Source organism: Natator depressus, chromosome 2, assembly GCF_965152275.1.
Source record: "Natator depressus isolate rNatDep1 chromosome 2, rNatDep2.hap1, whole genome shotgun sequence".
Lineage (NCBI taxonomy): Eukaryota > Metazoa > Chordata > Testudines > Cheloniidae > Natator > Natator depressus.
The window spans coordinates 140,953,865-141,014,262 of record NC_134235.1 but is presented as its reverse complement, the minus strand read 5'-3'; the positions used below and the strand labels follow the sequence as shown (position 1 = coordinate 141,014,262).

The 60,398-nt window shown below is 43.4% G+C and overlaps 2 protein-coding genes and 1 pseudogene across 2 annotated transcripts; 2 read left to right on the top strand and 1 right to left on the bottom strand.

Moving 5' to 3' along the window:
- Window positions 1-14,001: 14,001 nt before the first annotated feature.
- LOC141982743 (uncharacterized) lies at window positions 14,002-19,551 on the bottom strand (annotated as a pseudogene).
- A 157-nt stretch (window positions 19,552-19,708) lies between these two features.
- On the top strand, window positions 19,709-53,685 carry UBE2QL1 (ubiquitin conjugating enzyme E2 QL1). The gene is made up of 2 exons (XM_074945076.1): window positions 19,709-20,835; window positions 50,311-53,685. Exons 1-2 carry the CDS (start codon window positions 20,014-20,016, stop codon window positions 50,440-50,442), a joined length of 954 nt encoding a protein of 317 aa, XP_074801177.1. The 5' UTR covers window positions 19,709-20,013; the 3' UTR covers window positions 50,443-53,685.
- On the top strand, window positions 29,319-33,191 carry LOC141981563 (myb/SANT-like DNA-binding domain-containing protein 7). The gene is made up of 2 exons (XM_074943203.1): window positions 29,319-30,170; window positions 30,830-33,191. The coding sequence occupies exons 1-2, from the start codon at window positions 29,642-29,644 to the stop codon at window positions 30,892-30,894; spliced, it is 594 nt and encodes a 197-aa protein (XP_074799304.1). The 5' UTR covers window positions 29,319-29,641; the 3' UTR covers window positions 30,895-33,191.
- Window positions 53,686-60,398: the final 6,713 nt, after the last annotated feature.

Sequence of the window (60,398 nt, the reverse complement as noted above, 5' to 3'; positions counted from 1 at the left end):
TTTAGTTTTTCAGCAGCAACAGCAACAACAACAGCTGGTGCATCAGGTGGTGACCATACTGCAGCCTCCCACAATAGTCGGTCTTCCGGCACAGATCTGACAGAGGCCCCAGTACCAGTCAGACTAACAAAAATGGGACCTGAAGATGATCCAGAAGGGTCTTTCTCAGAAGGTTTGAATGAGTGGCAGTGGCAACATGACGGGCACATGAGCAATGGGCAATCTTACTATCCCCACAGTTGACTGGAATTGCACAAGAGGCCTATTGTGGGTTAGACTCAGTAATATCACAAGATTCTGCATGAGTCAAACTGGCCATTTTGGATTCTTTGGCTATCATTCAGCCAGTGATTTTGGGAGGAGCAATATCCTTTGAATGCCTGGGCCCACGTGATGGCATGAAACTGGAAGACTGGTGTTGGCAATGGATCAGACCCAAAACAATGGTAGAGGTTCAAGTAGTGGAAATGATTCTCCTCAAATAGTTTACACAGGTACTCCCTGCCAGGGACGGAGACTGGGTGTTACATCACTGGCTTGAGACAATAACTGAAGCAATCCAGCTAATGGAGATCTCTATGGTGGCTAGGACAGCAATATCCAGAAAGGGACCCTCCTGGGTCAAGGGATAAGCCCTGGTGAATGAAAAAACCTGGCCAAGAGGATCTGTGTCCTGAAGGACCCTTCCCAGGGCCTCCCTAGCCAGGATTTAAGAAGCCCAGGAAATCATGGGAGTCATGAACAACTCAAACTAAGGAACTGGAATAGTCTGGCTGAGGGTCAGCTCCAGAATCCTCCAACTCTCACCAGTCTCAAAAAAGGGAAATCCTGGGGTCAGGCACAGGGAAGGCCCATGCAGAAGAGATTACTGAGAAATGATGGGGAGGCCTCCATACCAGCAACCAGGTCCAGGATGTGTGTTTTAATTGTGGCCTCCCATGGCACTGGTACCAGGACTGCCTGTTTATGGAATGTAGGTATGGCAAGTCTGGACTGCAGAGGCCCAAACAGGTTGGCCAGGGCCAGCTAAACTGACCATCCTGGTTAAACTGGATAGAAGTAATGGGCCTTGTGATCTCAGGGACACAGAGGGGTCTGACCCTCATGAAGGAATCATCAGTACCAACTCCAAGATTGCCCTGCAGCACCATCTACTTATAGTGTTTGCATGGGGATGTAAAACCATATTCCCACACTCAATTTCTGCTTCCCATGGAGGAACTTACAAGACCCCTAATTGCCAGCCTCATGACATCACACAGTTACCCAGTCATTATTGACTGAGACTGGGACTATTTTGGGGACCTCCTGATGGCATTCTTGGGATCTCCCCAGAGCACAGGGTCCTCACAGCTGGCATCCCCTCAGTTGACTTGGGGCCCAATAGGCCTCACTCATATAGCACATAGCCAGGCCAGAGGGCAAGAGTCCAAGCAGCTAGTTGCTTCCTTAGGATCCCTGTCCTTCCTGCAGCTTAGGATTACCCCCTTATCCAAATCTGAGATCCTGATTAGGTTCTACAACGTTATTGAAGAACAAAAAGGAGATGAGACTTTAAGTTGGTCCTATGTACTTGTGGTCATTTTTAATGGGAAGATAGTGGACCCCTGCTACCTGAAGTATTCCCCCATTTTGAAATTCAGGGTGAGTGGTTGTACCACCTAGAGAAAGATCACCAGAGGAAGTTCAAACCTAATTCCTGGTGTCCCAGATGCCCCTGTTTTTCTGGCCCAGGATATATAAGAAGGTTCCAGACTTCTCCACCTCTTGCCCAGAATGTCAACTAACTGCACCCCAGAGAATGATGAAGGCTATTGTCAGGGTTCCCTCCCCACTCTGAACTCTGGGATACAGATGTGGGGACCCTCATGAAAGATCCCCTAAACATATTTCTACCAGCTTAGGTTAAAAACTTCCCCAAGGAACAAATCCTTTCCTTGTCCTTGGACAGTATTGCTGCCACCACCAAGTGATTTAGACAAAAATTCAGGAAAAGGACCACTTGGAGTCCCTATTTCCCCCAAATATCCCCCCAAGCCTCTTCACCCCCTTTCCTGGGGAGGCTTGAGAATAATATACCAACCAATTGCCTTTAATATAAGTACAGAGCAGACCCTTTATCTTTAAGACACTAAAATCAATCAGGTTCTGAAAAGAAGAACTTTATTATAAAGAAAAAAGTAAAAGACGCACCTCTGTAAAATGAGGATGGAAGGTAACTTTACAGGGTGATAAAAAGATTTAAAACACAGAGGATTCCCCTATAGGCTCAGCTTCAAAGTTACAAAAAAAAACAGGAATAAAACTCACTCTTAGCATAGGGAAAATTCATAAGCTAAAACAAAAGATAATCTAACGCATTTCCTTGCCTTTACTTACAATTACTGTAACTTTAGATGTATCATTTCAGGTATGTTTTAGGAGATGTTTTACCTGTTTGGTCGTTCTCTCCGTCCAGAGAGGGAACAAACAAAGAGAGCGCAAACAAAACCTTCCCCCCCGAGATTTGAAAGTATCTTCTTTCCCCGTTGGTCCTTCTGGTCAGGTGCCATCTATTTAATTGAACGGATTAACCCCTTACAGGTAAGGCAATTCAGTTCAGCTGCCCCTTGTATATTTATGACAGCTATACTGGTCCATCTCCCCTTGGTTGGCATACCATTTGTGAGGACTGGAATGGACATGGTTGGGCCACTCAACAAAAATGTGGGCTGGTTCTTGCTAAATCTTGGTAATCATGGATTATGCTACCCAATATCCTGAGGCCTTACCATTGTGCTCTACAAACATCAAAGCCACTGCAGCTGGTTTGATGAATTGATGAAGATCTTTGCCCAAGTATCCTCAGGAGATTCTCACAGACTAGGGAACTAAATTTACATCTGAAGTAAAAACAAACAAAAAACAAAAGCTGACTACTGAAGATCAAGTACCTCCTAACCGTCAACTACCCTCCCCAAATGACAGTTGGTAGAATGTTTTAATCAGACACTAAAAAAATTATTTGCCACAGATACTTGTCACTGGGACCAGCTGCTTCCCCACCATCACCATCCTGTTTGTGGTATGACAGGTACCACAATCATCTACAGTATTCTCCCCATTTGAACTGTTGAATGGGAGGCAGCCGTGAGGGACTCTGGATTTAGTACAAGAAATGTGGGAGGAACTAAGTCCCCAAGGTGACAGTGTTGTATAAAACAGCCTCACCATTTGCAAAAGGCTAAGAGGCTTTAGGCACCATCACACAGGAGAATCTCCTAAGTTCATACAGCACCCAAGAAACAACCTATAATAAAGGGGCCCACCTCTGAGTGTTCTAACAGGGGGATCTTGTTGCTTCCTAAATTTGACTCTCTAGTACTGAGTCAAAACTACTGGCCTCCTTAAAAAATTATTGGCCAGGTAGGGCCAGTGAATTTTGAAATCAGGCAGTCAGTCAAGAGGAGGCCCAAACAAATTTACTGTGTCAATCTCCTAAAGCTGGAAAAAGCAAGGGAGGGCATATGTATAGCTTGCTACCCTCTGGAACTAGAGTTAGGGCTTTAGACAGACAGCATCTCAGACTTCAGAACAGTTAATACTGGGGACAATCTCACGCCAGAGCAGAAGATCCAAGCCCAACAGCTGATTGCTGCCTTCTCAATGGTATTTTCTGCCCGGCCTGGGTGAACCCACCTCACCACCCATCACATAGCCTGGACACTGTGTCAGGGAAAACTCGCAACCTTTTCCCCAGAAGTTGAGAGAGCTCATGGAACAAGAACTCCAATCTATGTTGGACCTTGGGGTAACTGAGGAATCCTGTAGTGACTGAGGGAGTCCAATAATATTGGTCCCTAAGCTGGATGTAACCAACCAATTTTGCATTGACTTTAGAAAAGTCAGTGCCATATAAAAGTTTGACACATACCCCCTGCCATGTGTTGAAAAGCTATTACATCAGCTGAGTGCAGCCAAATATATCACCACCCTGGATCTTAACCCAAAAGATACTCACAAATTCCATTCACACCAGAATCTCAAGAAAAAACAGCCTTTGCCTCCCCCTTCAGCCTGTATCAGTTCCAGACCATGCCGTGGGCCTTACACAATGCACCAGCAACATTCCAACAGCTAATGGACCACGTCCTCCGGTCTATAATAGTTATGCCACTCCTTACCTCAACAGTGTTGTGATCTATAGCCAGAGCTGGGAGAACCACCTAAAGCAAGTAGCTTCTGTACTTTGGTCCGTCAAAGAGGATGGACTAACAGCAACCCTGCACAATACTGCGTAGGCAAAGACAAGATGGCTTACCTCACGTATACCTTGGGGAAAGGTCAGGTACAATCTCTTGTGGACAAGGTCCAGCCCACTCTGACTACAAAGAAGCAGATGTTCAGGTTTCTGGGTTTCTTAGGTTACTACCACCAGTTTGTACTGCGGTTCTCATCTATTGTGGCCCCCTCAGCATTAAGCTTAAAGACAGTAGCCCAGAGATTGGCAACCTATGGCCCGCGGCCCGCTAGGGTAAGCCCCCTGGTGGGATGGGACAGTTTGTTTACCTGCCGCATCCGCAGGTTCGCCCTATTGCAGCTCCCACTGGCCGTGTTTCGCTGCTCCAGGCCAATGGGGGCTGCGCGAAGCAGCGTGGGCTGAGGGATGTGCTGGCTGCTGCTTCCTGCGGCCCCCATTGGCCTGGAGTGGCGAACCGCAGCCAGTGGGAGCTGCAATCGGCCGAATCTGCGGTCGTGGCAGTTAAACAAACCGGCCCAGCCTGCCAGGGGGCTTACCCTGGTGGGCTGCGTGCCAAAGGTTGCCGATCCCTGCAGTAGCCCAAAAAAAGATCCACTGGACAAAAGCCTATGAGAAAGTCTTTCAGACCCTAAAATATCACCTTTGCAGAATCTTATGCACCCTAGATTTCACCAAGGAATTTCTCCTACAAACTGATGCCTCTGAAATTTGAGGTATTGTTGTCTAAGATGATTGATGGTGAGGACCACCCCATCCTCTATCTAAGCTGAAAACTGTTCCCAAGAGAAAGGCCCACTCCATGATAGAAGAAGAGGGCTTAGTTGTGAAATGGGCCATGGAAGCACTCAGATGTTACCTCCTTGACAATAAGTTCACTCTCGTAATGAATCATGCCCTGCTACAATGGCTTCATGTCATGAAAGACACCAGCCCCTGAAGCATGTGGTAATACCTAGCCCTCCAGTCCTTCTAGATCTGGATACAGCATTGGCCTGCAGGTGCTCACCAAAATGCAGATTTTTTTTCTCTCAGGATGGAGGGAAGTTGGTTGGGAGGTGCCATAACCCAAGCAGTATCCTGAAGGAGAGGGAATGTGATGAGGTAGATGGGCCCCATACTGGCAATGAGGGGGTTAAAGATCCCACATCCTGCTAAATCTGCAGCCAATCTCAGGTGCGGAGAGGGGAGTTAAAAGAAGAAGATCTAGCCCAGTTCAGATCTGACCAGGAAGGAGAGTAGAGCTCTGCTACTTCCTTGACCAGGGAAGCCTGGTTCCAGCCAATAGCCTAAGACAACTTGCTACTTAGATGAGTCGGAGATAAGGCTTTGGATTCTTTGACCATGGGATGGTGGTCCAAGAAGAAGGATTGCTAGGCAGAGACGGGCTCCACCTCTCAACGAAGAGAGGGAAGAGCATCTTTGCAAGCAGGCTGGCTAATTTAGTGAGGAGGGATTTAAACTAGGTTCACTGGGGGAAAGAGACCAAAGCCCTGAGGTAAGTGGGGAAGTGGGATACCAGGAGGAAGCACGAGCAGGAGAGCGCAAGAGGGGAGGACTCCTGCCTCATACTAAGAAAGCAGATGATCAGTAAGTTATCTTAAGTGCTTATACACAAATGCAAGGAGCCTGGGAAACAAGCAGGGAGAACTGGAAGTCCTGGCACAGTCAAGGAATTATGATGTGATTGGAATAACAGAGACTTGGTGGGATAACTCACATGACTGGAGTACTGTCGTGGATGGATATACACTGTTCAGGAAGGACAGGCAGGGCAGAAAAGGTGGAGAAGTTGCACTGTGTGTAAGAGAGCAGTATAACTGCTCAGAGCTCCATTATGAAGCTGCAGAAAAACCTGAGAGTCTCTGGATTCAGTTTAGAAATGTGAGCAACAAGGGTGATTTCGTGGTGGGAGTCTGCTATAGACCACCAGACCAGGGGGATGAGGTGAACGAGGCTTTCTTCTGGCATAGAATCATAGAATCATAGAATATCAGGGTTGGAAGGGACCCCAGAAGGTCATCTAGTCCAACCCCCTGCTCGAAGCAGGACCAATTCCCAGTTAAATCATCCCAGCCAGGGCTTTGTCAAGCCTGACCTTAAAAACCTCTAAGGAAGGAGATTCTACCACCTCCCTAGGTAACGCATTCCAGTGTTTCATCACCCTCTTAGTGAAAAAGTTTTTCCTAATATCCAATCTAAACCTCCCCCATTGCAACTTGAGACCATTACTCCTCGTTCTGTCATCTGCTACCATTGAGAACAGTCTAGAGCCATCCTCTTTGGAACCCCCTTTCAGGTAGTTGAAAGCAGCTATCAAATCCCCCCTCATTCTTCTCTTCTGCAGACTAAACAATCCCAGCTCCCTCAGCCTCTCTTCATAAGTCATGTGCTCTAGACCCCTAATCATTTTTGTTGCCCTTCGCTGGACTCTCTCCAATTTATCCACATCCTTCTTGTAGTGTGGGGCCCAAAACTGGACACAGTACTCCAGATGAGGCCTCACCAGTGTCGAATAGAGGGGAACGATCACGTCCCTCGATCTGCTCGCTATGCCCCTACTTATACATCCCAAAATGCCATTGGCCTTCTTGGCAACAAGGGCACACTGTTGACTCATATCCAGCTTCTCGTCCACTGTCACCCCTAGGTCCTTTTCCGCAGAACTGCTGCCTAGCCATTCGGTCCCTAGTCTGTAGCGGTGCATTGGATTCTTCCATCCTAAGTGCAGGACCCTGCACTTATCCTTATTGAACCTCATCAGATTTCTTTTGGCCCAATCCTCCAATTTGTCTAGGTCCTTCTGTATCCTATCCCTCCCCTCCAGCGTATCTACCACTCCTCCCAGTTTAGTATCATCTGCAAATTTGCTGAGAGTGCAATCCACACCATCCTCCAGATCATTTATGAAGATATTGAACAAAACCGGCCCCAGGACCGACCCCTGGGGCACTCCACTTGACACCGGCTGCCAACTAGACATAGAGCCATTGATCACTACCCGTTGAGCCCGACAATCTAGCCAGCTTTCTACCCACCTTATAGTGCATTCATCCAGCCCATACTTCCTTAACTTGCTGACAAGAATACTGTGGGAGACCGTGTCAAAAGCTTTGCTAAAGTCAAGAAACAATACATCCACTGCTTTCCCTTCATCCACAGAACCAGTAATCTCATCATAAAAGGCAATTAGATTAGTCAGGCATGACCTTCCCTTGGTGAATCCATGCTGACTGTTCCTGATCACTTTCCTCTCATGTAAGTGCTTCAGGATTGATTCTTTGAGGACCTGCTCCATGATTTTTCCAGGGACTGAGGTGAGGCTGACTGGCCTGTAGTTCCCAGGATCCTCCTTCTTCCCTTTTTTAAAGATTGGCACTACATTAGCCTTTTTCCAGTCATCCGGGACTTCCCCCCTTCGCCATGAGTTTTCAAAGATAATGGCCAAGGGCTCTGCAATCACAGCCGCCAATTCCTTCAGCACTCTTGGATGTAACTCGTCCGGCCCCATGGACTTGTGCACGTCCAGCTTTTCTAAATAGTCCCTAACCACCTCTATCTCCACAGAGGGCTGGCCATCTCTTCCCCATTCTGTGATGCCCAGCGCAGCAGTCTGGGAGCTGACCTTGTTAGTGAAAACAGAGGCAAAAAAAGCATTGAGTACATTAGCTTTTTCCACATCCTCTGTCACTAGGTTGCCTCCCTCATTCAGTAAGGGGCCCACACTTTCCTTGGCTTTCTTCTTGTTGCCAACATACCTGAAGAAACCCTTCTTGTTACTCTTGACATCTCTTGCTAGCTGCAGCTCCAGGTGCGATTTGGCCCTCCTGATATCTTTCCTACATGCCCGAGCAATATTTTTATACTCTTCCCTGGTCATATGTCCAACCTTCCACTTCTTGTAAGCTTCTTTTTTATGTTTAAGATCCGCTAGGATTTCACCATTAAGCCAAGCTGGTCGCCTGCCATATTTACTATTCTTTCGACTCATCTCAACAGGGATTCCTTGAAATACAGCCAGCTCTCCTGGACTCCCTTCCCCTTCATGTTAGTCCCCCAGGGGATCCTGGCCATCTGTTCCCTGAGGGAGTCGAAGTCTGCTTTCCTGAAGTCCAGGGTCCGTATCCTGCTGCTTACCTTTCTTCCCTGCGTCAGGATCCTGAACTCAACCAACTCATGGTCACTGCCTCCCAGATTCCCATCCACTTTTGCTTCCCCCACTAATTCTACCCAGTTTGTGAGCAGCAGGTCAAGAAAAGCGCCCCCCCTAGTTGGCTCCCCTAGCACTTGCGCCAGGAAATTGTCCCCTACGCTTTCCAAAAACTTCCTGGATTGTCTATGCACCGCTGTATTGCTCTCCCAGCAGATATCAGGAAAATTAAAGTCACCCATGAGAATCAGGGCATGCGATCTAGTAGCTTCCGTGAGTTGCCGGAAGAAAGCCTCATCCACCTCATCCCCCTGGTCCGGTGGTCTATAGCAGACTCCCACCACTACATCACTCTTGTTGCACACACTTCTAAACTTAATCCAGAGACACTCAGGTTTTTCCTGTGTCATCTAACAGAAGTTACTAGATCGCAGGCCCTGGTTCTCATGGTGGACTTCAAGCACTCCAATATCTGCAGGAAGAGCAATACAGCAGTGCACAGACAATCCAGGAAGTTTTTGGAAACTGTAGGGGACAATTTCCTAGTGCAAGTGCTTGAGGAACCAATTAGGGCCAGAGCTCTTCCTGACCTGCTCCTCACAAAGAGGGAAGAATTAGTAGGGGAAGCAAAAGTGGATGGGAACCTGGGAGGCAGTGACCATGAGATGGTCGAGTTCAGGATCCTGACAAAAGGAAGAAAGGAGAGCAGCAGAATACGGACCCTGGACTTCAGAAAAACAGATTTTGACTCCCTCAGGGAACTGATGGGCAGGATCCCCTGGGAAAATAACATGAAGGGGAAGGGAGTCCAGGAGAGCTGGCTGTATTTTAAAGAATCCTTATTGAGATTGCAGGAACAAACCATCCCAATGTATAGAAAGAATAGTAAATATGGCAGGCGACCAGCTTGGCTTAACAGTGAAATCCTTGCTGATCTTAAACACAAAAAAGAAGCTTACAAGAAGTGGAAGATTGGACAAATGACCAGGGAGGAGCATAAAAATATTACTCAGGCATGCAGGAGCGAAATCAGGAAGGCCAAATCCCACTTGGAGTTGCAGCTAGCAAGGGATGTTAAGAGTAACAAGAAGGGTTTCTTCAGATATGTTAACAACAGGAAGAAGGTCAAGGAAAGTGTGGGCCCATCACTAAATGAGGGAGGCAACCTAGTGACAGAGGATGTGGAAAAAGCTAATGTACTCAATACTTTTTTTGCCTCTGTCTTCACAAACAAGGTCAGCTCCCAGACTACTGCAATGGGCAGCACCTTATGGGGAGGAGGTGACCAGCCCTCTGTGGAGAAAGAAGTGGTTCAGGACTATTTAGAAAAGCTGGACAAGCACAAGTCCATGGGGCCGGATGCACTGCATCCGACGGTGCTAAAGGAGTTGGCAGATGTGATTGCAGAGCCATTCGCCATTATCTGTGAAAACTTACAGCGATCGCAGAAGGTCCCGGATGACTGGAAAAAGGCTAATGTAGTGCCCATCTTTAAAAAAGGGAAGAAGGAGAATCCAGGGAACTAAAGGCCAATCAGCCTCACCTCAGTCCCTGGAAAAATCATGGAGCAGGTCCTCAAGGAAATAATTTTGAAGCACTTCAAGGAGAGGAAAGTGATCAGGAACAGTCAGCATGGATTTACCAATGGCGAGTCATGCCTGACTAACCTAATTGCCTTCTATGATGAGATAACTGTCTCTGTGGATAAGGGAAAGTCCTTGACTTTAGCAAAGCTTTTGATACAGTCTCCCACAGTATTCTTGCCAGCAAGTTAATGAAGTATGGGCTGGATGAATGGACTATAAGGTGGACAGAAAGCTGGCTAGATCGTTGGGCTTAATTGGTAGTGATCAAATGGCTCCATGTCTAGTTGGCAGCCAGTATCAAGTGGAGTGTCCCAAGGGTTGGTCCCGGGGCCGGTTTTGTTCAATATCTTCATAAATGATCTGGAGGATGGGGTAGATTGCACCCTCAGCAAGTCTGCAGATGACACTAAACTGGGAGGAGTGGTAGATACGCTCGAAGGTAGGGGTAGGATACAGAGGGACATAGACAAATTAGAGGATTGGGCCAAAAGAAATCTGATGAGGTTCAACAAGGACAAGTGCAGAGTCCTGCACTTAGAACGGAAGAATCCCATGCACAGCTACAGACTAGGGACCGAATGGCTAGGCAGCAGTTCTTCAGAAAAGGACCTAGGGGTTACAGTGGAAGAGAAGCTGGATATGAGTCAACAGTGTGCCCTTGTTACCAGGAAGGCTAATGGCATTTGGGGCTGTATAAATAGGGGCATTGCCAGCAGATCAAGGGATGTGATCGTTCCCCTCCATTTGACATTGGTGAGGCCTCATCTGGAGTACTGTGTCTAGTTTTGGGCCCTACACTACAAGAAGGATGTGGAAAAATTGGAGAGTCCAGCGGAGGGCAACAAATATGATTAGGGGACAGGAACACATGATTTATGAGGAGAGGCTGAGGGAACTGGGATTGTTTAGACTGCGGAAGAGAAGAATGAGGGGGGATTTGATAGCTGCTTTCAACTACCTGAAAGGGGGTTCCAAAGAGGATGGCTCTAGACTGTTCTCAGTGATAGCAGATGACAGAACAAGGAGTAATGGTCTCAAGTTGCAGTGTTGGATCATATTAAAGAAGTTCTGTATTAAAATCACAAATGAGTTTGATTCCCCATAGTTTAAATTCCAGGGTATTACTAATTAAGAGGTCTCTTGGTTTTTGGTACTGTTTCTCTCCCTCTATGTGTGAAACTTGCAAGCTGCTAATTGCTTTAGTACATTCTAAGACAGAGTCTGTTCTCAAAGCAATTCACACAGAGAGATTCAAAGCAATACTCTGTAACAACAGAAACAGCACCCAGAGACTCCCCGCCCTTTTGTTGTATTAACAATTATGATTAAAATAGAGATAGAGTATGTATGTGGATGAATGCTTGGTGTGGATAATAACTGAATGATCAGGGAGGTGCCAGCCTAAGAATCCAGTGTCCATCGTCTGAAGAAGGCGTCAAGTGGAAATAACGAGACGACCCCCGGAGGGCAGACTGGAATCCACCCAACAGCCTCAAGAATGGGAGAACCAAAGAACAAGATAACATCTAGCAGCACGGAGCCGTCAGGAATGTGCTATCTGCTGATTGATTCAGCAACAGCATGATGAAGCAGTTCCCATAGACTGGCATAGGAAGAAATTCCTATACAAATGGACTCTAGAAAGTGAGAACTTTGGGGTCTGATTCTGCAAACCAACTTCCAGGAGCATCAGATGAGCATCTGACAAGGCCCTGCTCCCTCCTCATGTCCAGGCCACCTGGCCAGTGGCTTGGCATGAGCAACTCTAAGGCTGGTAACTATGATAACGACCTTGCAGAACCTCTGTGTGTGTGTGTGTGTGTGTGTGTGTGTGTGTGTGTGTGTATGAATGAATGTGTGAATAAATATGAGATTGAATGGAATGTTATAGCTATAACTAACTGCTTACTAGGATTCTTTCTGTATTCACAATAAATGTGGTATTTTGCCTTTTCCCCTTTAATAAGATCCTGCTGGTTTTTATTTTATTGGTATAACAGCAGTGGGGGAGGTTTAGGTTGGATATTAGGAAAAACTTTTTCACTAGGGGGGTGGTGAAGCACTGGAATGGGTTACCAAGGGAGGTGGTGGAATCTCCTTCCTTAGCGGTTTTTAAGGCCAGGCTTGACAAAGCTCTGGCTGGGATGATTAGTTGTGGATTGGTCCTGCTTTGAGCAGAGGGTTGGACTAGATGACCTCTTGACGTCCCTTCCAACCCTGATATTCTATGATTCTAAAGGACTAGCACACAGAGAAAAGCCTGAAGCAGAATAGCTCAGTCCATCCAACACATCCTCGGATGCCCCTGATTTATTGTTTTCCTTTGTTTGGACTCTAACACCCCAGAAGGGATAGACCTACTAATGTGCCTTGGTTTGAGGACTAAGGTGCCACAATACTGGATCTGTGAAGGGCAACACCCAACCATCAGGGACACACAGTGGAGTAGTCAGGGCCTCGCAGGCCACAAGGGGGTGCCACCCAGACAACCAAGTTACAAGGAACATTTTGTTCTGTCAGTAAACTTATCATAAAAAATTTAATGCATATTGCATAAAAGATAAAGCAGTCACCTTTGTCTAGCTTGTCCTCGTCCGTCTCTCCACGAATGCAAGTTGACACCACATCATTCCATTTTGTTGCGAGCACATTCTTTCCATTTCTGGCCAAAGAATTTTGTCATGGGATCGTCCCAGCACATTTTTGGTCTGCCCAACGGTTGCTTGTGGTCTGTGAGGCTCCAGTCACTGATGCAGGTTGTCCACTTATTGTCTTCCTTTGGTCTACATGACCCACCCATCTCCGCTTTGCGTTGTACATCGCCTGCATTACATTGGTCACTTCTGTATGCCTTCTGATCTCATTAGGTATGTGATCATGGAGTGATATCTTACACATTTGCCTTTCCATTGCTCTCTGGGTGACAGTGAACTTTTCTTCCTCCACTTTTGTTGTTGACCAGCTTTCCACTCTGTATATCATTGCTGGCAGAACAGTGGAATTAAACAGTTCTCTCCTTTTCTTCACGGGCAGTTCATCATCCATTTGAGACGTCTTTATTTTGTTGAAACTTGTATACAGCACCTTTCTTCTCCTACTGCATTACCCTTTGAATGAGTTGAGTCTGTTCAGTTGCTGTCCCAGATAAATATATTTGTCGACCTCCTCGATTACTTTCCCATTTATAGTGATGATTTCTGCTGCACAATGCTCATTCTGCATCCACATCAACATGTTTACTTCCAACCCGATATCATGCAAAAACGTTTGCAGTTGCTGCAATTTGTTCTCCAGTTCTGCTGTGCCCTTTGCCAATATTACCCAGTCATCAGCAAAGAGAAGATGCGTTACCATCAGTTCTGATTTCTTTTTCCCAGTTCAATTTCTTAAACAGTGATTCCAGTATTGCTGCAAATAGCTTTGGTGAGATTGAGGGCTTGGCTACACTTATATTTTATAGCGCTCTAACTTGCTGGCTCAGGGGGTTGAAAAATCACCCCCCTGAGCACAGCAAGTCAGAGTGCTTTAAAGCGCTAGTGTAAACAGGCTCCGAGTGCTGGGAGCCGTGCTCCCAGTGCTCAGAGCTTAATCCCCTTGTGGAGGTGGATTACCAGGAGCGCTGGGAGAGCTCTCTCCCAGGGCCCGCATGCAACCACACTCGCACTTCAAAGCGCTGCTGCAGGAGCGCTGCCGCAGGAGCGCTTTCAAGTTTCCAGTGTAGCCATGCCCTGTGTCACCTTGTCTGAATCCTCTATGTATAACAATAATGCAGGGGACATTGAATAATGTTATCTCTGTCAAACAATTGCAGTTAATTTCTTTCAGCAGCTCAATTTACCTTGGGTCGATTCAGATTTCATTGAGTGTGTTGAGAACAGCGTTAGTCTCCACTGAGTCAAATGCTTTTTTGCAGTCGACAAATGCAATACACAATGTGGGGAGGGATAGCTCAGTGGTTTGAGCATTGGTCTGCTAAACCCAGGGTTGTGAGTTCAGTCCTTGAGGAGGCCATTTAGGGATCTGGGGCAAAAAATGGGGATTGGTCCTGCTTTGAGCAGGGGGTTAGACTAGATGACCTCCTGAGGTCCCTTCCAACCCTGATATTCTATGATTCCTTGCATTTTTCGATGAGCTGCCGAGCTGAGTAAATGTGATCAATTGTTGAATACGCTGAGCAGAAACCAGCTTGTTCTCTGCTGTTGTGAATTCAAGATCCTTCTTAACCTGATTGAGTATGACGTGGGTGAAGTCCTTATACACTTGTGAGAGGAGTGTGATCAGATGGTAGTTGCTCAATTCTTCTGAATCGCCTTTCTTCATCAATAGTATTGTTTTCGATTTCTTCCATGCATCTGGAATATGCTTGTTATTGATGGAGATGGTGAATCATTGCGCCAACGCTTTGAAGAGAGTCTCTTCCCCTGCTTCGAGGTATTCTGGCCAAATATCATCCACTCCCGGGCTCTTCCCTCTCTTTATGTTATGAACTGCGTATTCAGTTTCTTCCCACATAATGTCGGGAACTTCTTCTGTAGCCTGCTGCAGCAGTGTATGCTGGACATTGACATGCGAGGAGTAGAGATCATTGTAGAATTTTGTACATATTTCCTTCATCTTGCTCCTTTCCAATGTCCTTTGACCATTTTAATCTTTCAGCTCTGTGGGATAACATGTTTCAGCCTAACAACTTTTTCTACCTTCTTCAGATGCTTGTTCTTTCCAACCACCTCTTTCAATTTCTTCTTTCTAAAGTCTTCAGGGTCTTCTTTGATCTTCACGCAAATTTCTTTGCACAGTGTTCTGTATTCTTCACCCATTTTTCCTTCTAATTTCATGCGCATCCTCCTCTCCATCAGATTCAGTTTCCTCAGTGATCCTCTGCTTGCATCCAAGTGTTTTCAATGTCTTTGCCTTCTTAGCTGGTGAGATTATCTGAGAGAGAAACTCTCCATAGTCCTCATCAATGTCCTTGTTGACATTATACTCGAGGTCCATTTCACTCACTTCCTATGCAAATGCTTCTTTGTTGAAGTGCCATTTGTGCTTCGGTTTCTGGCTTCTCTTGACTCATCTTTGTAGGCATTGTCAACGCATAGTTTTGAGCCCAACATAGGATGGTCTGAGCCTTGCACATAATTCATTCTCGTATTGTTGCTACATCGTTGAAGATTTTTCTTGTATCCATCAATACATAATCCGGCTGATTCAGTGTGACTCCATCTGGGCTTTTCCATGTCCAACGCAGTTGTTCTTTTTGAAATATTCTGTTCATTATGTGGAGATGGTTTGCCTCTGTGAATGCAACCAGACGTATGCCACGATCATTTCTTACACCTTTATTGAATTTTCCCATGTACTTTTCATTCTCACTCTCCTTTCCACCTATTATTGCACTGCAGTCCCCTTGAATGATTGTATAGGTGGACCCTTTCTGCATTGCCTCCTCTAGCTTTTTGTAGAAGTGTTCCATTTCTTTGTCTTCCGCTTGCTGCATGGGAGCATACACCTGAATCATTTTAATCATTCTCCTTCATTTTATCTGAACCATGGGAACTGTAGTACCACACAATAAATAGACGTTATTTATTCAAGAGACCAGAAATTACCAAGTGCCCAGATTCAGAGGGTTATATAGTACAAGTATATTTTTCATACTGTTTGGTTGTTTACCAATTTGTTCATGCAATAATTAGAACTAAGCAATCCCTGACTGCAATTTGGCAGGGTGGTATATTCATGTGTCAGGGTGTGATCTCACTTCCCATTGAAATCAAAGGAAATGTTGCTATTGACTTCAATAGCATCATAGCCAGGATCCCATCCTTTACTCAGACAAGTACGGCTGTTCTTATGCAAGAAGTTCCCTGGGCTAAATTCTCAGGTGCTTAGCCAAAGCTCACTGAATTCATAGACTCGTGGATTCCAAGGCCAGAAGGGATCACTGTGATCACTTAGTCTGACCTCCTTTATAACACAGGCCATAGAATTTTACCTTGCATCAAGCCCAATAATTGGTGGTAAGATAGAGTATCTCTTAGGAGGGTGATGAGAAGATCTTAGAGGAGTTGGAAAAGACCTCTTTGCCCATAACAGGGATTGTGATTGACCTTTATTGTGGCTGTGTGGAGGAAGTACAGGAATTCAAGAGGATGGAGTTTGCATTCAGTGTGAACTAGGGTGTGGAGATTGGCAGCAGTCAAGGTGGCCAACAGGGATGTGGTTGGCAATTGGCAAGAATCAGTGTATAGTATGTTGCCATTTGGCATCTGCCATTACTCACAGGATAGTAGAGTGCTCTGTGTACTCCACAAACTCTTTATCCAGTTGTGGACTCATTTCAGTGTATTTGTTATGAAATTTGAACCCCTCATTGAGCGGGGTCCCAGCTATTTTCAGGCTTGCTTACACTAGGGAAATTTGACAAAAATTCCTCAGTCACTAACACTAGTGTCAGCTACACCAGCAACTTTGAGAGCCTTAATGTAGACAGGACATAGGCTGCAGCCAATGTTTTAAGTATCAAAAGTAAATTACATCTTTGTTTTGAGCAGTGTTAGTGGACACAGTGCTTAAAATGCTGGCAAATGCCAAAAAAACCTATCTATACTAGCAGCCGGATTCTCCTACCCACTGTGTCTACTTTGAGTTGCTCAAGTGTACAAAATGGACTGATATTGGCCATAAATGGCCATCAGAGAACTCCTCTTGTGCAAGTGAGATCTCTGCCTCCTGTGTCAGCTTTGTCCTTCTGTCCCATCCCCACACAAAAAACCTCCCTTCCCCTAGCATAGCTGAAAGGAGGGAATGTGTTAGGGAGCAAAGAGACAGAGCAGAGCTCCACTTTGCATGATCCTCCACTACTATAAGGTCAACTAGGCTATTTACATCAGTGGCATGATATAAAAAGATGTCTAAAAGGTCTGAAACTGACTATCTTTGTCTAAGCTTCAAGAAAGGCAACCAGTAAACAAACAGCATAGATGTTTAAAATGATTAGAGTTTTAATAATCAAAGTGTCATTTATAACAGAGGTAAGGAACTTTGTTTTGTTTTAAATGATTTTTAAAGCCATCAGTGTTCCTTTTGGACCCCATCCTATTTCCACTGAAGGCAAAACTCTCACTGACATCCGATGAAGTAGCTGTAGCTCACAAAAGCTTATGCTCAAATAAATTGGTTAGTCTCTGAGGTGCCACAAGTACTCCTTTTCTTTTTGCGAATACAGACTAACACGGCTGTTACTCTGAAACCTGACTTCACTGGATCACTGACTTCACCTGCAGGATAAGGCCTTTAATGATACCATAGCTGAGAAATCAATACAGGTTGAATCCCTCTAATCCTGCACTCCCTGGTCCGCTAACATCCATGGTCCGGCATAGGCGACAACTCCGTGGGTGCTCCAGGGCTGGTGCCAAGCTCCCCCCTCAGTCCCGTCCCCCAGCGCCGCTTGCATACTGGTGGCCTCGCGCTTACCAACTCCTCCTCCCTCCCTCCCAATGCTTCCAGAGTGCTGCGAACAGCTGATTTGTGGCATCCAAACTCTGGGAGGGATGGGGAGGACCTGGGGACAGCAGCTGGGACCCTGGGCGAGGGGCCGGCAGCTGAGACCTGGGGCCGGCATCAGAGTCCCCGGGTGGGGGGGGCCACACTGGGTGCAAAGCCTGGGGGTGATGCATCACCCCCTGCACCACCCCTATTTCCCGCACCTATGGAGACCCGCTGGCACTCTGCATTGATCTCCCGTGGTTCGGAAAATTCACTGATTCAGCACTGGTCAGGTCCCAGGATGCTGGACTAGAGAGGTTCAACCTGTATAATGCTACTGATTAATTATTTTTAGGATCTTGATATCTAAGAGCTCTTTAAAATTATGCCAATAAAATTGTCATTAATTTGTTTCCTCTGTTTGTATTAAATTAATCTGCATTTTACACTATATAACGTGAAAAAATGGTTATTGCAACTGGTCGTAACATGCTATATTGTCACATGCAGTATCACCTGACAAAACGAGTTACAGGTTAAATTAATAGCCAGGGGAAAAAAATAAGGATGAAAAGTAAAGGGTGTCTCCAAAATTCCTTACAGTTGTGTCAAGAAGCAGTTACGCAGATCAAAAAATATGGTTGCTGCTGACAACATACTATAATTTGCACATATCATTTAAGAAGCCTGCTAAGTTTCCTTCACATTGTTTCCAAAACGGCTTAAAGGAGTTCACAAATCCCTCCCCAATACAGGCCGCTCTTCCAAACCAGAGTGGAAGCCAGGGCCAGATTAACCTTTTGTGGGCCCATTCATGGAGGCAATGGAGCGTGGTGGGGGGAGTGAAGGGCCAGCCAGGGGCAATGGAGCATGGCAGGGGCAGCCCCCTCCGCCCAGCCCAGTACGAGGGCACCAGTCACAAACCAGCAGTTGCCAGACACACAGTGGCCAACTAGCCCTGTGCTGCCAGCATGCCCTTTCCCCTCGGGGGGCAGGCCTATGTTGTCTTGGGGCGCAGTACAACCGGAGCAGTCCAGGTCCCCTTCTGAGCATGGGCCCGGCTCCATGGCACCCTTGTAAACCTGGCACTGGTGGAGGCCTCCCCAGGGCACACCAAAGGGCAGAGGACATCTAATACTGTAACAGATTTATTCCTTCATCAGGTAATGACTTGACATAGATTTTATAGAATATAATACCAACAGGGACACACACACTGGCTATTACTATGTGTTCACTGGTGAATAGCTATAATTATTCTTCAGCCTTTGCCTTTCTTCCTCCCCATCTGAAAGTGTTTCTCTCTTCCCTTTTCAGTCTTTGAAGGGGAAAGCAGCTGTATGGATCCAGCACCCAGCGATCACGTTTCTGATACGGTCGGTTGTCTTCTCTCTGTGCACAGTCACAAGCCCATGGGGCCACATTAGCCTTGGCGTTTGGGGGGAGCAGGTGGGCTGAGAAATCTGTTCATGTTGAGGGGATGAAGGGGCGCCCATCCCCAACTCCCCACCATTATTAAAGAAACATTTTAATTCTCGTCCAGCCAGTGTCTCCTGCCCCCATGCGAGTAACAGCCTGGCCCCTCCCCAGGGTCCCGCCTCCTCCTCCGCTCGCACAGCAACAGACTGAGCGGCCTCTGCAATGTCAGCTCCGCAGAAGCGGAGAACCTGCAGAAACAAGGCAGGGCGGCCGTGGTGCGGGGGCAGCTCCCCCCAAAGCGCTCTCTCCCCCTGTGCCAGGAGAAGGTAAACGGAGGGAAGGGCGAAGGGCGCCTTGGGCTGCGATCGGAGATTCCCCTGCCCCCCTCACCCGCCTTCTCGCTGTATTACTCCGTCAGCCCAAACTAGCCCCGTCGGCTGCGGCACGCGCAGCGCCCCGAGCCTGGCTGTAGCGGATTCCACAACAAAGAGCCAGGGCCAGGAGCTGTCCGGCTGCCGCTGCTGAGAGGGAAACGGGGAGGCAGAGGGCGATACTCAGGAGCCGAACAGATCCCACCTTTCGCAGGGAGAAACCTGCAGCCGACAGAATCGAGAGCGACATTAACTCACCAGCTGGAGGAGGAGGGAAATCTGGTACCTGAGCAGGTCCAAGGCTAGCGAGGGAAGGAAAGGGGGGGGGGGGCGGAGAGGAGGCAGCGAAGGGTAAATCCCGCGGGCAGAGCTCGTGGCGTGGCTTGGCTCGATATTAACTGCAGGTTAGTCGGGAAGCAGCCGGCCATCTGCAGGAGAAGCACCTCTCGGGGGGGGGGGGGCGGTGCGTGGAGAGGGTTCCCCCCTTTCGAGGGGGGTTATGGCCATAGCAGTGGAGCTCTGGTGACTCCGGCAGCGGCTACAGTGCTGCAATGCTGCCAGCAGCAGCCCCGGTGAAAGGAGGCGTCTGAGCAGAAGCAGCATCGCCTCTCCCCATCGTCTTTCTGTCTCTCCCGCCCTCCCTGCTCCGGGCTCAGACGTCTCCGTCGCCCTCACTCACGCCGAGGAGCGCCCTGCTCTCTGCAGAGGGGCCACGCCGGGGCTCGCCAAGCAGCGGCTCCAACAGAAACCGCCAAACACAACATGGCCACTCTGCTCCGGAAAATCGGGCTCATCCGACTGCACAACAGGGACACGGAGGATCCCAAGCACCATCATCACCACCACCGCAGCAGCCAGCAGGGCTCCTCGCTCCGAGCCAAGGGCAGCCAGAAGAACAGCAGCAACAAGCAGCAGGGCAGCGCCGGCTGCAGCAGCAGCAGCAGCCCCAGCAAGGAGGGCAGCCCAGCGGGCAACAAGGCCAAGAAAGTGCTGGAGCTCTCCAAGCAGCCGCCGCAGCAGCCCGGCTCGGGGGACCACAAGGAGAAGCCCCCGCACCACAGCGCCAAGGAGCCCGGCTCGGGTAAGGAGCCCAGGCCGCAGCTGCTGCCGGGGGGGAGCAGCGGCGGCCGGGCCGGCTCTGCCCCGCTGGTGCCGCCCCCGTCGGGCTCTGCCCCCGTGGCGCCCTCGGGCAGGCAGCAGCACTGCACGCAGGTGCGGAGCCGGCGGCTGATGAAGGAGCTGCAGGACATCGCCCGGCTGAGCGACCGCTTCATCTCTGTGGAGCTGGTGGACGAGAGCCTGTTCGACTGGAACGTGAAGCTGCACCAGGTGGACAAGGACTCGGTGCTGTGGCAGGACATGAAGGAGACCAACACCGAGTTCATCCTGCTCAACCTCACCTTCCCCGACAACTTCCCCTTCTCGCCGCCCTTCATGAGGGTGCTCAGCCCCCGCCTGGAGAACGGCTACGTGCTGGACGGCGGGGCCATCTGCATGGAGCTGCTCACCCCTCGCGGCTGGTCCAGCGCCTACACCGTGGAGGCGGTCATGAGGCAGTTCGCAGCCAGCCTGGTGAAGGGTCAGGTAAGGGGCTGGGGACCCGGGGTTCAGTGCGGTGTCAGCTGTTTCCTTACTTGCAGGGGTTTAAGCCGCAGTTCCCGCACAGCCTACTCTCTGGCCCTGACCTCCTGGGCCAATGGCTCCCTGTATGACCTTGGCCAGGTCAAGATACCAAGGTGATGGGTCACCTGTTCTCCCTGTTCCTAAGTGAAATTGGGATAATAACACTTCCCTGCTGTACAGGGGCGATAGGGTCAGTCATGTGGGTCAGGTGCTTGGAGAGCCTCTGGCTTCAGTTATATGCAACGGTAACAACGGGGGAAAGGGTGTGGAGAGATCTGAAAGGAATGATTTTATCTCTCCTTTTATATACTTTGTCCTGTAGCTGACATTATAATTTGCTAGCTGGGTAGTGAAAGATGCTGGAAGAGCCATCCCCAGCAGACAATCCCTTTGTGTTGAGCAAATTATCCTCCAGATTTCAGGTGTCATTTGTTCTATCTTGAACTAAAGCCTCCCTCCACTAGTCAGCCTAGACTTGCTGGCCTCCTACTTTACACAAATATCACTGTATTAAGATACACTGCCTTGAACTGCTGCTTCCAGACTTTTTGTCTGGCTTCTTCCTGGCCTCCCAAGCACTGCACAGATAAATTACTGGATGGGATAGTGGGCAATTATTGGGTCTCCCTCAGCACCTGGTTTTTGATAGCTCTAAACATAGGTTTGCCTCTTTGACATTAGTTACACTCAAGCTACAATTCTTGCCCAGTGCTGAGCTATCAACACTGCTGTGCAGCTTTAAATTTGTTGTCTAAAAAACTAATCAAATAATTGTTCACTATACATTGGGTTCATAATGGCTAGCCCTGGAAAAGATCTTTTGGATCCTCCAGCCAGAACAGAATATGTCGGTCCTCAACAGAGGATGTATTAGATATCAAATGGTACTCCATTTGCTCTTAGCCAAGAAGAAATATTACTGTTGTGTTCCTTTTTCTCTCTCTCCCTTAGAACACCATTGGAAGTGAGATTTTGATGAATAAGTATTTTTTGTGAGATCTGTAGCCAGTCCTTCTTTATGTTCACTACAATGGGCAAGTTGCCTGTGTCTATGGAAGGTGGTTTTCTGATCATTTAGTGTGTCCTTGAAATGTTGTCTTTCCACATAGCCCACACACACAGGTCCATGTCCTCTAGCAATAGTAGACAATGGAAAATGGTGTTTTTTCCTTTGGACAAAGGGAAATAAATTCACTGGATATCTTTTGGGTGGGTCTTTTGTTTAATAAATAATTACTTTATTGTTACAGATTTACTCACATTCATTAATGGGACTGCTTGTGTGAGTAACTGCTCATCAGTAGCTTCACAGACTGGCCCATAAAGAGGTGTTTATTTAGATTACTTTACTTGAACCTTGCCTGACCCTTTTGGGAAAGACACTTCCACAGTCCTCACCTCCTCCTTCAGTTTGGCTCTGGGTCTGCTACTCATTTATTCAATTAGTTCATACTGTATGCCTTGTTTCACTTGAAGATGTCAATTTCCATAGGTCACCTTGGAATTCAAAGAAACATCTACCCATAAAAAAGAGGCTTACTTAATTTATAATAGATCCATGGTATATTAAATCTCAGTAGGATCTGTTTTGTTATGTCCCATTATTTGTTTTTCACTCTTTTTACAGTGATCATGTTTCTCATTGTATTTGAATAAGGATTGAGAAGTATTATGTTAAAATCTATCAAACCAGTTCTTAAACTATTGTAATATTTTTCTGTGGTTTGTTTCTACCCCTAAACTGAAAAGGGTCAAAGGAAGGTTTGATAGTATAATTTTGTTTTAAATATTTTGTTTATTCATAACATGGCTCAATATGAAACATTTTAAATAAAATACTTAGATTACTAATCAATTAAACATTAGTCTTGAACACATTGTAAAATTTCACAATCTTCTTTTAATCACCAAAAGGATTTCTGAAATAAAATTCTGTTTTCTGATTGCAAAGGAAGGATGGTTTCTTCAAAGCAAAGTTTTTCTTTTTTGTTGAAATAAACCTGTTCAAGCCAAAATTTATTATAGGTTTGCCAGCAGTTTGATCTTAGGTATTCAATACGAAAAAGTCATGTATGTAAATTGGTGTGTATTTGTGAGATAAAGTAAAAATGGTCTATTAAAATTATTGCCAATAATTTAATAGGGAAATTTGAAAGCCATGTACTGTGCAATGCAAGTTAAAATATATATTAATAGTAATATAATATATACTTGTCAATTATAGCCTGATAATCTGTGATAGATTACTATCCTGTAATAGAAACCATGCACTGTATAATGAGAGCCATATTTTTTGTAATCAGACTCATGTTATATAATCTTGATTCCATTGCATAAGTGCAACAGCTGAAAGTACAGACACTTTAGAATCCAAATTCCATTTTTATATTTTACACCTGATCTTCTCTTTACTATTAGTTTAATATCACAAAGTCATAAGAATATAAAATGTTGAAAATATATAACCACTGATCCTGCAAAAATATACATGGTTAATTCTTATCATGCTGCAAATAGTCACATTGATTTCAGTGAAACTACCTGCACAAATAAGGATGATTCATGTCAGATTAATTAACTAATGCCTGTACAATGGTGTAGCATATAAAACATTATGAAAATGCTAAATATCATTATTATTTAAATAAGGGTTTGAAAGAGTAAGCCCCTTCTGTAGACTAGAAATGACAGTGCAAGAGTAAATGATAATTACTAGCTTACAGTTCCATTGAAGGATTATGAAGCTATCATAAAATATGCCAGAATAATGCAGCATCAGAATTCCTCATTTGAATTCCAGCTTGGTAGTCACCATTAGCCTGTGCATTAACCCTTATATTGGGTGTTATCTTCAAGGGAATGTGATACATGGAGCTCTTGTAGGGTCTGGCCCAATATGAGCTCAATTCTGCTCCCATGGAATTGAGTGGGAGTCTTTGACTTTAATGGAAGGTGGATCTGGCTCAGAGAACAGTTACGGAATCAGGACCAAAAGTAGCACTACCATTGTTAAAAGAAGACTTAAGATAATAATATATGTTAAATATTCTAACTATTAAGAATGTAGAGTATTTCACATGAAAGGATTCTAAATATATATGCCCCAGTCCTGTAAGCAATTAGGCAAGTATGTATCTTTAATAAAACACCTTATGTGAGCAAAATTACTCAAGTGTCTGAATGCAGGATTGAGTTTTTAATATGCTTTTCACCATTTGAGATGTTTGCCTACTTTTTTCACTTTTACCAGTTTGAACAATATAACTAGGCGGGTTAGTTTCATTTTTTGTTTCTAGTCAAGCCCACTTTTTGATATTTATGCACAATAATGCTGTTCTGTGTTAGTTTCCAACACTGTAGAGGGAATGCTTACGTTTTGTGCTGAGAATAAAAATGCTTTTCAGTATATTTCTCGTGTTAGGGTTTTGTCAAAAACAAAAACTAAGCAAGTGAACTCTAACCATTAAGCCAGACCTATCATGCTTGTTTATAACTTGCTCTAAAAATTTGCCATGGCTTAGAGTTTGCCGTACAACATCTCACTGGGAAACATACATTTGTTTATTTTTATTATCTTTGTGTAAGTTGTTCCAGCTATTTATATATTTTAGAAGTGTCAAAAACAAAAAGGTAGTGTGTGTATAGGCCCTGATCCTGCACCATGGAAGCCAGTGAGAATTTTACTGTTAACTTTAGTGGGCACAGGATCAAGCCCTTGCTTTCGAAGACTCTAGTCCTGCCTAAATGTAAGCACCTGAGTAGTCCCTTTGAAGGACTGGAGCCTTCAGCTCTAACACTGCTTTGGGATTTTGTTTTGTTTTTTGTTTTTATTTTGGAAAAAAATAAAAGATTTTGCTGGCCACAAAACTAACTAACTAAATGAAATAAAACAAGACAAGTAATTATTTTACTTGACTAGTTAGGAAAAAGAAATAGACAAGCTTTCTATAGGAAGTATCATCCATATCTCAAAGAACACACACATAAAAATAACTTACTTAGTCAACAAGATTACTACCTTTACCAAATAAAAAAGGTCATGATACTGATATTAAAAAAGCTATTTTTGAAAGCCTTTTTAGTTTGCATATTTAACACATGCTCTAAGTTCCATTAGATTACTTCACATGTACTATAGAGTATTTAGATTATATAATGTTGACTTTTTAGTATGCAAACTAATATTGACACAAGAGAAGAGTTATTAAAATGAATCATGTCATTGAGCTAAAATTGATCAGAATATTTCATACATTTGCAAGTTGGTCTTTCCTTTATATATTAAAAAAGCATAAAAAGACAGGGATGTTTATACAAAACATTTGTTGCAAATTAATATTAATAGCCTGATTAAAACTGTAAATTCCACAATGAAAGAAAATCAGATTTATGGACTTCCAGCTTTTTACATTGAGTTATAATAGCATATTTGATATGTAAAAGTAATTGGACCCAGTCTTTTTCCCATTGATGTCAATGGCAAAACTTCCATTAACCTCAGAAGGAGCGGAATTAAGCCCTTCTTTAAGCACAGTGGTGTGAGTTACTGGCATGAGACAAGTTCCATTGGGAGTTGAGGGTGCTTAGCACCTTGCAGGAGGTTCTCAATACCTCAAAGAACTGTGCCCATATTTTCTGCCTTAACTCTGGATCTCTCTTTTAAAAAGATTATTGGGCCAAGAACTGTACTTTAAGAAGGGTTATTATTATTATTTATTTATTATTACTGTTGTGTAATTGATTCCTGCTCTACTCATTGCTGACAGTTTGGTGAGCAAAGCCTAAGGACTTGTCTACAGTTAAAACGTTGCAGTGGAACCACTGCAGTGCTGTTGACAGAAGGGGTTTTCCCGTTCGTATAGGTAAGCCACCTGTCTGACAGACAGTAGCTACATCGACAGGAGAATTCTCCCATCAACCTAGTGTTGTCTACACTGGGAGGTTAGGTCAGTTTAACTGCATCGCGCGGGCTGTGGATCAACCTGATTTCCTAGTGTAGACCAGGCCTAACTGCCTGCACCAGAGTTTGAATCCTGGCCCACTGAAATAAATGACAAAAATCCCATTGACTTTAGTGGGGTTGGGATTTCACTCAAAGAGTTAAGATAACTTTAGAAGAATACATTTGAATATCATCATCTGACACTGCATCAGGTCCTGGAGTGAATATCGTTTGTTGTCTTGGAGCACTCTTGACCTAGCAGAACCTTTTACATCTATATGGCTAGCCTTAGGGAACTGCACATGTAACTTGTAGCAGATGAAGTGAAGTCCTTTTATTTTTCTTAAGTCTTTAGAAATTTGTAAATCATTCTAGAATAGTAAGTACTGTCCTGACAATAAGAAAAGGAGTACTTGTGGCACCTTAGAGACTAACCAATTTATTTGAGCATGAGCTTTCGTGAGCTACAGGTCACTTCAAGTGAGCTGTAGCTCACGAAAGCTCATGCTCAAATAAATTGATTAGTCTCTAAGGTGCCACAAGTACTCCTTTTCTTTTTGCGAATACAGACTAACACGGCTGTTACTCTGAAACCTGTCCTGACAATATTAAATGCTATTATTCACTGAATAAAGGAAATGGGAGTAGTGCCAGTCATATAACTGTAATAAAAAAGCAGAGTGTCTGCTGTAGCTCACATTTATTTAATAATATGATGCATGATTGAGATCAGTGCATATCCCTTCAAACACTGATGCTATCTTGTTACTTGCAAACAAGCATTCTTCAAAATTTATCCCAAAGCAGTTACTCTTGCTGTAAAAGTAATTGAACCATTTTATTTGCAGTTTTGCAAACTGTGTAAACACTGTATCATAAATCATAGAAACATAGAATATCAGGGTTGGAAGGGACCTCAGGAGGTCATCTAGTCCAACCCCCTGCTCAAAGCAGGACCAATCCCCAACTAAATCAACCCAGCCAGGGCTTTGTCAAGCCTGACCTTAAAAATATCTAAGGAAGGAGATTCCACCACCTCCCTAGGTAACACATTCCAGTGTTTCACCACCCTCCTGGTGAAAAAGTTTTTCCTAATATTCAACCTAAACCTCCCCCACTGCAACTTGAGACCATTACTCCTTGTTCTGTCATCAGCTACTTCAGAACAGTCGAGAGCCATCCTCTTTGGAACCCCGTTTCAGGTAGTTGAAAGCAGCTATCAAATCCCCCCTCACTCTTCTCTTCCACAGACTAAACAATCCCAGTTCCCTCAGCCTCGCCTCATAAGTCATGTGTTCCAGTCCCCTAATCATTTTTGTTGCCCTCCGCTGGACTCTTTCCAATTTTTCCACATCCTTCTTGTAGTGTGGAGCCCAAAACTGGACACAGTACTCCAGATGAGGCCTCACCGATGTCGAATAAAGGGGAATGATCACGTCCCTCGATCTGCTGGCAATGCCCCTACATATACATCCCAAAATGCCATTGGCCTTCTGTAAATGATAATCAGATAAAATAATGAACATCCCTAAGGCTCAGCAAGAAATTTTTAAGTTCTTAGCACCTTGGTCCTTAGCACGTTCAACTAAACCAGAACACCTCCAGAAAAAAAGCATAACTTGTTTTCTTTAGTGAACTAATACAGTTTCAAGAGAATTTTCTCCTATTTGCTACATGTTAAAAAAAAGTTCTGTTTGAAAAGTCTAAAGAAGCCATGCTGCTTCACAATATAATGCTTGAATCTGTTTTAGTAAAATGATGAAAGAAGTAGGGATGTCAATGTGAAAATAAGAAATCACAAACCACCATTTTATTTAAAAATTGCTGAAGTAGCAGGAAAGCATTACTTAATTGTTTCAGGACCCTGGATTGGATTAGTAATACTGGTGGGTTGTCCTGCCTTTAGTCACTTGTTTCATGTGTTCTCTATCTGGGTGAGGGGACAAAATAGTTTAAGATAATTACCAGCTAAATGATAACTCTGCAGCTTTTGGCATTTGTAAAGCTTCCATATTGTAAAGTATATATGTTTGTTTTTGTATCAAGTAGGACAAGTATGAGAATGCAGACTGGACCTAATGTCCTAAAAATAGGAAAAAACTAGCTGGGAGTGTTCTCACATGTTTAAGTATCTAGTGCTTGATTTAAGCTGATCAATCCAGGTTGTTGTTTTTTTTAATATATAACATTTTGTAATTCAGGTTATAATGTAAAGTGTACATTCAGGTATCTTCAAAAATAATTTGTTTCAACTGTCTATGGATTGTATACTAGAGTGTATACTATATAAATTAATTTGTTACTAATCTATTTTTCCATTTTTAAAAGTGCACCCATCACAGTTGACTCTGCATATATGAAACTTAAAAACACAACAACATTAGTTAATATCATTTTATTAAAATGAGATTCAGTCACAGAATCCAGCTGTTAAACATAATCTAAATATCTCCCACCTTTACCCTCTGAAGCAAAAGCCTGAGTAAACAGATGGACTTTTTGATAGACTGCACCTCCTTCAGATATGAACAGTGGAAATGAATTCCAAATCCATGAGCCTTCACTAACCTCCAGACATTCAATCTAAGGGTTGTTAGCATGGACCCATCAGCTAATTTCCACTGCTGCAGTTATCCCTAGGAAGCTCGGTAGTCAGAGGCTTGGTCTACACTACAGAATTAGGTCAACGTAAGGCAGTTTACATTGAGCTAACTCTGTAAGTGTCTACAGTACAATGTTGCTCCCACCAGTATAAGTCGCCCACTACACAGGTCGATGTAGTTAGGGTGACGCAGTATCTCTGTAGACACTGCGTTACTTACATTGCTTGCTGGCTATCAGCCCTGCGTGGGGCTCACAGCTTGGGCTGTTGGTATCCCATGATGGTGAGGATGCGCACCACTTCCCAGGAGGCATAGTGTAGACATGAACTGCCACAGTAATTACTGTGGAGGATGTACGTCGACCTAATTTAGGTGGACTTAATTTTGTAGTGTAGACAAGGCCTACGATAGCCAGAACCCAAACCACACAGAGCTTTATATGTTATATTTAGTATGTGATTGCTTTCTATTAATTGGTTATGCCTCCTGGGCTTACCACAGATGAATGACTTCAGGCATGGGAGGTGAGGACAAGTGTTGCTTTAGAATCATGACTGAGAGCCACATTTAGTAGTATGCAAGACGATAAGAAATGACAAAGGTAATAATCATTGAGTAGCCGGCATATCACTTGAAAGTATGTGAACTTTAAGCAGAAAAAATAAGGAATATTACTGAGGACTTGTCTTCACTACTAGAGTAAGTCGACCTAAGTTACGCTACTCCAGCTATGTGAATAACATAGCTGGAATTGATGTCGCTTAGGTCGACTTACTGCAGTGTCTTTACTGCGCTGCGTCGATGGAAGACACTCTCCAGTCTTACTCTTCTCAGCCCTGGTCTACACTACGAGTTTAGGTCGAATTTAGCAGCGTTAGATCTATTTAACCCTGCACATGTCCACACAACAAAGCCATTTTTGTCGACTTAATGGGCTCTTAAAATCAATTTCTATACTCCTCCCCAACGAGGGGATTAGCGCTGAAATCAACATCGCCGGGTCGAATTTGGGTTAGTGTGGATGCAATTCGACGGTACTGGTCTCCGGGAGCTATCCCACAGTGCTCCATTGTGACCGCTCTGGACAGTGATCTCAACTCGGATACACTGGCCAGGTAGACAGGAAAAGTCCTGCGAACTTTTGAATTTCATTTCCTGTTTGGCCAGCATGGCAAGCTGATCAGCACAGGTGACTGTGCAGATCTCATCAGCAGAGGTGACCATGGAGTCTCAGAATCACAAAAGAGCTCCAGCATGGACCGAGCGGGAGGTACTGGATCTGATCACTGTATGGGGAGATGAATCCGTGCTATCAGAACTCTGTTCCAAAAGACGAAATGCCAAAATATTTGAAAAAATCTCCAAGGGCATGAAGGACAGAGGCTATCACAGGGACCTGCAGCAGTGCCGTGTGAAACTTAAGGAGCCCAGGCAAGCCTACCAAAAAACCACAGAGGCAAACGCCCGCTCGGGGTCAGAGCCCCAGACATGCCGCTTCTATGATGAGCTGCATGCAATTCGCGGGGGTGCCCCTACAACTACCCCACACCTGTACATGGACTCCTTCAAGGGAGTCTCATGCAACAGGGATGAGGATTTTGGGGACGAGGAAGATGATGAGGAGGGGGAGGTTGAAGATAGCGCACACCAGGCAAGCAGAGAAACCGTTCTCCCCGACAGCCAGGAACTGTTTATCACCCTGGAGACAGTACCCTCCCAATCCGGGCTCCCGGACCTTGAAGGCACCTCTGGTGAGTGTACCTTTGTAAGTATAATACATGGCTTAATCGCAAGCGTGTTTAATGATTAATTTGCCCTGAAGACTTGGGATGCATTCGCGGCCAGTACAACTACTGGAAAAGTCTGTTAACGTGTCTGGGGATGGAGTGGAAATTCTCCAGGGACATCTCCATGAAACTCTCCTGGAGGTACTCCCAAAGCCTTTGCAAAAGGTTTCTGGGGAGGGCAGCCTTATTCCATCCTCCATGGTAGGACACTTTACCATGGCAGGCCAGTAACACGTAGTCTGGAATCATTGCATAAGAAAGCATGGCAGAGTGTGGTCTTGGTGTTTGCTGGCATTCAAGCAACATCTGTTCTTTATCTCTCTGTGTTATCCTCAGGAGAGTGATATCATTCATGGTCACCTGGTTGAAACAGGGGAATTTTATTAAGGGGACATTCAGAGGTGGCCGTTCCTGCTGGGCTGTTTGCCTGTGGCTGAAAAGAAATCATCCCCGCTGTTAGCCACGCGGTGGGGGGAGGGGTGAAGCGAACATTCCAGAGAATTGGGTGTGGGGGGGGTGTTAGTTGGGTTTGTGCTGCACATTAACCCGAAAACATCAGCCCCTCCTTTTAAATGGCCAATGTGTCTTTTTCAATTTTACTCTCCCTTTTTTTCCTCCCGCAGCTGCAAATGTTTCAATGATGCCACTAGCATCTCCATCCCAGAGGCTAGCGCAGATAAGAAGGTGAAAAAAAAAGCACTCGCGATTAAATGTTCTCTGAGCTCATGTAGTCCACCCAAACTGAAGGAGCTCAGCAGAATGCATGGAGGCAGACAATGGCAGAGTCCAGGAAAGCACAAAATGAACACGAGGACAGTAGGGACGCACGAGAGGACAGGTGGCGGCAGCATGATGAGAGGAGGCAGGATGCAATGCTGAGGCTACTGGAGGATCAAACACATATCTTCCGGCGTATGGTTGAGGTGCAGGAAAGGCACAGATTGCCACTGCTGCCCCTGTGTAACCAACCGCCCTCCTCCCCAAGTTCCATAGCCTCCTCAACCAGGCGCCCAAGAACGCGGTGTGGGGGCCTCCAGGCACCCAACCACCCCACTGAGAGGACTGCCCAAGCAAAAGAAGGCTGGCATTCAATAAGTTTTGACGTGCAGTGTGGCCTTGTCCTTCCCTCCTCCCCCACCCCTCCCAGGCTACCTTGGCAGTTACCCCCTATTTGTGTGACGAATTAGTAAAGAATGCACGAATTTGAAACAACAATGACTTTGTTGCCTCTGCAAGCAGTGATCGAAGGGGGGAGAGGAGAGAGGTTGGCTTACAGGGAAGTAGAGTGAACCAAGGGGGTGGGTTTTCATCAAGGAGAAACAAACAGAACTGTCACACCGTAGCCTGGTCAGCCATGAAACTGGTTTTCAAAGCTTCTCTGATGCGCAGTGCGCCCTGCTGTGCTCTTCTAACCGCCCTGGTGTCTGGCTGCATGTAATCAGCAGCCAGGCGATTTGCCTCAACTTCCCACCCCGCCGTAAATGTCTCCCCCTTACTCTCACAGGTATTGTGGAGCACACAGCAAGCAGTAATAACGATGAGAATATTGCTTTCGCTGAGGTCTAACTGAGTCAGTAAACTGTGCTTGTAAGCTTTTAAACGTCCAAATGTACATTCTACCACCATTCTGCACTTGCTCAGCCTATAGTTGAACAGCTCCTTACTACTGTCCAGGGTGCCTGTATATGGCTTCATGAGCCATGGCATTAGGGGGTAGGCTGGGTCCCCAAGGATAACTATAGGCATTTCAACATCCCCAACAGTTATTTTCTGGTCTGGGAAGTAAGTCCCTTGCTGCAGCTGTTCATACAGACCAGAGTTCCTGAAGATGCGAGCATTATGTATCTTTCCCGGCCATCCCACGTTGATGTTGGTGAAATGTCCCTTGTGCTCCACCAGTGCTTGCAGCACCATTGAAAAGTACCCCTTGCGGTTTACGTACTGGCTGCCTTGGTGGTCCGGTCTCATGATAGGGATATGCGTTCCGTCTATAGCCCCACCACAGTTAGGGAATCCCATTGCAGCAAAGCCATCCACTATGACCTGCACATTTCCCAGAGTCACTACCCTTGATAGCAGCAGCTCAGTGATTGTGTTGGCTACTTGGATCACAGCAGCCCCCACAGTAGATTTGCCCCTCCAAATTGATTCCCGACTGACCGGTAGCTGTCTGGCGTTGCAAGCTTCCAGAGGACTATCGCCACTCGCTTGTGAACTGTGAGGGCTGCTCTCATCTTGGTATTCTTGCGCTTCAGGGCAGGGAAAAGCAAGTCACAAAGTTCCATGAAAGTGCCCTTACTCATGTGAAAGTTTCGCAGCCACTGGGAATCATCCTAGACCTGCAACACTATGTGGTCCCACCAGTCTGTGCTTGTTTCCCAGGCCCAGAATCGGTGTTCCATTGCATGAGCCTGCCCCATTGCACCAGGGCCAAATTGCCGGGGTCCGTGCTTTGAGAGAAGTCTGTGACCATGTCCTCATCACTCTCATGTCTGCGCTGCCATCGCCTCCTCGCCTGCTTTTGCAGGTTCTGGTTCTGCATATACTGCATGATAATGTGCAAGGTGTTTACAATGCTTGCAACTGCCGTGGTGATCTGAGCGGGCTCCATGCTTGCCTGTGTATGGCGTCTGCAGGAGAGCAGAGGTGCAGGGGAAGCGGTGGTTGGATGACCAGTTTTGCAGACCTACTGCACCGTCTGCTGCCAGGACACAACAGCTGAGTGGGCTGCACGCTTGCCGTGGTATGGTGAGACAAGAGCAGCCGAGCAGAGTTGCAGTGGAATCGGCCCCACGAGACCACCAGAAGAGCAGGAGAACAGAGTGCCAGCGGAAGCGGTGGATGACGACGGTCATATAGAGGACCTGCGAGGTGGATTCATAGCATCAGGAGAGCAGGAGAGCAGAGTGGCAGCAGAAGCAGTGGATGACGACGAAGGTTAGCAGTCCTACTGCACCGTCTGCTGAAAGCAGTGTGGCGTCCACATGGAAAAAAGGCGCGAAACGATTGTCTGCCATTGCTTTCAGGGAGGGAGGGGTAACTGACGACATGTACCCAAAACCACCCATGACAATGTTTTTCATAGAATCATAGAATCATAGAATATCAGGGTTGGAAGGGACCCCAGAAGGTCATCTAGTCCAACCCCCTGCTCGAAGCAGGACCAATTCCCAGTTAAATCATCCCAGCTAGGGCTTTGTCAAGCCTGACCTTAAAAACCTCTAAGGAAGGAGATTCTACCACCTCCCTAGGTAACGCATTCCAGTGTTTCACCACCCTCTTAGTGAAAAAGTTTTTCCTAATATCCAATCTAAACCTCCCCCATTGCAACTTGAGACCATTACTCCTCGTTCTGTCATCTGCTACCATTGAGAACAGTCTAGAGCCATCCTCTTTGGAACCCCCTTTCAGGTAGTTGAAAGCAGCTATCAAATCCCCCCTCATTCTTCTCTTCTGCAGACTAAACAATCCCAGCTCCCTCAGCCTCTCTTCATAAGTCATGTGCTCTAGACCCCTAATCATTTGCCCCAGCCAGGCATTGGGAGCTTAACCCAGAATTCCAATGGGTGGCAGACACTGCGGGAACTGTGGGATAGTGGGGGGAGGGATAGCTCAGTGGTTTGAGCATTGGCCTGCTAAACCCAGGGTTGTGAGTTCAATCCTTGAGGGGGCCATTTAGGGATCTGGGGCAGAAATTGGGGATTGGTCCTGCCATTTGAGCAGGGGGTTGGACTAGATGACCTCCTGAGGTCCCTTCCAACCCTGATAGTCTATGATTCTATAGCTACCCACAATGCAACGCTCCGAAAGGCAATGCTAGCCTTGGTACTGTGGACGCACTCCACCGACTTAATGCGCTTGGTGCATTAGTGTGGGAACACACACAATTGACTGTGTAAAATTGCTTTCTAAAAAATCGACTTCTATAAATTCAACCTAATTTCATAGTATAGACATACCCTCAGAGAGCTAGAGTACCGGGGTCAACCGGAGAGCACTCTGCCGTCGATTTTGCAAGTCTTCGTTAGTCCCCTGCTGCATTGATTGCAGCAGCATTGATCTCCCCGTAGTGAAGGCAAGCCCTTTGATACATGAAGAAAATCAGGTATGTTAGCAATCTGAGAGCTATTTTAGACTATAATTTATGAAGCTTGGATTTTAAACTTCATCTTTTATTTGCACCATTGAGATGCTGGAAAGTGATGTATGAACTGAAAAAACAACATTGTTCATGTGCATTGTGCTGCTGTCCTAAGTATAGAGTGTATTGTTATGCAAATTTATTCTGTGGAGTGGGAGTGGAGACACAGGGATTCCAACTCACTGAGATAGGAAGATGTCTTAGTTCTTTTAAACAGCAGGGAGAAAATAATCTTCACTTTATCCCTTCAAAGTATACACAGGGAAACTATTCTAAAGATTTTTAAAATATTCTATAGTAGTACCATATTGTTAAAAATAATGATCGAATTAGTGAAATCATTAAAATTGAGAAAAATTACTGTTTTTAAAACATACTTTCCTGGCACATAGAACTAATTCTCCCTTGCAGTACTTGGCTGATACCCTGAATAGATGAGTTCTTAAGAAACACCTGCTTTGATCACAACTGATTAGATGCAATTTTGTATGAAGAGCCTGAATCACCCAGGTGGTTCCCATTTACTTTAGTGGGGCTGCTCACTTGAGTGAGTTGTGTAGGATTTGCCTTTTTTGTCAAATATTGTAAAGAATCACACTTCTGAAATAAGAGTCAAATCTTGAAGGCCTTACTCAGGGCCTAATTGTCCTCTCTTACCAGAAAATATGTGGGAGGAGCCACAAGGTGCTACTCTGTGGGGCAGGGGCAGTTTGGTCCACATGGACCAGTCTATGGGGCTACCCTCAAGCCCTGAAAATCCCCAGGATTGGAACAAATCCCAGGGGATCCACGCAAGGCCAGGGACTTCCATGTGGAAGCTCTGTTTCTGCAGTAGTTTTGGCCTTTGCACTATTGGAATCTTATTGCCATGATCTTCTTTGGCCATGGTTGTCCCAGGGACACCCCTCAATTGTATTAGTTTTCCAATGTGAGCTCCACCACACCCCTACCCCCTCCAACCTGCCCACTCTCCCATACAGATCCCAATCAGCAGGATCTGTCAAAGGGGGAACACAGCCATTAGGCAGCCGAGTCCCCTTTACATGTGGAAAGGGGAGATCCAAGCAGAGGGATCACAAAGGTACAATTCTGACTCTGTTTTTACTTAGGCAAAGCATCCATTAATTTTGGTCAATATTTTGCGTGAGTAAGAACCTAGTAAAGATTGAATGAAGACATATAGTTTGGTCCAAAATGTATAATATGTAATGTACAAAGGATTGAACTGTCATGATTGCTTAATTGAATGCAAGGTTTTTGGTGAGCATTATGATACTGCACAGCCTGTGTCCTCTTGGGTCTGGCCTGACACAGGTTTAAGTGGTACTTAAGTGTGTGAGTAAGATAATTGCACTCGCCTGTGATGAGTGGCAGATACACTGCAGTCTTCCCTGGGGAGCGGGGCTAAGCGATGACTGGCAGTAGCCAAGACTGAGGCGAGGTGGGGGTAGTGGGTGGGGGTTCCCTGGGGAGGGGAGACCCTCAGGGATTGTTGGGGTTTATTGCCAGGGGGCAGCACCCCAGGGGGAGGAGGCACTGGGTCCTGGGAGGGACTGGGGCCGGTGGTAAGGTGGATCACCAGATGGCAGAGGGCGCTCCAGAGGCTGACGAGCTAATTCCCAATGAGAACCAGCAGGAGGCACTGCCGGGTGAGTCCGGCTCAATTACAGAACAGTACTGCTGTTTCTGTTAGGGGACTCTCTTTCCTTGTTTACAAAGATTGTTTATTAACGTTTTCAAGTGATTATGTATGGAACAAAGATTTTCCATAATAGGAAATGTGAGTGGGTGCCTGGGATGGGCCACATTGAGAATGCCACACTCTGAGTAGACTACAAGAAACAAGGCAGAGAATCCCCAAAAACTGGCGATTTATTCTATAATTAGATTCACTAAACCAGTAACAAAGGAGCAGCACCACACTGGTTAACCAGAAGCCAAACACATTCCCATTTAGGCATTCCAGCCCTTGGCTCCCATCCAGACAAACAGGTCCCCATATATGAGGTTCTACCAATTTGACACCCCCCAGGTCAAATTGTATCTTAGATCTTACCCAACTATCAGTCTGTCAGCCAATCCTTCGTAAACTAAAGATTTTATTAAGAAAAGGAGAGAGTTACTGAATGGTTAAGGAATCAGATACATACAAGTGATTTTCAGTGTTCATAGATCAGGATCATAGCAGTGATGGAATAGACTGCTGGCCTGCAAAAGTCTCTTTGGTAGCTTCCAAAAGATTGGAAGGTCCTCAGTCCATTGTTCAAAATACTCCTTTTAGTTGTAAATCCACAGTCCAGAGAATTGGAGCAGGAATGAAGCATAATGGAGATGTCTCAAGTATCTTTTATATCCTCTGCCATGTGCATGGAAATTTACTGCCCCAAACAATGATAAATGGATTTAACAAGGATAATCATACTTGACAGACAGTATCTTTTCCATTGACACCTATGATACACTTTGTATAAGATTTGTATAACAGTGGTAGCAACAATGACACAAATGGTCATCTTCAATTATACAGTGTCACAGGAAAGAAAAATAATTTATGTCAAATACTGATATTAGAAATATTGTATTTTTAGAAAACTGAACGAATGTGACATATACTATAGGTTATGTGACCAGTGATTACTATAATATCCTGGGAATAATTTTAGAGTAATTTTTCCGCTGGCAGTTATACATGAGAATGTAGAGACCCTATTTTTCATAAATCATCTGTGGCATTTAGCATTTCAACAATCCTGCAATTATTGCTTTCCTGAAATCTGCCATTGAAATCAGTAAAGAATGCAGGATCAAGCCCATAGGTTCTGCACCCTGCTAACACAAAGCTTAGTCCTGCAATATCTTAGTCACTTAGGAACTATTGTAGAAGTCAGTAGGATAGTCACCCTGATTACCTTCAACTACACTGAAATCCAGCTAGGCAATGCCGTTAGTCTTGTACTAGTGGAGGGGGTGGCATAGAATGAGGTTCAGCATTCTATAACTATCAGAAAGGGATTAGGGGAAATTAGGAGAGCCTGAACCACACTCAGCTATTATTGGTCTGAAGTTAAGCAGGTCTTCACAGCTATTTATATAAAGAGCAGCCCCACTAAAGTAAATGGGAACCACTTTATTACTCTAGCTGAATTTTGCAACAGCATGACTATTGGGCAACACAATAAGTCTGTTGCAGGGAAATCAACATAATATTGCATAGTGGCCTAGATGCTGAAAATGTGTTTTCCATATGCATAATTTCACAGAGTTTAAAACCTGAAGGGGCCATTAGATCGTATAGTCTGACCTCCAGCATATCACATGCCACTACATTTCACCCATACTCCTATAGTGAGCTCAATATCTTGAGTTAGACTAAGCATTTCAGTCCTCAGGAGATTAAATTGTTGGGTGCCACAGGCAGAGAACAGGAGAGATCAAGGAGCCACCAATGCCCAAGATATGTTGAGATGATCTTAATCAGTGCCTCAGGCTCCAGTGGAACACCTATGATCCCTGCAATTCTGACCTGGGAGTAAATGCCTTCCAAATTCTAAATGCTGATTATGACTCTGAACACATGAACAAGACACACCAGCCAAGCATGTAAGAAAGAAGATTCTGTGTATCACCCTAGAGCGCTAGTGTAATGGCCAGGGCATAGGTAGCCAGCCTAGTAGCTTCTACAGGGCAAGGGTCAAAGGCAAGAGTCAGGACTAGTTAGTAAGCCAAATAAAGAGAGGGTACCAAGGTCAAGTCAGGCCAGAGTCAAAGTCAGGAGTAAGCCTGTGTAAAAGACAAAGTCAGTAACAATCTGCATTTTTGCTCAGATTGCTCCTTAGGCCAACTTCCTGGTGTGGACCAATCAGGCAGCTGCAGGATTCTGTTGCTTTGGCCTCTTCAGGCATTACTTTCTGCAGTGCCTAATTCTCCAGTAATTGTTGGATGCTATTCTGTATGGCTTTCCGTGACAGTAGAGCAGTGTCAGTTCCCTTAATAGCCTAGCGTGCTGGGTTCTAGACCTGTGGATCCATACAGTTAGGCCGTCCTGTCCTGCTTTTAGCTGTGGGTAATTTCTGATGCTTCAGAGGGTGGAATAAAGCAAAACCCAGACTACAGCTGTCCAGTTGTGCACTGAGGGGAAAAATGCCTTCCTGAAGCATGAGATTCTGTTTCAGTCATAATGCAGAGCTGGAAGTGTTCTGAGTAAACTGAGGACAAAATGCAGAGATTCTTGTTCTCCCCTTGTCCCGAGAAGGAAGGGGATGAACAGGGGGATTCATAGATTCACAGATCCAAGACCAGAAATGTCCCCTACCGGAACAGTGTTCTGTCTCCACTACCCCACTGTGCCCACTCCCACACTGCTATATGCCTCTCCCCATGCAGTGTGGGGGTAAGGTTAGAAAGCAGTGTGGGAGCAGGGCTAGAGGGCCAGGCTGACAAGGGAGACTGCAGTTTAGGACTAGCCCACTGAGTACGACCATCCAGTCCACCCCATTCCCTGTCCACTCCCTGCCCCTGCACGCATAATCCCATAGATGGATATCAGCATATCTTTTAGAAATAGATCTAATATCATTTTAAAGACTCCAAGTGATGGCAAGTCCCCAGGTAAGCAGTTCCAATATTTAATCACCCTCACTTCTAGGAATTACATCTTATTTCAAGGTTAAATTGGTCTAACTTCAATTTCCAGCCATTGGTCTTGTTATGCTTTTTTCTGCAAAGTTGAAAAGCACCACCCTCGGCCCTCCTCCCCGGTATCAGATATCTTTTCCATGTGTAGGAACCTAGACACAGAGATCAAGTTACCCTTCAACCGCCTTTTTGCTAAACTGAATAAGTTGAGCTCCTTAAGCCTCACAAAGTAAGGCCTCTTTCCTGGCCCCTTGATCATTTTTTGTGGCCCTCCTTAGAATTCTCTCCAATGTTTCCACATCCTTCTTGTAGTGTGGACCCCAAAACTGGACACAGGGTTTTAGTCACGGTCTTACTGCTGCTGTATACAGAGGCAAGGTCTCTTCCCTACTTCTACTTGATATTCCCCTTTTTATACACCGAAAGAGTGCATTAAACCTTTTTGCCACAGCATTGCTCTGAGAGCTCATGATGAGGTGTTTATCTACAATTCTTCTCTGAGTCAATGCTTTCCAAGGCAGTCCCCCATCCTTTAGATTTAACTTACATTCTTTATTCTCAGATGTATTTCCTTGCATTTGCCTGTATTAAAATTCACTTTATTGGATTGTGACCAGGTGATTCAGATCACACTGTAACAATAATGGGCTGAATTCACAAAGTGACTTGGTTACCTAACTGTCATTGGAATTTACAAAATCCCTCTGCTCAGCTGCTGTCAAACCTTGTAGACTCCTAAACTCACTCAGAATTTAAGATTTTGAAGTAAAAGATTTCTAGGCACTTACATTTCGCCTATAGGCATGCACACTGCTCCCTCATTCTAGGTGTCCAGATGCCTAGAGCACCAGTGTGATTCATAAAATGGAGGAAAATAGCCATTCCCCAACCTAACTCGCCTGTGAGGCCCAATCCAGGCATGCTCAGAGCATTCTTAATTCCACACTAGACAGCAGTAGGGACAGGGGACCTCCCTCATAACTTTTAAACTTAGTGTACATTGGAGCAGGGGGACTGGATCCTAGGTATCCCCCATATTGCATGAGTGCTATAACTACCAGGTACTAGATTCATTCTTATATGTGCTCGCTCTCTTTTTCTCACTCAATGACTCTTTAAATATTTATCTAAATTGGAAATATTGAGGCAGTGCCACAACAGAATATCCCATAGTCCAGTGGTTATAGCACCCACCTGTAATGTGGCAGAGCCCTGTTTAAATGCCTTCTCTTTTTGAAGCAGTGGGGGGGCTTGAACCAGGTAGTCTCCCACATCCCAGGTGAATACCCTAATCACTGGGCTAAAAGTTACAAAGAGATCCTCCTCTAGTGCCTAACTCTTAAGAGAGTATTCAGAACTGTGAATTCCAAGCAGACATAGGCCCCTCCCTCCAACCTAAATTTAGGTGCTAAACTTCCTGAGAGGACTGGGATTGAGGACACATCTCTCCCATTGGCCAGTTTAGACAGGGAACCACCTAGCATGCTGGCTTTCATGAATCCCATTCTCGGGCTCTCCTCTCCCTCCATTCATTGTATAGGGAGCTTGAGCACTTGACTCAGGCCTCGTGAATCCGAATGATTTTCTAGGCACTTAAAATTAGGCATTGTGACACTGAGCATTGCAACACCTAAGTCCCTTTGTGAATCTTGCCCAACTTGTCCTCCTCATTATTTACTACCCTACCAATCTTTGTGATATCTGAAACCTTCACCAGCAATAATTTTATAACATCAACTAGATTGTTAATAAAAATATTGAATAGTTTTGAACCAAGAACTGATCACTGATGGATCCTGCTAGAAATGGCCCCGCTCATTGATATCCCCCCCTTTGACAAATACGTTTTGAGATCTGTTAGTGAGCCAGTTTTTAATCCATCTAATCTGTGCCCTGTTAGTTCCATGTAATGCAACTGTTTTAATCAAAATACTATGTGATAGCAAGTCAAATACCTTGGAGAAATCTAGGTATACTATATCAACACACTTGCCTTTATCAACCAGACCTATAACCCTGTCAAAAAAACAACAGGTTTGTTTGACAAGACGTACCTTTCATGAAACCATGCTGACTGGCATTAATTATATTTTTAGCCTCTAAATCTTTGTGGATAACTTCAAATTAATTGTTCCATTATTTTACCTGGGATCAATATGAGGCTTACTGGTCTATAGTTTCCTGGGTTGTCCCCTTTAACCTTTATAAATATTGGAATTACATTGGCAGCCCTACAATCCTTTGGAATTTCCCCTTTTTTCCAATATTTGTTAAAAATTAACATTAATGGTTCATAGAGCTCCTCAGCTAGCTCCTTTAAGAATCTTGGGAATAAGCTATCCAAGCCTCTTGATTTTAAAATTTTTAATTGTATCAGATGCTTCCTCTCATTTTCTTTTGTTATAGATGGTAAAGTTTCTCTTGCATCCACAACATTATATGGGATGGATACTGTCAAGGTTCCTTCCCCACTCTGAACTCTAGGGTACAGATGTGGGGACCTGCATGAAAACCTCCTAAGCTTACTTTTACCAGCTTAGGTTAAACTTCCCCAAGGTACAAAATTATTTTACCCTTGGATTTCCACTGCGACCACCGAACTTTATCTGGGTTTACTGGGAAACGTGGTTTGGACACGTCTTTCCCCCCAAAATCCTCCCAACCCTTGCACCCCACTTCCTGGGGAAGGTTTGGTAAAAATCCTCACCAATTTGCATAGGTGATCACAGACCCAAACCCTTGGATCTTAGAACAATGAAAAAGCATTCGATTTCCTTACAAGAAGACTTTTAATAGAAGTAAAGGAATCACCTCTGTAAAATCAGGATGGTAGATAACTTACAGGGTAATTAGATTCAAAACATAGAGAATCCCTCTAGGCAAAACCTTAAGTTACAGAAAAGACACACAGACAGGAATAGTCATTCTATTCAGCACAGCTCTTTTCTCAGCCATTTAAAGAAATCATAATCTAACACATACCTAGCTAGATTACTTACTAAAAGTTCTAAGACTCCATTCCTGTTCTGTCCCCGGCCAAAGCATCATACAGACAGACACAGACCCTTTGTTTTTCTCCCTCCTCCCAGCTTTTGAAAGTATCTTGTCTCCTCATTGGTCATTTTGGTCAGGTGCCAGCGAGGTTACCTTTAGCTTCTTAACCCTGTACAGGTAAGAGGATTTTTCCTTTGGCCAGGAGGGATTTTAAAGGGGTTTACCCTTCCCTTTATATTTATGATAGATACAGACTCCCACTTCATTCCAAATATAGAACATTAATGTCTATTAAGGATTCCTGAATTTTCTATATCCCTATTTACAGTTTTACCATTTACATCTAGCAGTGGACCTATAGCTGACGTAGGATTTTATTGTTTGTTTGTTTTTGTTCCTGATATGTTTTTAAAATGTTTTCTTATTGTCTTTAATCCTGTTGGCCATTGATATTTCATTGGTTCCTTTAGCTTCCATTATCAGTCACCTATATTTTTAACTTGTAACTTATTCTTGAACAATTCCCAGTTGTCATTAACACTTCCCTCTTTAAACAGATATTCTCAGTCAGTTATGCAGACAATTGCTTTACATTTGGAAACTTGGTCCTTGTATAGTTCCAAATATATATATATTATTAGGTGGTGCCATATTCTGTTTGCACAATGTAAAGATAGTCAGATCATGATCACTGGTATGCAGACAACCGCTAATTTTTAGGTTAGCAATCAACTCTTCTTTGTCCATGAGAATGAGACTAATACTGAGTCACCCCATGTTGTGTGCAAGGTATTTTGTGTTCAATTATGTATGATTTTTAGAAATTCTGACAAAGTTTTGGAACTGGCTGCATGAGATGTCCAGCAAATATCCCCCCAATTGAAGTCAACTCATGACAACACAGCTTTTCTTTCTACATATTACGAACTGATGCTTAAGGAGCAGTTTTCCTGTTCTCTAGTGAGATTTGGAACTCTGTAACATATGCCCACCAGTACCCCAAATTTAGTTTTACTAGTTACAACTTTAATCCATAAAGCATTCGGGGTCCTGTGATTCTGAATTGTCTATGAGCCTGTGACCCGTGATAGTGTCTTTGAAGTACCATCCCTCCCCCTTTTTTCCTATCCTTATGAAACAAGTTGCAACCATCCATTTTAATGTTCCAGTCATATGACCTATCCAACCAAGTTTCAGTAATATCAGCTGTATCATATTTTTTCTCATTCACAAGCATCTCCAGCTATTCTTTATCAGAGGGGTAGCCGTGTTAGTCTGGATCTGTAAAAGCGGCAAAGAGTCCCTGACGAAGTGGGTATTCACCCATGAAAGCTTATGCTCCAATACATCTGTTAGTCTATAAGGTGCACAGGACTCTTTGCCGCTTTTACAACTATTCTTTATTATCTAGGCTGCTATCATTAGTATATAGACAATTAAAAATGTTTATTCCTTACATGCCTCCTAGTGCTTGGATTTGTCATGTGCATGACACCTTGAGGTTGTTCTACATATTTGGGTGTTTGTACCATGATTGCCCCATTATTACCCTCACCCTTCATGATTATGCACTCCTGCTATTCCAGATAATCTACAGGAGATCCCCGGTATATGTCTCCCCCTTTGCATCAATATCCATTGCTCATCAATGGGAGAACGTGTTCCAATTCACATTGGTCCTGATCCGTATATCTGTCGCTTGCAACTTGCTGCTTCATCTTTTGCGTTGCTTTTCCATGGGTGCTTAGCACCCACCGGCAGCCAGCACCAACAGCCCCACCAACCCCCCCCCAGTGCCTCCCATCCACCAGCGGCCCCACAGGCCGCCGATCAACTCCTCCCCCTCCCTCCTAGCGTCTCCTGCATTCTGCAAAACAGTTGTTCAGCAGCATGCAGGAGGCATTGGGAGGGAGAGGGAGGAGCGGGGACAGGGCATGCTCAGAAGAGTGGGCGAGAACTGGGCCATTATTTCCTATGGGGAAAAATTCCCCGATATCCATCATTTTGGTATCCGTTGCCCTTTTCAAGAACGCAACCCCGATGTATACCAGGGATCCCCTGTATCACTCGAGATTGGTAACCCTACTACTGATCTAGAGGATGTAAGAACCATACAGCCACCTCTCTCCATAGTAGGAGCCTCAATGTTCCACAAAACCAAAGCCTTTGCCCCTACACCCCTTACTTAAGCACAGATCCTGTGAACAAATTAGATATTTTTAAAACATGAGATAAAAATGAGAAGCTTCAATATAACACACAAATCATTTGCTGAAGTTTTTTGTTTGACATGACAGTCTTTCATAGCCAAGCTACAAGTCAGTACTAATTTTCTCAAAGTACCAATAGCATGATATATAAGTGAAAAATTATTCCATAAAGCTGGTAATGTGGGCTAACTTAGTAATGGTTTGTGTGAAATTCTGCTAATATTTTAATATTTTTGTGTAACTTTTGAATATCTTTTTTAAAGGCTTGGTCCTGCTCCCTGAAGTCAGTGGGTGTTTTGCTTTTGGCTTCAGTGGGAGCAGGACCTACATCTGATTTCTGAGTGGTGGATGGCCAATTTCTGCTTGCCTTTTTCATGTGTAGACACAGAGAAGTCAATTGGGCTGTTCATCTGAGTAAGGCAAATATAATTTGACTTGTGTTTAAATATACTAAATTAAGTCTTTTTTAAAAAAAGAAGCAATTCAAAGTTCTGCTTACATAAATAAATGATGATAAAAAATGGAAGTGTTGTTGTCCTCTATATTTCTTTATTTTAACCTCAATTAGCTCATTATGAAAAGGGTCTCACCAATCCTTAAAAATTATTCATTCATATTTTAGTAGTATATGGAAACAGCTGATGGCACTTTTGGGAGGTACATTTGTTTTAACTGCCTTTATGAAAAGCTTCCTTGTTTTCTGTTGCTTTTAAGTTTTATAAAACATTTTGATCAAATTCAACTCAGAATTGGTCTTTTATGAATTAGGGCCTGATACTTCAAATCTTTAGTCATACACTTAGTCCTTGCTCCTGGGAGCAATCACTATTCATGTGCTTTAGAGTTTACGGGATGGCACCCTTGTTTAGTTTAGTTTTACCAATCCTGAACTGGGAAGTGGCAAGAAAAAAGATGACCCTAGTTTAGATAAAACATAGGATGTGCAATCAAGATACAGCCAGTGCTGGCCATTTACGATGTTCGATTGCCAAAAGGCGCCTGCAAAGGTTAGGATTGCTACATTTTCAAATAGCAGCTTTAAAATATATTATAGGTGGGGCTGGTAGCATCACACATTAAGAAGTTGCCTGATACTTCCCATTATAAACATGTGAATCATAGGCACTGCCAGCACTCCCTGGCTTGAAGTGGTTTCCATCTATACAGGGTTTACAATTTTGTTCAATGGCTTTCAGCACCCCCACTATAAAAATGTTCCAGCACCCTTTGTATGAATTGCCATTTTCAAAGGCTTATAACTTGGCAAATGTGAGTGGATTTTCACAGATATAGCAAAAGGAACTCCCTGATGCTAAGGCCATGCCCCCCACCAAACAAATGTCATGTTCCTGCTCCAGTGCATGGAAATGCTAGAGCATTTCAAAGAAAAGATCTCAAGAATTTTTTAACATGGGGGAAGAAAACATTTTTCCCTAGCCTTGTTCTTGGAAACAGCTGTACCAGTTAGCTGGGGAGGGGGTGGGGGGTGGAGCCAGAGGCAGATAGCTGACATAGAAAATGGAAAATTTCAATCAGAATGCTTAAAGTTTTACCAAGTTATAAGCAAGTGGGAAATTTGGGGCAACCATAATAATAGTTATATATATAGTCATACAGCAGGGCCAGAGGGCAGCACGAGAATGATCTTATTGGGTGCTGGGATCATAAGTCATCCCACAGCTAAAAGTCCCTTTCCCTCCAGTCTGGGGAGGAGCTCCTGAGCCCAGAACTCAACTAAATTCAGGGGACAACAAAGGAAAATAACAGGAACAGGTGTGAGGGTCAAAGGGCCAAAACTACGGAACCTGAAGGTGACACTGAGCAGAGAACCCCAGACAGCGCCCGCTGCTCCTCAAAGGATATCCAAGGAGCCAGCGGATGCCACCCAGAGGAACTCTGCCTGGATGCATGAGCGGATAAAGGAACGAAAACAGGCCCCACAGTCGCAGAGCCCCCATTTAGTATCAGAGGGGATTTCAGAATTTATATCTTTGATATTTTAGTTGTATTGCATATTGTGTAGCTTGTTTTCTGTAGAGAAAAGATGGCATATGTTCTCCCCAAAAATTCTATTTCTGGGCACCTCTGGAATGGTAATAGCTGCATCTGTGGAAATTAAAGAGTGGACAAAATGTGTCAGGTTCCAAAAACTTTCAGTTGATGAGACATTTAAAACATGCTGATGTCTAACTAGATCAGTTCCTGTGGGAGTTTAAGTGGAAGCTGTTGGACTCATTTTCTGATAGACTTCATATTTTTCCTTTTTCTCATATGTCTCTAAGTACAAATACATTCCCTATGCTTGTTTGGTTTAGGATAAAAAGGAGAAAATATTTAATATAAAAACAAACAAACCCAGAATGTTACCTCAGCTGAATTAACCATTCAGAATGTGTTGTGTTTCCATTAAATCAATCTGATTAGTGTTTCTGGAAAGAAGGGGACAGTAGATTTTGCACCCATGAACATTTGAAAAGATGCTGAATATCACTAAATGCATTTATATATTACTTTTCTCAAACTGAAAACGAATATTTTCTGGGAAAATGTATTTACACAAATGTATGTTAGTGCAATTTTAAAAGGTAAACTTTAAAATTCTCAGTTATACCATAGCAATTGTAACAAAAGCCCTATCATTTGAGACATTTTAAAGTGAACACTGGAAAATATACTGTACTGGGAAAAATTCCACATTGGTAGAGGTTTTATTACATGAATTTAATGTCATTTTAATATTAACTAGTTTACTAACGTCTAATAGTAATTAGCAATAGGAAACATTTCTGTACTGTATTGTGATATCTTTCTAGAAAAAGAAAACCTGACCTGACCCTTTTCAAATAACTCTCTATTTTATCCTCATTCCTTTCAGTTTACAGTCCTGACTAGTTTGTTTGTTTTCTGCCCTGGTCAGTTAATTTTAATATTTTGGACATTGTGATAAAATTGAATTAAGTGAAACATCATGCTATCCCTGTGGAAACTACAAAAATTGTTTAAATAGAAAATGAATAGTAGGAACAGTGTTTAATGTATTTTTAGTTGCCTTTTAGTGCAGTTAGCAGCTAGAAATAAGGAAAAGGAGAATGTGATCAGTCAGTTTTTTGGAATCCACTAGCAAGTGCTCTGTGGACCACCAGTTGTCAACCAATCACAATTTGAGAACATCTGGTCTGTGACTATTAAAACACCTTTATCATAGAATATCAGGGGTGGAAGGGACCTCAGGAGGTCATCTAGTCCAACCCCCTGTTCAAAGCAGGACCAATCCCCAATTTTTGCCCCCAGATCCCTAAATGGCCCCCTCAAGGATTGAACTCATAACCCTGGGTTTAGCAGGCGAATGCTCAAACCTTTAACAGTTCCTGGGGTGTAGGTCTTGGGAGGGAAGGGGTTGTTTGTTCCATTTTGATTTTTATACTCTTGATTTTAACTCCAAACTCAATTGCTTATTCAGTATAATCAGTTGCATGTAATTAGAGATGGCAATTTTCAGTTCAAATTACTTAGCTATTGTTAAAAGTCAACAAGAAATGCAGACTTACCAATAAAAGAGCATTAATGCCCTGAAACCAATTTCCATTTTTCTGTCTATCAACTGAGGGTTAACAAATCAGGAGCAAAATATGGGAATCAAAAATTGTGACCTATCCTGATTTTCAGCAAAGTGTAGAAGAATAGGATATATTCCTTGGTTACTGCTAAGTGTAACACTGTTGCACAAGAGCAACCACTTATCAGATCATTTTTGTTCTATCTAACAAAGGCTTTCAAATCAGACTGTCAAACAATTATGATAAAGTGGTAGTTTAATAATCTAAATAAATCTTTACTTATTGGAAATATGCCGGGGTGGGCAAACTTTTTGTCCAGAGGACCATATCTATGCAGGGCCATGAATGTAGGGCTGGGGTAGGGGGTTGGGGTGAAGGAGGGGGCTCAGGGCAGGGGGCTCAAGGCAGGGAGTAAAGGGGCTCAGGGCAGGGGTTGGGGTGCAGGGTGCAGGAGAGGTTTGGGGTGCAGGCTCCAGTCTGGGGCCACTTACCTCGAGTGGCTCTGGGGTGGCAGTGTCATGCAGCAGGGCTAAGGCAGGCTCCCTGCCTGCCCTGGCCCCGTGCCGCTCCTGGAAGTTGCCAACATGTCTGGCAGTGACTCCTGGGGGTGGAGTGGGGCAGGCCGCTCTGCCATGTGCTGCCCTCGCCTGGGGGTACCACCCCCGAAGCTCCCATTGACCATGGTTCCCCGTTCCCGGCCAGTAGCGGCTGCGGGGGTGGTGCCTGCAGGTGAGGCAGCGCACGGAGCCCTCTGCCCCCGCCACGGGCTGCAGGGACATGGTGCCAGCTGCTTCCGGGAGTGGTGCGGGGTCAGGGCCGGCAGGGAGCCTGTCTTAGCCCTGCTGTGCCACGGGGCTGGCAATCCCACGGGCCGGATTGAAAGCCCTGATGGGCTGGATCCGGCCCACGGGCTGTAGTTTGCCCTCCCCTGATATATGCAATACAAATTAGCATTTTTAAGATCAATATTATTTTATAGTGGAATACATATGCAGTTATATTATTGTCTAGTGTCTGTGTAGCCTGCTGATTTCACAAATAATTTAATTCATACTCTCAGCAAAGGTGCAAAATTATTCTACAATTATTATATGGGATAAGCTGTTAACAACCTATTACTTGGGTGTCATGTCAAACATGCATTTGAAATAGTGTCCTGTCAGACATTTGATACCCATATTTAATTCTGACCTAATGAAGATGCAAGGAGTTTGAATTTCTAGATTTTCATTTATCATAAAATTAATGATATGCATAAGTCACAAAAATAGAAATGGGCAGGTTGGTCTTTTAAATCCAATTTGGAATATTACACTAAGTCTGTTCTTATATTTAAGAAAGAATAAGGGTGGGTGTTGGTCCATTTATTTTTTTCAGTTCAGATTATCAGAGGGAAACTATGCTGAATCAGCAGGAAAAGTGTCCTGTTGTTTAGTGATGTTACTATGCTATCACTGGGACAATTTACCATGTTGGCAGTTTCCTCTGGAGAATATCTTTGAGTATTTTAGTCATACATTATTCATGGAGGACAGATCATTCAGAGCATTATTAATGGACAACACATGACCTTTTTCATGATGCACAGAAGGCATGGATTGCATGATATTCATGTTTTTTATTAGGACTGGCACTTACTACCCTGCATGAGTTCCTTACTACACATGGTAGTAAATCACAGTATTCCAGAGAAGTGCAGGATTGGGCTGTTTATTGGTAAATTGCACATTTATATTAAAAATGAATTTATATGGAGACGGTCTGATTAAATAAAAATTAACAGATAACTAGGAATCGTGTGCTTTGTAGCATTTGGGTATAATATAGGATACACTTAAAAGCACATTGATATTGCAAGCTACTTTTTTACATTGGAAACAGCATTTAATCAACCATGAAAAATAACATTTTCCTGTTTGCAGAGGAAAAGAAGGGCATTAGTAACCTCAATAAGAATATAATTCATTAATACTCATTGATTTGTCCGTAAATTGTAATTTGATCAACTGTAAATATTAATGACAATAATCATGTATGGCACTATTTGAGCTTTTACACAATCTTTGGTCATTAAGAAAGCATTTTCAACCCCCTGGGGCTGATATGCCTTAGGGAGGCACCAGACTAAGTTGGTGGGAGGGAATTGGGAAGGGCAAAGGAGAAGATTATAACAGTGTTGGTGGGGAAAGCTGCAGAACTTGAGCCCTCTCAATTCGCAAATGTGCTTTTACATCTATATAGCGGTAGGAGATTCCCTGAAAGCCATCTACCTTCCTCCCTGTTCCCATTATTCAGCAGTTAGCTATTATATAATTAGGGGCTGCTTTTGTGTGTCTGCCTGTCTTCTAACAATGTTGAGTATCGTTGTTCTCTGCTGGGTGGACAGTCAGACCTACTCAAGCATTTGTGATCAGACAGAGGACATAAGGGTCTAATACTAATACCAACTGAGTGTTTTATGACATACCATTTGTGAATTCTTATTGTTATTACTTGTTCAATGCTTAAATTGGAATGGACCTGTGTGTTCACCTCTTTAATGAATGTTTTCTCTTTCTTTGGTGCAGGGCCGTATCTGCAGAAAAGCTGGCAAATCAAAAAAGTCCTTCAGTCGTAAGGAAGCTGAAGCAACATTTAAGAGTTTAGTGAAGACCCATGAAAAATATGGGTGGGTCACTCCTCCCGTTTCTGATGGCTGATATTTGCACCCTGCACATCAATGCTAAACAAAACAACAAAACCAAGTACTATGCTATCTCCTCAGTGCTGTACACCACCCATCCTTTTCTACTTCAGCTTCTGTTAGATACCATGAATGTCAAGGAGACATTTAAATAATTTGATCTGTTTACAGAGGGAGAGAAAACAAATGCTGTTTAGGATTATGTTTTAAGACTGGCGAATAGTCATCTTTAAGTCACTTTAGAGCGGATGTTATGATTGTGTCATTTGCCCCATGCAGGCCATATTGTCTTCATCTTCTTTCCATGACAGCAGCACCAGACATCAGTACGGGAAATTCCATCCATTACTGCTCAGTTCATTTAAATGTAGAAATGAAGCAGTTAATATTTAATAGGGAAGCAGTGCATTGCAGGTACATGTTTGCTGTGCTGTTTATCTTTGTTTCCTAGCAGGTCAACATAACTTGAAGATGTGTCTTTATGTGGAGCTGTGGTCTGCTGTGACTAAATTTAGACCTCATGTGTGCTCTATATATGACCTTTAATTCATAAAAGCAGAATTATAACAATGAAAGATTCTGGTGTTGAAAAACGGTTAAATGAAATCACCCAAATGGTCAAATTGTGCTATCTATGCTGGTATTGTGGTATGCTGTCGTTCAGAGATAAACCAGTGTGATTAGATCAGGTGATATGTCAGATACCAGATGCACCCACTATAGGGCTCAAAGTCGTTGATGGTAGAATAGTTTTTATCTTCCCAGTACAATGCAGTACTCCTACAACAGCATGTTTGCCTGTCAGCTTTTCAACGGCAATACTAAAACCAAAAAGCATAAATGAACCTTTAAAATTTATGAGTCATTTTAAAATGATGTGCCAGTAACAAAGTAAAAGTCAGATTTTTCAAAGAAAGTGGAACAATTGGTTTGTAAAGATGATTTGCATGGTTGAATTTTTTATTTTTACTCAATAGACATTGTACGTACTTTGAGCCCCGTATCTGAGAAAACCCACTGATGTATATAAATGTCCTGTTATTTAATCATTAAGATTTAATTTTTCTCTTTTGTTCAATAATTTAAAATCTTTCTAAGACTCCATAAAATCTGGAGATAATGTTTATAATAATATATTGAAACAGCTTAAAAATGTGGACTCCAGATGGAAAATCATATTGGACACATTCTGAATAAAATCACCAATACCGTTTCATTGCCTCAAGAATTCAATCATTTTAGGCTAATTTTGTTTTCAGATTATTAGATGTATTACTGTGAAACACTAGAAATCTTATTGATACATAATGCCTGCTCTGGCAGCATTTTCAATAGAAAGCAGGACATTATTGATTGTAAAATGCAGTCCAGAAAAAAAATATAATGCGTTTTTAGAGAACTCTCCATTACATGCCTAACACAAGAGTAGGCCACTGCTTTTAATCAAAATGGCTGAACAGTCTCTGGTTACATTTTAACAGCACGGAAGAAGTCTTTTATTCTAACTATTTATGGTGCTTTGTGGGGTTTTGGCTTGATTTAAAGCTGCACAGAATAGAAAAGCACAAATGAATTAACTATAAATCAGAGTGTTGTAGGGCCAGTATAGCACAGTACTCCTACAAGAGCATGTTTGCCTGTCATCTCTTAATTGGAGAAGCAAAAATGCATTAATCAACCTTAAAAGTATCTGACTCATTTTACAAAAGAATTTTATTGTGTTCCCTTCGCCCCCTCCACCCCTGCACCAATGCTGCCAGCCTCCATTGCCCCCTTGTCCAGTTCTCTCATAAGCATCTTTGTGCTTTCTTCTGTACCACATCTACCATTACCCTCTTCTCCAAATCCCTCTTCTGCAAGACCCACTTCTTCCAACAACCTATGGGAAACTGACAGATGATAGTGCCTAAGTAGATGGATGTAGGGACTTCTGATTGTTTTGTTTGTTTGTTTATCTATATATATTTTGGCAAAATGACAGTCTCAAAACCATTTAGTTGTTTACTTAGCTGGCCTATGAAAACACATGTTTTTATTATGGTTTCCCTCACCCTTCCTCCTTCGTTTGTTACAGCCATTTGGTATGTCTTGCCTTAATTAAACACTAATTACGGACAGGACTGTCTTTTACTCTATTTTGTATACAGCCTGTAAAAATTTTATCTGATCCTGATTTGTGATTTAGGGTGCTACCATGATACAAATACATAAATGAGAATTTCTCCCTCGGACCTATGTATCATCTCCGTTCAGTGATGAGTCAGACACAGCATTCAAGTGCAGAATGTAGAGCTCAACAAAATTATAGTAATCTATTTGTTTGATGTATTTATTTTTATAAACTTGATCTTTTTTTTTTTTGCTTTGTTTGTTTCTGTTGCGGAAAAAGAAGCTAGTATATTTTGTTAGGCATCAAATAACTTGCAACCTCCACCGTGGTTACTAAGTGCTAGAAACACTGAGCACTAAAAGGAGTGAGAGAGATTTTCCTGCTAATGGGTTATTTCTTAGAGCACTTACTACACACATCACATCAGAATTCTGTTAAAAGCAATCTATAATGCTGAGGTAAATCCACTGGGGAATGTTACTATCTCTGTGATTTATTCTCTGTCCTTTTTTTCCTATCAACTCATTATTTTAAACATAGAATATCACGGTTGTAAGGGACCTCAGGAGGTCATCTAGTCCAACCCCCTGCTCAAAGCAGGACCAGACCAAATACTGTCCCTTATTTTTGCCCCAGATCCCTAAATGGCCCCCTCACGGATTGAACTCACAACCCTGGGTTTAGAAGGCCAATGCTCAAACCACTGAGCTATCCCTACACCCCCAAAAAGAAAAAAAAGCCTAACACTGTTGCTGTTATTGCCTTTAAGTGGAACCCATGGTTTTGAGATACCCACAGGCATGATAATACCAATTTAATGTGACAAACTATTTGGGACATTTTGGCAAATAGTTATGGTCAAAGAAGAAAGTAAATGTCAAAATGTTTTGTTTTGGAAATGCTGCAAAGAGCCTTTGTATTTTCATTAAGCCCAATAAGGTGTTTATGTAGAGAACAGTGTCCCTTGAGGGGTCTAATTTCTTTAGCTAAAGGTCAACTAGCCATATAGCCAAGTCTTCACCCCCAGTGTCCTAGACAGGAGGCCAGGTTAGTCTTAGTCTATTGGTCTCCTTTGTCCAGGTTCTTTACCGATAAGGCCACTTGACCCAGAGACCCCTTCTGGATAAATGGTGACCATTCTTCCTGAGAATCATGTATTTCATGTTTAATTAAAGGGTTCTGTGAAATAAAACAGTGTAGACGATAGGTTCCTCACACCTATTTATGTATTTTTAATATATATATATACATATATATATATATATATATATATATATATATACTTTCAAATGTTATTTTAAATAGTTGGCAAAACAAGGGGCATTGCTGCTAAAAATCATACTCCCATAACTAGAAGGCAGCTATCTCCATATCAGTCAGAGCTGTAGAGCAGCGGAAGCAGTGGACCAGGCGTTTGGAGTGCTTCATACAATGCCAAGCCCTTGAAAGGATTGGAGAGAAGAGTGCTGCATGGTGGCAGCCATGGGGAAGTGATGGGTGACAGAAGCGGAGACTGTGGGATGGGGGAAAAGGAGAGGTGCAGTCTCCAAACAGGGCAGGGTGAACTGGCTCCCAAAGTGCAGAGAGAGGAACATCCCTGATAGAGGAACAGTATAAAGAGAGAGGACACAGCAAGGGAAATAATGGGGAACTTTAGGGACAGCACTTAAGACTGAAGGGAAAGGGAGAGGAGTAGGGAATTAGGAAGGTAAATAAGATATACAGAAAGAGGGGATTTCTACAGTAGGAATGGTGTTGTGATGCCTTAGGGGTTCACCCAGATCAGTAAAGGGTTCTGTCACTGCCTGCCCTGTAACCTTGTGTTCTTTAGTCTGTGCAGCTTTGGCTCAGAGCCCTGACACCAGGAGCCTGCTCACAGCACAATGGTTAAAAGCTATTTCACCCACCCAGTTACTCCATTTTGGGTGACCCCAACAATTCTCATTGTCCCAAATCTCCCAAAACCATCTCCACTGCAGTGTCCAGTCCCTCTTAGGGCATGTCTACACATACAGTGGTGAAGATGCTGTATGCGAATGGGAGCTCTCCCATCAGCATAATAAAATCACCTCCAAGAGCAGCCGTTACTATTTTGGGGGGAGAAGCTGTCCCTCCAACATAGTGCAGTTCACACCAGCGCTTATGTCAGTGTAACTTATGTCGCTCGAGGGGCGGGTGTTATTCACACGCCTGAGCGACATAAGTTATGCTGACATAAGCCATAGTGTAGACATAGTCTAAGTGGACATTCACAGAGGTAACACCAAGTTCACTGCCTCCAAAGAGCCAGTACACACAGCAGCTTGTTAGCTCAGCTGGGGTGGTACACTCCATCTTAATACACAGCACTGAGACGGTTTGTAATAAAACAAGAATAAGTTTATTAACAAAGAACATAGATGTAAGTGATTTCAAGCTCCAGTGTAAGAGATATGAAAGGGTTACAAACAAACAAAAATAACACATTTTCTACTGTCTAAAACTTAATTCTAGCAAGATGCAGTTTTGCCTAACTTAGTATCTTACTCACACAAAGTTTTCAGCATTCTCCAGCAGGCTGGCTGTTCCAGCCAGGATCCAACTCTCACAGAATAATGCTGGTTTCTTTGTTCCCTCAAGGGATGGATGCCCCCGCTGTCTTTCAGCAGTTCCTTATATCCCCAAAATTTAGCTTTAATTTCAAAGTCAAGAAGCCCTCCTGGGCTTTCAGCTTTGCTCAGCTATCTGTGTCCACCAAGAGACAACACCATGTTAATTTTGCAGTCTCCTGGATTTTACAATGCAAATGATCTTCCTGCAATCTCTGATGCAAGTGAATAGCCCATTATCCATGTCTATGATCACACCTGGCTTGGTTTGCAACTGAACCAAAGAGGTATTTGCCTTACCCTTTGTCTGGAAAAAAACCTGTTTTGCTTCCTTTGTCTGTTTCCAAACCATTATATCAGAGAATATCAATAATTTTACATACAGTATTTACATAAATTTCACAGTGATGTTAATGAGCAGTGTATTAGTTTTCAAATGATACATTACAAGACACCTTTTAAATAAATATCATAACAATGGTGTGTGAGGTATATCGAGCTGATCAGGCCGGCTGAGATTTACTGTTACATACCAGGGAGCCCTTTACCATATCACACTAGGGTGCTCTTAGTGTCACAGGTATATCTTAATAGAAAAACATGTGAGCTCTGCCTACAATAACACTTATGCTATTTATAGCAATACTGCATGTATGCTGTTGCTGAAGAACAGGTACTAATTTTCCTACTCTAGACAAGGCCAAAAGGAGAATAAAAGAGGAGAAAACTTGGAGAAGGGATAGGCAAACAGAGATGGAGGAGGAATGGGAGAACTGAGAGAGAGGTAATATGAAGTGGAAACCAGAATAAAAATGGACAGCAAATGCAGAAAAAAAGGTTTATAGGGAAGAAAAATGAACAAGATGGAAAAAAGAGAGAAAATGACAAAAGAGTGAGAAAATAGACAAAAAGGAGGTTCAGAAAAAGTGTCTGTGCCAGACCCTGGCACGGGAAACTATCATGGGGGGGTTGTCTACATGCTAATATATTACACAGAAGGGCTCCAATAAAAACTCATAGTCATAAAATGTCAGTTTTCTTTGTGTCCTGGGAAATGAAACAAGAGACACTCCTTTGCTTTGTCCTTTTTGTGACAGCTGTGACAACCAAAGATCTTGGTATAAGATGGGTGTTCAAAAAGTTGAAGCCATGCCATTGAATGTAATGCAGCCTATCAGCCCCCCCGCCCCTTTTTTTTTTTTGTGCCTGGAGGCATGTATCTCTCACAGATCTTGAGGTGGCCCAGGAAATCTCACTAAGAGGACTGGCCATTTCCCCTTTCTGTCTAAGTTTCAGGCTATTAAAGGGATTTCTCCTGCACAATGGAGAGTTCAACACCAGGTCCCTTCATATTCCAACGTAAGAGCTCCAGGAAGCTCTCTAAACAGCCTTGGAAGGATTAGATTTTTATCTGTAAATGTCTCCTTCACCCTACAGATACAAACCAACAAAAATATTTCTAGTGACAATAATTGAAATGTACAGATAGGGAAAGTAAGAAATGCTGCTTGAGAACTTCTTAGAGTTTGATTTTCGGCTATTTGTATACTTTGACATATGAAGTTGACAGTTTGTGGTTTAATGGTTATAAAGCTTTAATTTTTTAAAAATTTCAGTGTCTACTGTCATTAAATATTTATTGTCTGACCCTCCATTGTCTGACCCTCCTATAATTTCTCCACAAGTGTGAAAATGTAAGTAGAGAAAACTAAAAAAGCCAAAAAATAAACATTGATATTATTCATCAAAATAATAAAAAAAATAAAAATTGAATTCTGCCAAGCGTCCTTGTAAATCACCAGATAATTGAGCTTCCTGTAGCACCATCTGGTAAGGAGGAAGATGAAGCAGCCTGTTCAGGAATATCATTTTCCATCTACCCTTCCAAAACCAGATGGGCTTTCAGAAACCATAACTCCTAAGGAAGATGGAAGTTTGAAGATGGGGTTTAGCTCTAAGCAGACAGACTCCAAGATTGAGAAGGCCACAAAACTGCATATGGACATTGGGTAAAGAGACCGTAAGGTTAATGGAGAGGACTCTCAATGAAATCGTACACAACTGGAGAAACCACAGAAGTAATAGTATGTTACTTCATGTGGAGACACATCTCCAGAAGCCATCTTGTTCTTGTTCTCTGGGCATCTAGAAATAGATCTCAGATACTAAGAAGCCTCACGGATTAAAGGATACTCAGAATTTGCCTCAGGCACCACTCTAGAATGAATGAGTCTATTCAGGGAGCACCCAGATCCAAAATTTCAGCTCCTCAGAGATGATCTCCTGGTTTATCTTTCTTGTAGTCCAATTTTACTACAAATACTATCACACATAATGCTTACTTCCCTAGGTAGTCCCATTGAAGCCAACTGTTGTGTTTAGAACAGTGCGGGGTTCCAAAGAGGTTGGAGCTAGGCTGTTCTCAGTCATGGCATGACAGAACAAAAAGCAATGGTCTCAAGTTGCAGTGGGGGAGGTCTAGGTTGGATATGAGGAAAAACTCTTTCACTAGGAGGGTGGTGAAGCAGTGGAATGCGTTACCTAGGGAGGTGGTGGAATCTCCATCCTTAGAGGTTTTTAAGGCCCGGCTTGACAAAGCCCTGGCTGGGATGATTTAGTTGGAGTTGGATTAGATGACCTCCTCAAGTCTCCTCCAACCCTAATCTTCTATGATTCTATGATCCCTGACCAGGGTTCCATTTTGCAGCATAGATGGGATGATAAATGTGTCCCTGCATTGTGGATTTTAACACGGTTTGGGGACAAGCATTTGTATGCACTACAAAATGGAATGATTTTCAAACTAGGTCAAAGGACAACTAGGTTGAAAGTAAGTCACCCACTAATATCAACACAGCTGTAGTGGAGAAGGGCTGTAGACTGCTGTAATTTATACGTCCAAGGGTGCAGAAGGGAGGTGTTGCAGCAGGAACAGCAGCCAGAAGGACTTTGCAAGAAGTTATAAAATAAAGAAGATATAGCATATTTAATTATCTTACACTCTCCTATTAGCATCTTCTGTATTCTTTACATGACACCAATGTATACTTATATCCATGTGTAACTTGTATCTCCATATGTCACCTCTGAATTTGACTATATGAGTTATACACTAATATTCTAAAGAACCATTGTAATGTGTCATTTAAATTCATTTTAAAAATCCTGAATTTTCTTCTACAGCACTCAAATAATATACTGTCATGTGTCATATTCTGTAGAAGCATAAATGCTTTCTCATACCACCAAGCCTAAGGCCAATCAATGATAACACAGTTCACAAAGAAAAATTAGAAACAATATAGTTTGGATATCCGACCTGTTCTTTTTCCTACTTGCTTTATCTTCTGACCTCCAAAATGTAACACCATAATGACAGCAGCACAGTGATGACAATAGTCACATTATTGCCAGCAGCTGATATCTTGATTTATTTTTAATGATATCTTCGGTCTATGTTATTACAAAAATACCATCTCAGGAATCCTATTCCTTTCAGCTGAGGTGGCAAGTAAATTTTAATGTAGGAAGGAGCATATACATTGTGGATGTGTTTCACAAAGTGAGAATTCAGAATTATCTCTGCACCCTATAAAAAACTTCCTGGTCTAATCTCAGTGGTTGCCAGTCTATTAACATACATTATCTTATGTTATCAGCTATTCTGTGTTTTTTTACTCTATGATCTTTTGTGATTTAAATTATTTGTGGTTCACTAAATGAAGTCTTTGAGGCATGTCACGAGTATTCTCCATAAAAATCAGTGAAATGTAACTGAACCAAATCTAATTAAGTGTCTGTGTGATTTAAAAGACTTCTCCTTGAGCTGTCATTTGCATTAAAAAGATTTGTAGAGTTGTTTACCACAGATTCACTCTCAAAGGTTCTCAACATAGCTACAACTGTGAATTCAGCACAAAACCCATAATATAATGTATTAGTACATTGAAAGTGAACAACTCCTAAAGAAGTAACAATTTTTGCACAGATGTTGGAATCATGTAATTCTGATAATATGTGGTAACATAACAAAATCATATTATTCCTTAACTTGGATGTAATTTCTATTGTTATTATGAAATTACTTCTGCTATAACAGTATTTTGGGATAACTACTTTAATTATCAAAATTGTTTGTAGTAATATGTTCAGGTGTAATGAACTGGCTCATATGCAGGTAGTTACACAAATTGTCTCCTTTGAAAGAATCTTCCTTCATTATTTTAAAACTTATTTTTGTATATTACAATGAAATCATTAAAATAGATGAAAGCTGCTTTTTCCATAATACAACAGACATTATTCTTGGGAAATAATTAATATAATGTCACCCTTAATCAAAAACACAGCTGAGTCTAGGAGTGAACTATACCCGCAAACTTTACATACACAGAAATTAAAAAGTAGTGGAAGGAAGTTTTCCTCCCTTTGTGCTGAGGAAGGGGAGATAAAGCTGAGGGGATTGGGAGAGGATACAGGAGGTGGGAAGCGCTGATCAGTGTTTATTTACCCTCTTCCCCCAGGCTGCAAAAGCCCCTCCTATGTATATGGTGGGACTGGAATTGAAAAGGAGTAGAACTGGGAAGCTGCTGATGTGTATGGTATCCTCTGCTCTATGCACAGCACATTATCAAGTGACAATCTCTGGTGCAAGCCCCACTCGATTGGTGCAGCATGTCTTCATTAGGATTTACACCAATGCACTAGCTACAGAAATACAGTTACAAATCCAAGTGCAAATCTCCTTAGAGTACAATGGGTTTGAGAAAAGTAGGATTTAATTCTAATTTCTCTGCAGAAGGTAGGGCACAATGGCTTTCCAGACTGTACCTCTCCTCCCAGTATGAGATTGAAAAGTCTTCCCCCCTCCTAGAGAGAATGGAAGGAAACTGCTTGACGAACCACCTGGAGATCACATGCAGTGTTCTTCTCCAGGAGTGGGCAATTGGCTCCCTAAATGCTGAAGTACAAGCACTTTACAGATGTCACCACATATTGTTAGGAGTACTTGTGGCACCTTAGAGACTAACAGATTTATTTGAGCATAAGCTTTCGTAGCCCACAAAATAAATTTCTTAGGCTCTAAGGTGCCACAAGTACTCCTGTTCTTTTTGCAGATACAGACTAACACGGCTGCTACTCTGAAACCTGTCACAAAGCCCATTGCCAACTGTGCCCACATATATATTCAGGGGACACCATCATAGGGCCTAGTCACACCAGCCACACTATCAGCAGCTCGTTCACCTGCACATCTACCGATGTGATATATAC

Bases quoted from the DNA above. Each gene is read 5' to 3' on its own strand.
- LOC141981563 (XM_074943203.1), top strand. From the start codon at position 29,642: ATGGAGTCTCAGAATCACAAAAGAGCTCCAGCATGGACCGAGCGGGAG. The intron at 30,171-30,829 runs GTGAGTGTACCT...TTCCTCCCGCAG, and splicing joins GGACCTTGAAGGCACCTCTG to CTGCAAATGTTTCAATGATG.
- UBE2QL1 (XM_074945076.1), top strand. From the start codon at position 20,014: ATGGCCACTCTGCTCCGGAAAATCGGGCTCATCCGACTGCACAACAGG. The intron at 20,836-50,310 runs GTAAGGGGCTGG...TCTTTGGTGCAG, and splicing joins CCAGCCTGGTGAAGGGTCAG to GGCCGTATCTGCAGAAAAGC.